This window comes from Clarias gariepinus, chromosome 2 (assembly GCF_024256425.1).
Source record: "Clarias gariepinus isolate MV-2021 ecotype Netherlands chromosome 2, CGAR_prim_01v2, whole genome shotgun sequence".
NCBI classification, from domain to species: Eukaryota; Metazoa; Chordata; class Actinopteri; order Siluriformes; family Clariidae; genus Clarias; species Clarias gariepinus.
In genome coordinates, this window is record NC_071101.1 from 49,699,581 (window position 1) to 49,771,669 (window position 72,089).

General features: G+C 39.6%; 4 protein-coding genes across 4 annotated transcripts; 2 read left to right on the top strand and 2 right to left on the bottom strand.

The window, feature by feature from the left end:
• Positions 1–1,877: 1,877 nt before the first annotated feature.
• LOC128542622 (trace amine-associated receptor 7a-like) lies at positions 1,878–2,870 on the bottom strand. Its single transcript, XM_053512559.1, has one exon. It carries the CDS (start codon positions 2,868–2,870, stop codon positions 1,878–1,880), a length of 993 nt encoding a protein of 330 aa, XP_053368534.1.
• Positions 2,871–20,604: 17,734 nt separating this feature from the next.
• Positions 20,605–21,597, top strand: LOC128513858 (trace amine-associated receptor 13c-like). Its single transcript, XM_053487410.1, has one exon. The coding sequence runs from the start codon at positions 20,605–20,607 to the stop codon at positions 21,595–21,597; it is 993 nt and encodes a 330-aa protein (XP_053343385.1).
• Positions 21,598–27,579: 5,982 nt separating this feature from the next.
• Positions 27,580–28,572, top strand: LOC128517285 (trace amine-associated receptor 13c-like). The gene has a single exon (XM_053491015.1). It carries the CDS (start codon positions 27,580–27,582, stop codon positions 28,570–28,572), a length of 993 nt encoding a protein of 330 aa, XP_053346990.1.
• A 10,235-nt stretch (positions 28,573–38,807) lies between these two features.
• LOC128541730 (trace amine-associated receptor 6-like) lies at positions 38,808–39,797 on the bottom strand. Its single transcript, XM_053512290.1, has one exon. It carries the CDS (start codon positions 39,795–39,797, stop codon positions 38,808–38,810), a length of 990 nt encoding a protein of 329 aa, XP_053368265.1.
• Between the last annotated feature and the right edge of the window lie 32,292 nt (positions 39,798–72,089).

A 72,089-nucleotide genomic window follows, 5' to 3' on the forward strand; every position in this document is an offset into this window, starting at 1 on the left:
TGCCCTTGGATCCACTATGACCTCTCTGACGTGCTCTGAATGCCCTACCATTTACAAAATTGTATTCACAAACCTGTTGTACAATCTCATATGAGGTAAAGAATTAAATATTGTTTATCTCTAATGTGAAAGCTGGAGGCAACAGTGACAAGCAAAAAATCTCTAAAACAAATATAAAGAGGGAATTTTAGGAGGAACCAGGCTCCAAATAGAACCCATGTTCATTTGGGCTTTATTATGAAGTCAATTAAAAAGACAATTGTATTAGGTCTGTCTGGAACGTATCCAGCCATTTAATAACTAGATTCCATGTAACGAACATCTACTACATCACACTAATTATGGTTTTAGTCCTCGCAATGTCAGTCATTGATTTTTGTTGAACAGAACAAAAAGTGCTTGAATAAAGAAACTAAATAAAATCTTCAAAATTTAGGTAAAACTTCCAAGAAAATTACTCACCACACTCAAGAGGCTCTTTAAAAAAACAACAAAACTGAAATATGTACTCGCCAAATAAACGCTGCCTTTTGCGCAGTAAAAGTGCGTGCGATGTGAGCAGCTTTATTTCATAATGTCATAATATTCTCAGCTCACAAAAAACAACAACAACTATTACAAAAACATTGTATAGCATAATGGGGTTATTATGATAGTGTTAACTATCTGTAATAGTTTGTAGTAGTCAGTAGTGTTGTTTTAACTTCTCTTTATGACATTAGTGTCATTACTGGTTTCATTACCATTTATTCAGGTCTCTAATGGCCAAGCTTTATAAATAATTGCTGTTGTTTCTACATTTCTATAATTATGAATACATTTTAAACTTCTGGTTTTGTTTCTGCTTTTTTTTTGCCCAAGTAAGTCTATTTGTGAAATCACCTAACCTGTTTATTTTCACTCCAATTTGGATTGTGGATTTATTTCTTTTTTGTAATAAAGAAATTAAATGAGGACATTTAACATCCTCATCTGTCTTAAATGCCAGTCGAATATATTTAGCACTACAACACTTTGCCAATTTACAAACTATATAAATATGTATATTTTTATATTTCTATGTATCTTTGCATCAAAATTAGTATTAAGAACAAAGTATTTAAATATAAAATAGTGTCTGTATGCATTAATAAATGTATTGTATCATTGTTTATTTGTTGTATTTAAGAATTGTACAGCAGAGTTTACAGGTTAAGAGAATAATTTAGCAAAACACATATCCATATAACATTCTTCTTCAAACTGTTGCCACAAAGTTGGAATCACACAAACATAAATGTCTTTGTAATAGCATTATAATGTCTCTTTACTGAAAATGACTTGTTCAAACCTGCTTCAATATGGAAACGCCTTTGTATATGGATAAGCTCCATGAGCACATGGTTTTCCAGGATTGATGAAGAAGAACTGAGGCCTGACATCAACTCCATTTAACACCTTTGAGATTATTTTTATAATGCTAACTGCAACTGATGCAACATCAGTGCCTGACCTTTATAACTTCTCAAAATCTGTGAAAAACCATCCCAGGCCAAGTTCATATTAATACCCAAAAGGACACATATGGATGCCATGGTCAGTTGTCCACATAGGTGTTGAAGAATAGTGGCTCTGGTTACCATCAATGTATAATAATAATGATGATGATAAAAAGAAAAAAAAAAACATAAATAATTGTAAAAGTCTTTAAGAGTATGAAAATGGTAAAATTCCCACAATCAATACATTGTTACATATATGGTATTATATATTATAACATACTTTATCTAACCAAATATTTTTATATATTTCATTATATTGATGACAATAATTAGATTTTGTTAGTAGATTTTAAATATTACATAATAATTAAGGGGTAAAAAAGAGTAAAAATTAATTCATGAAAAAACACTGATTAATGCAGAGTCTGTCTGAAATATCTGAAATGTGATAATTAATTTAATACATTTCCTAAACCATGGGTAAAACACAGCATAAATAAATGGATTAATTGTGGAATTGAGATATGCTAAAATGAGAACTTTATGAATAGTTTCTGCCTGTAGTTCAACTACATCACCTAATATACTGTATATATAATATGGAAGTAAAGACACCAGAAACACAGAAACTAAAATGCCGAGGACTTTAGCTGCTTTTCGCTCAGATTTCATCGAGTGTGAGGTGATTTTCTGTGTTTTAGGTCGTGTGTGATTATTAAGCTCTCTGATAGCAGTGGCATGTTTCTTAGCAATCACAAAAACCAGAGTGTAGAATATGATTATAACAGAAAGTGGAAATATAAATGTATATATAAGATCCATTACAAACCAAACCTGACTCAGAGCGAAAGAGCATTCTCCCGGGCAGATCAAATAACCTGTAAATATTCCATTGAAATAATAGAATGCTATGATATACGCCAGACACACAAGTAAGTTAGAATAAATAACCTTGCACATATTCCTCCTAGAGATTTTGCTTATGTAGAGAAAGGGATTTGAGAGAACCAAATATCGATCGATAGCTATAAGAACAATGGTATAAGTAGCTGAGATGGTCAAGAAACCATTAATTAACCAAAACATTAAGCATAAATCTCTCCCAAAAATCCAGCATGACTCAATAGTCCAGATAAACATCGGCAGCATCACAAATGCACCAATAAAGAAGTCTGACACAGCCAGAGAGAGCACAAGTGCATTTGCTGGTGTATGAAGCTGTTTGAAGTGAAAAACTGAGATAATTACCAGCAGATTTCCACACACTGTTAGCAGAACCACAGCAGCTGAACATGTGTAAAGTAAGACATAAACTGCAGGAGATTCACCTCTCTCTGGACAGGAGAAATGCACACAGAGGTCAGACTGGTTAAACTCTGTCAGGTTCATGAATTTAATTTTTTTTTCTGTCTACAGAGTTTAAAAATCGCATAATGTATATGCTACAGTTATAAAACTGCAACTGTAAAAGGTCACAATCAAATGACTCATGGCTTATGCAGCGCTAATGTTTTTATAGTTTAAAATAGGATCACACCTCCTAATTTAAATGCGAATATGATATTAATGACGCAATGCCTTGTTGGAACAACAGGGGCTTTTTTTTTTCTTCCAATAAAATGGAAGTCAAATCAGACTAATGGGGTTAAACAAGCCTAATTTTCTGTTTTTCCCCCCCCATCCATTTTATTGATCCTCTAATGTCACCAAGTTCTAAAGGAATACACATTGAGAGATATAGTTCTATAACTGACAGCAGAAGTAAATAATCTAAATTATCTTTTTTACAGTTACTCATCCGGTGGGATATTGAGATTTTTAATTAATATGGCTAAATTACTGTATCAAAGCAATGCCAACCCAGTTGTAGGGTGGTCCAGGTGTGCATTGGCTAGGAACTATTAAAAGTGGTCCGAAGAGGAAGATGACAATAATCAGTGACAATAAGTCACTCTAAATAAGCATGTCTGAGAATGCCCATGAATGCTAATGTAATAGATTGTACTGACATTAATTTCTGAGATGGTTATGATGTTGGACTACTCATCACTGTGTCACTGGCGTAAACCCCGTCATCACCAAGCTGCCATTTTTAGGCACTTGGCAAATGAGTAATCATCAGTTATCGCCTCTTTATGTTGTTTATGTTAAGTTTGTCATACTGCAGAATAAGCATATAAACTTTCATGATTTACTTGTGGGTGTGCTTATTGAGTAATGTAATGTCAGTAATGTACATACAGTATGGAAGCATTCATGTCTATTGACATGACTATTTCCAGATTGCACATATTAACTATGTGTGTAGTTTAATTAGGTAAATGTAAAAGCTAATTCTCTTTTATTAATTCACATTTACTCAAATTAATAAAACACTGTTATTGATAATTAGCTGAACATCACTTATAAAGTTGTAAGTTTCATTAATATGAGTAATATTACCTGTGGATCTACTTTGTGTGATAGTCTGTTTAGGTTGTAACTAGCACTATTAAAAGTGATCTTGTGCACGCTGTTGTTCTTAGTCCTAAACATTAAATAGCATAACAAATAATTGTAAGGAATTCATGACAGTGACTTAAAATGATTTAACATTAATGAACATAAAATAAACTTTTCTAAATGGTCCATAATCTTGTAAAATTTATATGTAAGATCACGCTATTTTAAGCACGTTTGCAAATTTTTTAACAACACATTAATAACACTTTTAAATTTTGTTAATCTCTGTCAATGTTTTGACATTAATATAGCATGAGGAGGAACTTTTGGAGTTCTCTACACAGATGAGAATGATTAAATTTTTTACTGGTGTACTCAAAGATACAACAGCCTCAAAAGACAAAATAGCAGCCACATATAACACTAAAAAAATGTCAGTAAATTTAACAGTAAAATACCATATAAATGTTAGGGTTTTAAATACCATACAAATGCTACAGGATTAGTTTTACAGAGTAAGACCTTAAATTTAACAGTTAAAAACATAAGAAAATATGGTTTATTGCAGTAAAATTTACGATATACAGTGAAACCTTGGATTGCGAGTAACACGGTTTGCAAGTGTTCCGCAAGACAAGCAAAAAATGTTCAACAAATTTTGATTTGGAAAACGAGCAATGGTGCCTCTGTAGAATGTGATAAGGATAGAAAGGGGAAGGCTCGCTCTTTTCATTCGCCGCAGAAAGTGTAGTCTCTGCTGGGCTTTTTTTGGTTAGGGAGGTGGTGTTTTCTGACCATGTAAGTTCCTCAATTATGTGCACACCAAGGAACTTGGTACTCTTTAAGATCTCCACAGCTGACCCGTTGATGCTGAGTGGGAGGTGGGCAGGGCAGGGTGTCGTCCTGAAATCCACAATTATCTCTTTTGTCTTGTCAACATTAAGAGATAAGTTGTTTTCTCTGCACCAGTCAGACAGTCATTCCACCTCTTCTCTGTAGACAGACTCGTCGTTCATGCTAATCAGTCCCAGCACAGCCGTGTCATCCGCAAACTTGATGATGTGATTTGTGTTGTATACGACTGTGCAGTCGTGAGTTAGCAGGGTGAAGAGCAGAGGACTAAGTACGCAGTCCTGCGGTGCTCCTGTACTCAGCGTGATGGTATTGGAGGTGTTGAATCCTACCCGAACTAACTGAATCCAGTTGCAGAGAGTGATGTTCAGACCTAACTTATTCAGTTTCACAACCAGCTTTTGCGGGATGATCGTATTGAAAGCGGAGCTGAAGTCTATAAATAACATCCTGACATAAGTGTCTCTTTTGTCCAGATGTGTCAGTGAAAGGTGGAGAGCAGAGGATATGGCATCCTTAGTTGACCTGTTTGACCAGTATGCAAATTAAAGGGGGTCTAGAGATATACGGAGATGTGTCTTTATGTGTGCCATGACCAGCCGTTCAAAGCACTTCATGATTATTGGTGTGAGCGCGATGGTTCGGTAGTCGTTCAGGCAAGTGACTGATGACTTTTTTGGCACTGGAACGATGATGGAGGACTTCAAGCACGTTGGCACAGACGACTGGCTCAGAGATAAGTTAAAGATGTCCGTTAGGACATCAGCCAGTTGTTCGGCACACTCTCTGAGTACTCAGTCTGGAATGAGGTCGGTGGTGAGGTCTGAGTACATGGTCGCTTAAGGGGGGTGTCGCTTTCCTCGTAGGCTCTTTGTTTTGTGCATCAAACCGTGCAAAGAAATCGTTGAGCTCATCTGGTAAGAAGGGATCACCGTCACTGCTGCATGGGTTGGGCTTATAGTCCGTGAATGCCCTGCCACATGCGACGTGTGTCCCTGGTGCTGTTGAAGTGCTCGTTGATCCTCTGCCCATAGTTCTGCCTCGCTCTCCTCACTGAGACAGATTGAGATGTAGCTAGTCACAGAGTCTGTATAGTCCTCTAGGTCCTTTGGAGCTTTTAGCAGCGACTTGTATGCAGGGACCATGAACACACTGATATGGTCCCAGTTGCCGAGGTGGGGGTGGGGGAAAGCCCTGTAGGCCTCACGAACGTTGAAATATACAAGGTTCAAGCAGTTTCCCTCTCTTGTAGCAAAATTCACATGCTGGTAGAACTTTGGCAGAACTGACTTCAGGTTGGCAAGGGTTGAAGTCTCCAGCAATTATGAAAAATGCCTCGGGGTGCGCAGTTTCTAGCTTGCTGATGATTTTGTGCAGCTCGGCTAGCGCCTGGTTAGCATTTGAGCTAGACGTGAGGTACATGCCTGTAGGTGCATGTTATTCACAAGTTCTGACGCGTGTCTTTAGTTACACAGTGTCACTGACGACATTAGACGTTTCGTTGATTTCTTTGTCTCTTGTTTATTTTCAACATCAAAAACAACGGTTGTTACAGTTTCTTGCATAAATCCACTGTAGTCACGACAAGTCGCTTGCTGTGTTCTGTAGCTTCAATAGATTACAGTTACAACAACTTATTTTACTGTATTCCTTTTAGCTTACTGTCTCACGTTATCACGGTCAAAAGCTTGTGTGCTCCACACCTTTCTGTATCCTTCCGTGTCTTAACAACAACTACAACTAACGTGCGTGATAGACATGGAACTGCATAACTGTGGGATGATGTCACAGAACAACCCATGAAGTGATGTCACAATACAAATTATATTTATGATACTTAATGCTTAATGCTTAACTACTAAACTGAAATAAGATAAACATAACAACAAATCACAAGAATGAAATATGGCCCTTACATTTCCAGCCCCTAATTGACAGGCAGGAAGACTGACAATTACACACATTTTTTGTTTGTTGTTTTTTTTTTTTTTTTTTTACAATTGGGCCACAACATTTACTATTGGATTAATATTTGAATTAACTTTCTTAACACTTTAGAATTAACTTTCTTAACACTTTAGAATTAACTTTCTTAACACTTTAAACATTTTTTTTAACGGTTTAACTTAAGGTATTCATATTGCTGCGTACCAAATGAAAGGAACATGACTACTTTATAAGGTAATTAACAGTCCATTTCACATATCAGGCACAGCTTATCGATGGGTCTTTCCAGGGTACTGGTTTTAGTTTTGACCAGTACACGCCTCACAAGTCCTATTTTATCAGGGAACACTTTCGTGATCCGTCCGACGACCCATGAATTTCTTGGAGAAGACTCATCAATTATTAGAACTACGTCTCCAATCGAGAGGTTTTTTTTCACCTGAGACCATTTTTGGCGCTCCTGAAGCAAGGGCAAGTATTCACGCACCCATCGCTTCCAGAATAGGTCGGCAAGATACTGAATTTGCTTCCACTTGCGACGTGCGTAAGTGTCCTCTTTTTTGAAAAGACCAGGGGGCAAGTTTGGCTGTTTTTTCATCAGCAGCAGGTGGTTAGGTGTCAGGGGCTCCAGGTCTGTGGGATCGTCTGTAGCGGTGGTGAGGGGACGGTCATTTATTATAGCTTCCACCTCACACAGGAATGTGTGCAAGCTCTCGTCGTTTAGTGTTTGTTCTTTTAGTACAGACCTCAAGATTTTTTTAACTGACCTTATCTGCCTTTCCCATATTCCACCGAAGTGAGACCCAGCAGGAGGATTAAATATCCATTGTATCCCCTTTTGCATGAGGACGCCTTCAATTTTTGACTGATTCCACTGTTGGATAGCTTTACGCAATTCAGTCTCAGCGCCTATGAAGTTTGTTCCATTATCACTTCTCATAACTGACACCTGGCCTCTTCTGCACATGAAGCGTCGAATAGCATTTAAGCAGGAGTCTGTATCTAATGACTGCGCGACTTCAATGTGCACGGCTCTTGTTGTCAGACAAGTAAACAATACGCCATATCTTTTAACATTACTTCTACCCCGTTTGACCTCGAAGGGTCCAAAATAGTCTACCCCTACGTTAGTGAACGGTGGGTGATCTGGTGTTATTCTATCGGGTGGCAGTTCTGACATTTTTTGTTCACTATTCTTCGCTCTGATCTTTCTGCATGTCACACAACTGGACAGAAACTTTCTCACAAGGGAATTTGCTGTCGGAATCCAGTATTTCTGCCGCAATTTTGAAAGCATATAATTCCTTCCACAATGTCCGACCTGTTCGTGAGTGTTTCTTAAGATTAGGGTTGTAATGTGTGAGTCTTTGGGTATAATGACAGGGTGTTTTGCATGCTCAGGCATTGCAGACCTACCAAGACGTCCTCCTACTCTTAGCACTCCATCCTGCAGTACTGGATCTAGTTTGGAGAGACAACTGTTTCTTTTTACGGAAGCATTACCCTTTTGTAACATGGAAATTTCGTCTTTGAATTTTTGGTTTTGAACGAACTTAATGACTTCGTTTTCTGCCCTTGTTAAGTCCTTAATTGTTAGAGACTTATGGTTTTCTATTATTGAGTTGTTTGCCTGTCCCTTAATCCTTCTCGTTCTCTGTTTAAGCATGTCTTTAACGCAAAGAATCCAGGCAACAGATCTTTTCAACTTATACCAGTCGGAGTGATAGTTAATCAGTTTACTCACGGCATCTGTGCTCTCTGTAGTTTTTACGAGGTTCGCTGAGGCTGAGTGTTTAATCTCAGTGTCATCCTCTTTCGTCGACAGATCGTGAATGTTTTCAGGCCATTTACTCTCTGGTGTTTTAAGAAAGGGCGGACCATGGATCCAATTGTTGTTTTTCATGAATTTTTCACAGGAAACTCCTCTGGAAGCAGCGTCGGCTGGGTTTTTTAAAGTGTTGACGTACCTCCACTGCTGTGGCTTGGTTGACTCTCGTATGATGGAGATTCTGTTAGCGACAAAGGTTTTAAAGCGAAGTTTTTCATTAACAATGTACCTCAAAACAGTTGTGCTGTCGGTCCAAAACACAGAGTCCAGCAGTTCTATTTCCAGTTGGCCTTTCAGCATTTTGTCGTTGTTTACGGCGACCACTGCCGCTGTCAATTCCATTCGGGGGATAGTAGTTTGTTTCAAGGGCGCTACGCGAGAATTCCCCATCATGAATGCACAGTGTGTAAGTCCATCAGCATTTACTAACCTAATATATGAGACAACTCCATATCCCATTTCACTTGCATCTGAGAAGTGGTGAAGTTGTGCTGTATTTGTGACTCCAAAGTCAACTGGTTTTACGCATCTTGCTACACTAAACTCAGACAATTGATGCAACTCGTGTAGCCAGGCCCTCCATCTTTTTATAAATTGTTCGGGAATGTCATCGTCCCAAGCGAGTCTCTCTTTACATAACTGCTGCATTAAGATCTTAGCTGGCAGTATGACTGGTGCAAGGAAGCCTAAGGGGTCATAAATTGAACTAGTGACTGACAAGATTCCTCTTCTAGTCACAGGCCGCTCTTTTAAGCTAATCTTGAACTTGAGCGTGTCTGAATTAATACACCACAGCACCCCTAGAGCCCTCTCAACAGGGAGTACGTCTTTACTCAAATCTAAGTCCCTCATGTCTTTAATTCTCTCACCCTCAGGGATGGAAGCTAGCAACGTACGACTATTACTTGCCCACTTGGTGAGGTGAAACCCTCCACTTGCGCACAGTTTTGTGAGATTACTATATAGCGCAACTGCTTGGCTATGACTAGAGACAGACTTCAAGCAGTCGTCTACATAAAAGTTTTTAAGTACTGTGTTGACTGCCTCGGCAGATGCATTGCTGCGGTTTTCTTCTGCTGTTTTCCTAAGGGCGAAGTTAGCTACACTTGGAGATGATTTTGCACCAAACAAATGAACGACCATTTTATACTCAACCAAGTCCTGACTCACGTCTCCGTTCGGCCACCACAGGAAACGCAACAAGTCTGTGTCCTTTTCCGGAACTCTGACCTGATAGTACATGGCTTCCACATCTGCCATCATGGCAACTTCTTCTTGTCTAAAGCGTGCGAGCACCCCAATGAGTGAGTTTGTCAGGTCGGGTCCCTGCAGAAGCTCGCTATTTAATGATATTCCCTGATAGCTAGCAGCACAGTCAAAGACTACCCTTAGCTTTTTCTTTTGAGGATGGTGCACACCATGGTGAGGTATGTACCACACCTGCCCGTCTTGTCGACTTAGGTGGGGTGTGGGGACCTTGACTGCATGACCCTTCTCAAACATGTCATTCATGAAGTTTAAATACTCTTTGTAAAAGGAGCGGTTATGCTTAAACTTCCGTTTGAGGTTCAGAGCGCGCTGCATGGCTGCGCTTCGGTTATTGGGCATTTGAATAGCTGCTTTCTTAAATGGGAGACCGATGTAGAAGTGATTATCGGTAAATTGCAGGGAGTTAGTTACAGAGTCTAAAAACTGATAGTCCTCTTGTGACAACTCAGCTTTGTCATCACAGTTCCGTTCAGGAAAATCATGGTTGTACTGTTGTATCAGCATTTGTTCTACACTTTCGATGGAGACTCTGTTGACTGCAACGCTCACTTGCTCATTGTCACATGTGCCTTCCTCGACCGACTCTCGAAGAGGTCCATTTATGGTCCATCCGAGAGCAGTCTTTACTGCATATGGCCCATTGTGCCTGCTGTTAATCACTCGCCATGGTTCTAGGAGCCTGTGCTCTTTGTTACCTATGAGAATTTCAACGCCAGCATTAATGTAAGGCAGTTTTACTTCGCTGAGGTATGGCCACTTATCGATGTCGTGCTGTTGTGGAATATTTTCCACTGAGACTGGGATACTCTTTTGTGTGAACACTTTGGGGAGTTCAACAAAGGTGTTTTCTTCCAGACTGCTAACCTCTAGATCAGTAAGCACGTAGCTTTTTACTTGTTACTTCGCGTTCAGGGTGCTTAACATGATGTAAATTTTTTTACCTTGTACGTTTAATCGCCTTGCTAGTGACTCTGTACAAAATGTAGCAGAGCTACCTGGGTCCATAAAGGCGTATACTTTTACTGTCTTGTTGCCTTTTTTGGACTTTATTTTAACAGGTACTATGGAGAGAATACAGTCATCTCCAGCCCCGACACACGCACTCGTTTCGTGACTCGCTGCAACAGGCAATGTTTGAACTGGTTCGGTTTCGTCAGCCTTTGCGATCGCTTGAGCTGTGTCTTTTGCTGCAATGTGTAGCATGCGAGGATGTTTCTTTGAGCACAACTGGCAGGTAATTTTCTTCGTGCAGTCTTTGCTTAAATGTCCTTTTACTAAACAGCCAAAGCAGAATCCATTCTTTTTTAGAAAGTCCAATTTGACCGTATATGTCTCATTGTTAAACTTGTGGCATTCGTCTAGGGTATGATCTTGCTCACAGGATGCACAAGGTTTAGTGAAGGCACTAATAACTAATGCACCACTACTCTTTACTGTGATTGAGTCTCTATGATTTTTACCAACCTGTTTTACGCCGGTCGCAAAGCTGCTGCCCCTCTTTTCTTCAGTTTTTTGCTTGAATCCTGGAGAGGATTTGCTGCTGTGTTTTTTACCACTAGTCGTTGTACCACTAGTTGAAACGTTCAGGTCTCCAAAGAGTGGGTTGGACATTACCTTTGCTTCTCGTTCTACGAATTTCATCAGCTGCACAAACTTAGCTCTTTCCTGATTGCGCTCCTCGTACTTGTATACGTGGCTTCTCCATTTTTCACGCAATTTGTAGGGCAGTTTTGAGGCAACACCTCTCAAGTTGGTAGCATTGTCTAGCTCATCCATGTAGTCGATGCTTGACATGGTATTGTAACATTCTACTAGGAACAGGGAGAAGGTTTTTAGCGACTTTCCGTCCTCTGACTTTATTTCCGGCCAGTTGAGTGCCTTTTGCATCAGCGTTGTAGCGATTATTTGTCTATTTCCGAAATTGTCATGTAACAGTTTCATAGCCTCTGCGTAGCCACGATGTTCTGGCATGAGCAGGCAGCTTCTCACTAGGTTCTTAGGCTGTCCTTCAGTATACTGCTCGAGAAAGAACAGCCTATCATGATTGCTATCAGTGTTGGTTTCGATGGCGTGTTTAAAGGCTCTTACGAAGGACGTGAACTCAAGAGGGTCACCATAGAATGGAGGAACGTTGCGCGAAGGTAAGGAATGTTGCCTCTGACTCTTTGCAAACATTTCTGTAAGATCTGCCTGAAGTGGCATCCTACCCTGAGGCTCCACTATGTCAGTGTTGTAAAGTGAGTGTTCGTTACCTTGGGTGGGCCGTTCCATTAAGGTGCTTGACATTATGGGTTTGGTACTCACTGGCATGCTTAAGTGGGTTGCTCGGAGGCGTGATGGCAGCTCGAGGTATTCCGTTGCCGAACTGTGGTTGCAGTGGTCGTTTTGCTCTGGTTCCGAGGGGCGTGCACCACTCGTTTCGACGACCACGCTCTGTCTGGCAGGATGTTGTTTTTTGCGGCTCTGGTAAGAATTTAGTTCAGCATCGGCCATTGCAAGCGCCGTTTCAATTTCCAGCCTTTCCTTTTGTGCCTTTAATTGTGCTTGTTTAGCCTTTAGTTGTGCTTCCTCCAGCTCCAGCGCCTGCCGATCTCTCAAAGTTGCTGCTTTAGCCAGCAAAGCTGCTCTGTTGGCTTCTGCCTTTTTTAGTCGAGCTTCGGATGCTGCTGACGTTAAGGACCTCTTGGATGCCGATGACGTTACGCTTCCTTGCCTTTGGGGGGCGGGCGTCTTACGCTCCGCCATTGACACACTGTCGTTTGGCGAAACTCCATCGTCAACTGTTTGAGACGGCTTAAAGCGGTTACTAGTGTCCGCGATCCACGACTCCACTCTTATCATGAATTCCGTGCAGCGCGTTAATCTAGGGTGATACCAGTGGTGCTGATCGGTTTCACGCTCTTCATCCTTTACGCACGATCGCACTGTTACATTACTTTCAATAAAGTCATTTAGCAGCGCTTTGTATTGGCGGCTCTTGGCCTTAACGTCATGCAAATTACAAGCATTGTCCATAAGCGCCTCTAGTTCATTGTATAATACAGTCAACTGACTCCACTTGCCTTCTCTGGCGCTCTTCAGTTCGTTGAGCACCATCACCTGCTCAGATTCGGCGATAGCGGCGTTGTCCTCGCCGTGTGACATGGTGAAGTTTAAGGCAGGCAAGTCCTCTTCTCGCTTTCGGTTTCGGTTGATGCGCGTTTTTGAAGTCGCACGCGCGCTCTTCACAATCTTAAGTCACTTATCTTCATTTCTGCGGCGGAGCAAGCTTTTGACTTTAATGTAGGTGCATGTTATTCACAAGTTCTGACGCGTGTCTTTAGTTACACAGTGTCACTGACGACATTAGACGTTTCGTTGATTTCTTTGTCTCTTGTTTATTTTCAACATCAAAAACAACGGTTGTTACAGTTTCTTGCATAAATCCACTGTAGTCACGACAAGTCGCTTGCTGTGTTCTGTAGCTTCAATAGATTACAGTTACAACAACTTATTTTACTGTATTCCTTTTAGCTTACTGTCTCACGTTATCACGGTCAAAAGCTTGTGTGCTCCACACCTTTCTGTATCCTTCCGTGTCTTAACAACAACTACAACTAACGTGCGTGATAGACATGGAACTGCATAACTGTGGGATGATGTCACAGAACAACCCATGAAGTGATGTCACAATACAAATTATATTTATGATACTTAATGCTTAATGCTTAACTACTAAACTGAAATAAGATAAACATAACAACAAATCACAAGAATGAAATATGGCCCTTACAATGCCAATTACCATTATGCAGCTGTACTCTCTCGGCAGGTAGAAAGGTCGACATTTCATGGATAAAACTTCAATCAGTGGGGAACAGTGTCACTTTCGACGGCAGCATTATTCTTTGTTTACATACACACACAGTCCCCCACCACGAGTCTTACCAGACAAGGAAGCGTCTCTGTCTGCTTGTGTGGCAACCGTTATATCCCGAAAGGCGGGAATTTACAAAATTAATTTAATTCGACTACGCCACCCTGGTGGGGCGCCAGGGAAATACTCCCAATAAAGACACACAGGTAAGCTCCACCTATCAAAGGCGAGAATAATGAGTACCTGAGACGTGGGTAGCAGTACAAAAAGAATGGTTTATTTATTAAAAACAGACAACAAATATCTATTTGCTCCCAAAAACACAGAAGCAATTAACGAATATTAATTTATAAAAACAGTCCTCAGGGACGGAGAAAAAAAAGGGAACAGAAACCTACAGGACAAAGCAGGCCGGCTGCAGCTCAGAAAATCATTCAAAAACACCACAAATCCACATCAAATTAAGTGTCATGCACTCACTACAAGAAAAAATTATGTTGATATCCTTGCAATCGGTGAAGCACACACCACAAATGCATGCAGCCAGCTTCCTCTGTCCTGCACAGTGCCTGGCTCCTAATCAAAACAATAAGGAAAGAGAAGAACCCATTAGCCCCTCTCGGTCCAGTCGACTCAGAACCACCTCCAACCTATCCAGATGTTGTGCAACGGAAGAAGAAAACACCACTATGTCATCCAAGTATAAAAGAAGGGACTGGCACTGCTGATCCCCAAACAACCTCTCCATCAGCCTCTGGAAGGTGCCTGGGGCATTGCAGAGCCCAAATGGCATACGATTCCATTCAAACAGACCGAAAGGTGTACAAAAGGCAGTCTTATGTCTATCCGCCTCGGTAACAGAAACCTGATTATAACCACTGGCGAGGTCCATGGTGGAGAACCACCGGGGTCAGTGAATCCAAGGTTTCATTAATCCGTGGCAAAGGAAAGGCGTCTTTTCGGGTTTTTGCATTCAGCTGGCGATAATCGACACAAATGCGCATGGTCCCATCCTTCTTTTTGACCAACACAATAGAAGAGGCATATGGACTACAACTCTCTCTTATAATGTTATTTTCTAGTAGCTGGTTTATGTGCGTTTTCACCACATCATACTCTGACGGTGGTATCCGCCGATACCGTTGACGAACTGGGACCGAGTCCGTCAAGGGGATGTCATGAGAAATAAGCTGTGTACATCCCAAGTCACCTTCGTGCGCAGAGAAAACTGTATGAAATTTTAACAACAGGGATCTTACCTGGTTCTGTTCAGACTCTGACAACACAGACAGATCAAGACTCTTGATTTGTTCCACTACTGAAGGAAGAACAACAGAAGTCTGTAAATTTACGGACACAGCAACTGAACTACGTTCTGAAACACCACTAGGCAAGCTCACCATAAATGCCTGGTGCAGGGTGCCCAAAACGGAGTTCCGAAAAAGCATTATGTCAGTCTTACCTACGTTGACAACAGGTACATAAACTGTACCCCGAGTCACTCATAGCAAGGCAGCAGATGCCAAAAGTCCGGCAGGCAGCCCTGTTTCTGGGGGTTCGAAAAGCACAGTTCCCCCAGCGAAGTGCTCAGAACAAGTAGCAGCCACCACTTTCATAGTGCTGCCTGGAATGCAACAGCCATGATGACCCCGCAATCGCACCTTTCCAATATGGCTTGCCTGAGGGGTGGCACCTACCTCATGACAATGTTGTAATGCTTGGACCACCAACTGGGAGGCCTCTGACACAGATAGCGCATCAAAAAGGGCAGCACCATGCAACCCAAAGAGCTCCTGATAACACCGACTTAAAACATTCATCCCCAAGATCCCAGGGACTCGAGCACCAGTGCCCTTAGGGGGATCTCTAACAACCAATACGCCACACCCTAAAATTACCTGGCCACAAAGCTCCACGTCCAACTCAACATAACCAACGTATGGAATTAACAATCCATTGGCCGCCTGAAGCTGCAACCAATGACATGCCCGGAGACGATCCTGGCCCAATGGTACAAAGAGTTCCACAAAACAACTTTCCGTAATCGTAGATACCATAGAGCCAGTATCGATCAAACAGGGTACTTGTACACCTCCCATACAAACGACAAGGTGTGGACATGATGCCATTAAATGTGGCAAAGAAGTTAACGTCATTGAGTCAGTGTCTTTCCCTACCGAACGATGACTCAGCAGCTCGGTGGGACCTAGTTTTCCGACGGCTGAACAAAAGTTGGTCCAACCCTCGTCGAAGAAGGTGACTCACGGCGAGCTAAGGAGGGAGAACGAACACGTTCTCCATCACATTCACGGGCAACGTGACCTGGTTTTTGACACCGGTGACAAAGTAACACTTCGGCACGAGAGGGCCGGCGAGCCCGTTGAGGAAACCGCATATCTGCAACACTTCGAGTAAGCCGATCCAGCTGCTGCTGCTGCAATTGCAGCATTTCCCGCAACTCCCTCAACTCTGAGTGAGAATGCCCTTGCACCCCGTACTGGATGCCATATGCCATTGGGACAGACTGACTTCTACCCCTCGCCCCTCCTGGCATCCCTTCTCGTTCCCACCTAATTGCTTCCCCCCGTACCTCCAATAATGTAACGGCGGGCTGACAACGGACTAACTGCTTCAATTCCCGGCGGAGGGCACTATCAGCAACATACTCTACAAACTGATCACGCAACACAATGTCGGAATTAGGAATAGCATTGGCCGACTGTTGTTTAACCCTCTCGAGGAGAGACATCAAGACCAGGGAAAACTCTAACAAAGATTCCCCATCTTGCTGTTTCCTGGAGAAAAAGGCTTCTTGGAGCGCTACATATGACTGAGAGCAACCATACAGCTCACGTAAAATCATAATAATCTTGTCCGGATCTCCCCGTTCCCCACTGGGACGATGTCTAATCTCCTCCCGGGCTTCACCTTCCAAGTGGTCAAAGAGGAAAAATGCCTTATCAGCCTTTTCAGACCAACAACGAACCCCGCATACATGCTTCAGCCTCCTCCACCCACTCCTCAATGCCTATACCCGATTTACCACAAAATTTTGGACGCCGCCGATCCCTAGGCACAAAAACAAATCATTCCGGTGCCACTAAATGGACTTCCGCTGACTGGGATGGGCCAGGTGTGGTTACAGCAGCAACAGGGACAGCATTGGAACCGGAAAGCTCACGCTCACGAAGCAAACGGTCATTATCCGTCCTCAACTGGGCCACCAGTTCTCGCAACTCCTGCATCTCATCCTCCATACTTGCCCACGAAATCTAAAGCACACTGCTGTTTTGCTTATGAAAAAAAAAAACACAAAAAAAAAAATCACCAAATATAAATATACCCACGACTCAAGAAAATTCCTTGCCTTACCAGGTGGATCCTGCCGATTACGCCAAAATGTGGCAACCGTTATATCCCGAAAGGCGGGAATTTACAAAATTAATTTAATCCGACTACGCCATTCTGGTGGGGCGCCAGGGAAATACTTCCAATAAAGACACACAGGTAAGCTCCACCTATCAAAGGCGAGAATAATGAGTACCTGAGACGTGGGTAGCAGTACAAAATGAATGGTTTATTTATTAAAAACAGACAACAAATATCTATTTGCTCCCAAGAAACACAGAAGCAATTAACGAATATTAATTTATAAAAACAGTCCTCAGCGATGGAGAAAAAAAAGGGAACAGAAACCTACAGGACAAAGCAGGCCGGCTGCAGCTCAGAAAATCATTCAAAAACACCACAAATCCACATCAAATTAAGTGTCATGCACTCACTACAAGAAAGAATTATGTTGATACCCTTGCAATCGATGAAGCAAACACCACAAATGCATGCAGCCAGCTTCCTCTGTCCTGCACATTGCCTGGCTCCTAATCAAAACAATAAGGAAAGAGAAGAACACACACACACACACACACACAAAGTGAACACAATTGTGTAAAGTCCACACAATTCCCACTAAACAATAATCACATCATACATAAACAAAACAAAATAAACAATTTCACAGACTCAATAGCATATGGAGGAGGGCACCAAATCGTCTCCTGCCTAAACGCACCAAATTAACATAACAGAAAAAAAAGGACAACAACAACACAAGCATTCGCGCCGTCACAACAGAATACACAAAGCAAACATGCAAAACAATCAGCCAAGAAAGACAATTCCATTCACACAAAACAAGAACAAAAACCAATCAAAAGTAAAAATAAGAAAACAAAAAGAAACTTAAACAGCATGCACACCGTAGCTACCAGCCCCACGGCCTACAAAGCAGCCGAGTCACAAGCAAGCAATCTTCTTACACATAAGCAAAACAGCAATGGCGTCGCCGCTAGCATTATCAACTAGTAATAAGGCGAGGAGATTATAATAGTCCACCACACTCCTAGCATGAGGAAAATAAACACATTAACCTCCATCTATTGACCACATGGAAAGACAAGCATAAAATGTATACTTACTCGGTTTAGACAATCGCCCGCGCGAAGCTGCATGAGTACTCACCGCCGATGCCGCAGCTCAATCTTCTCATCCCGCTAGCGCCGCTGATACTATAAAAATACACTAAATATGCTTACCGCCAAAGTAAGAACAATTTATTATAAATACCGGCATACCTAAAAGCGCGCTCCGCCGAGAATAGCCCACACGTCCATGCCGTCACCTCCACTAGAATTAAACTGTAAATAGCATTGATTAGCATTAAGCTATTCACCTAGCTACACAGTCAATAAGACCCAAGCCTACCTTAACAGGGATCAGGAACGAAAAGGGACACGCCAGGTTGCAGGTAGTGATCGGACGTTTGCGAGTAGAACGGATGGCAACGCTGGTCTGGTGAGGTTAGCCTTTAGCCTTGTGCTAATGCCGCTGCGCTTGCCTCGCTTCTGCTCCTGATTGCAGCGCTTGCGTTTCGGCCAGGTTCGCTTCTCTGTCTCGATCAGTTTGCTGGGGAGTTCTAAGCAGTGTTTCTGAAACCTGATCAAGGTTCGTCGCTCCAAAACATACGCCTGCATTTCACTATTTACATAAAGCACTGCAGTCTCCCGGAGCTCTGTAAGCCACAGCCTGCGCGGGCGCCGCCATCTTGGATTGATGTTATTCCACTCCACTCCACTCTCTCGCACGCATTCACACACTCTGTTCTTCACAAAAATACTGTCGCGATTCTTTTTAAAGGTAAAGTGCAGGTTTATTTGTCTGTTTGTTTTACTTCACAGCAGTGATTCCATTAGTATGCTCTCACTCAAGTGTCATTAGCAATGTTCCTTGCAAATTTTCTGACAAAACAGTCTTTTCATTAATGTGTGTTCATGTGAAACTCAAATAAGAAAGAAGAAAGGTTTGCTGTGTAAGAAAGTCTAATTAGAAGGTTAAAAATCCATTTTCTCCCTTAGCCTCTCTTATGTGCGTGCACGTAATTTGACACCGTGCCGGTCATACACTCTCTCGAGAGACCGGAGACACACACACACACACACACACACAAGATGTTTTGGAATACAAGCCCGGATGAATTATGCTCGTAATCCAAGGTTCCACTGTATCGTATTTATAAAAAGAAAAACATTATTTTGTCCACCCTGACATTTGTATATTTGATTTTGCGAATTTAAATATTGTTTTGCTGCCTTTATTAAAAAATACAAGGGACCATGCTGCTGTCCAATTCTTGAATACATTTTGATGGGTTTTGATGATTTGATTTAGTTTTGTATTCATCAATTAGTATAAAAGTAATAGTTTCTTAACATTGCTAAGCATTCAGACTTTATTGTTACACCTATCTCTTTTAGCTCCCATTTAGTGTGATAAAATGATGCTTTTACAGAATTGCTAAATGAATTCACTGTGATTATTTATAATAAAAAATAGTCCAACAATGACATGAATTGTGTAGCAAGCACGGTAGTGTAGTGGTTAGCACTGTCACCTTGCACCTCCAGGGTCTGGGTTTGATTCCCGGCCAGGCTCGATTCACGTCTCTGTGTGCATGAAGCTTTTATGTTTTCCCTGTGCCGGGTGGGTTTCCTCCGGGTACTCCGGTTTCTTCCCACAGTCCAAAGACCTGCAGATTAGGCTAACTGGTGTTTCCAAATTGCCCATAGTGTGTGTGCCCTGCGATAGATTGGCACCTGTCCAGGGTGTACACCGCCTTGTGCCCTAAGTCACCTGGGATAGGCTCCAGGCTGCCCACAACCCTAAATACAGGATAAAGCTGTCTAGACGATGAGTGAGTAAGTGTGTGTGAGTTCTGAGCTGTAAAAAAGATGGAAATAAAGCATTATTATTAAAACATAAATCTTTAAATTAGACACTTCTGAGCTGTAAAATAATGGTTATGATCCGTATTTGTTACAATGTAAAGTCTTTTTTGACAGGTATAAACTGTTTTTATAACAAGATAAACATGTTAATTTGACAGTTATAAGACATAAAAACAACAATTAAAATCCATAAAATATACAGTATAAGTGCAATCCTGTACAACCAAAAACACGTTTTTACACGTTCTACGCTTTCTTTTAGTGCTATAACGGTGCTACCATAGTTTTTATGGTAAAATTCTGGCAACCACAGCTGCTGTTTTTTTACCGTAAAATTTACGATTAATTTTTTACAGTGCAGGGTTAACAACTTTGTAAAAGGATAGTATTAAGATGTAAAAATATTGCACTAAGATTAAATAAAAAACAAACAACTCAAAGCGTTTTTATTCCAATGAGCCATTACATCATTTGTATCATGTCACTCAAACTAAGGGGTGTGATCTATTTTTTCACTATAAAAGCACCACAGCTGTTTGAGCCATAAGATCTTAGATATTGACCAGTTACAGTTACAGATTTCCTAAAGTACCATATAATATCAGGTATTGTTTTAAACTTTGAAGACATTAGAGAGATGCTGTATTCATGAACCTGACAGAGTTTAATCAGACTGATCGCTGTGAACATTCCTTTTGTTCGGAAAGATCTGTCTCTCTTGTACTTTATATCTTACTGTATGTGTGTTCAGCTGCTGTGGTTCTGCTAACAGTGTGTGGAAATCTGCTGGTCATTGTGTCCATTTTTCACTTCAAGCAGCTTCACACACCAACAAACACACTTGTGCTCTCTCTGGCTGTGTCAGATTTCTTTATTGGTGCTTTTGTAATGACTCCGATGTTCACTTGGTCAATTGAGACATGCTGGATATTTGGGAGAATTTTTTGCATTGCTTTTTGGTTAATTGATGGTCTTCTCATAACAATATCCATCTATAATATTGCTCTGATTGCAATAGATCGGTATTTGGCTCTCTCAAACCCATTTCTCTACACAAACACAATCTCTAGGAGGACTATGTGCATTGTGATTTATTCTAACTTGCTTGTGTGTCTGACATATAATATAGCATTTTATTATTTCAATGGAACATTTACAAATTCTGTGATTTGTCCTGGAGAGTGTTTAATCTTTTGGAATGATTTTTTGTCTGTAATTGATCTTGTATATTCATTTATTTTTCCTCTTTCTGTCATAATCATATTGTATACTCTAGTTTTTATGATTGCTAAGAAACATGCCACTGCTATCAGAGAGCTTAATAATCACACACGGCCTAAAACACAGAAAATCGCTTCACACACAATGAAATCTGAGAGAAAAGCAGCTAAAGTCCTCGGCATTTTAGTTTCTGTGTTTCTGGTGTGTTTACTCCCATATTTTATCTACAGTTTATTAGGAGATGTTATTGAGCAACAGGCAGACACTATTCATAAATTGTTAATTATGCTGTACCTTAATTCCACCATTAATCCATTTATTTATGCTCTGTTTTACCCATGGTTTAGGAGGTGCATTAAATTAATAATAACCCTCCAAATATTCCAAACAGACTCTGCATTAATCAATGTTCTTTCATGAATCGTTTTTGATGTTGTAATGTTTGACTATGGCTGTTATGCTCTAAAATATAAGAATAAACAATAAGAATGATTTCAAGGTTAACTATAAAAGTAGATCAGTCTGGACATGTTTTAATGGGGGTATATGGGCCAAATAAAAAAACAGCATTATTGTACTTTATTATTAATAGAGAGAGATTTAATGTTGAAGTTGTAAACTGAACAAAAGTATGTGGACTCCTGACAATCACATCCATGTGTGTCCTTCACAAAGCATTATTATTGGTTTGTTGGCAAGTTTTGGAATTTGATGTCTCTCGCAAACTCATTGTGGCAGTGCAGGTCAAAGCTGTTTGATAGAGTTGAGATCAAAGCTTGGGGCAACTTCTTTCATATCAATCCTGACAACCACTTATTTAAGAAGCTCAGTTGTGCACTGAGGTAAGTCATGCTGGAATAGGCCTGGATCGCTTAGGTTCAGTGATGGAAACATGAATGCGACATAATGTAAAACATTCTTTACAATTGGTACTGCTTACCACATAATGTATTTTAACTTATAAAGGTATAACATCTGGTATAACAAGGTTTACTTTCTTGACCCCCAAGCCACAGCCCTGCCAGGATTCCCTGTGCATTACTGTTCCATAATCTACCCCACTCCTTTCTTTTCACTACCTCATTCACTACTCTGCAAACCTGTGCTCAAGCAGTAATTACCTCTTCTCTCTATTTAAACCACACTCTGATAACACCTCATCACCAGATTATTGTGTGCACTCCACGCTCAACATTCCAGCTCTATTTCATTCTTTGGCTTTCTGATTTCAACCATGGTTTGTTTCACTGACCTCGCCCTCGTCTCATGCCATGGCTTTTTGCTTTCATTCTGTCAGCGACCTTAAAACTGCTTATTGACTACGGATCATGGACTTCCTTTCATCTATACGGCTTCAAACCCTGCTTGTCCTTTGACCAATAATGATCCTCACAGATCAGCTACTGACTTGGCCGAGTTCCTTCTGCCCACACCAGCTTTTATCACAGAGTACACTCACTCACCGACTCTGCACTTGCGATTTCTTACATTGCTCGATCTGCATGAAGAGTTCTCGTGCTGGCTCTCTCGCGGTTATTTTTTAAAAACACCAAAGTTTCTACGCTACTGTAAGTTGGCTGTGCCAAATAACATGAAATTATATTTAAGTACCGTGAAAATTAATAAGAAAGTGACCTAAACATAGAACAAGCAGTTTGAAGTGAGTGCTGTTTGAAGTGTACTTACAGATATGCTTAATCTTCTAGACTTACTAACGTGTAAGTAATGAATTATTGTGAAAACTTTATTCCCCTCATATGAAACAGGGCATTAGCACATGTTCCTGACATACTGGTGGCACTTTATGTCATCAGTGTGTCTTTATACACTTTTACACTGGCAGCAATTTGACACGTTGATTTAACGTTACTACAAGTAAAAGTCCACAAGTCGACCGATTAAATTAACCATGTAAATTAAATAAAATTGTCACGAATAGGGTGTATTGGCGGTTGTTGATCGAGGTGTAGTTGAACAAAGAGGCTTTTAATAAAGGGTTGACAGAAATAATAAAGACACAAAACAAACAAAGAAACAAAAACTCAAACAATACTTAATAGAATGGGGTTAAACATGGGCTCTCTGGCAGGACACAGACAAAGAGACACCAACAGGCACTAATGCCTGTTACACTACGTTTAAGATTGGTAGCGAAACACAGGCAGACGACAGGAGACACGTAGAGACAAGGAGAGGCGAAAGACAAGGAGATAGATGGGACTAGGGCTAAAGACCTGGCAATCAGCTAGGCATGGCTTTTAGCTAAACATGGTTAAGGGCACTTAACCATGGCAGTCAGCTACACATTCACCTAGCTAAGCATGTCTTTAGCCCAACATGCACTAAGCTACACTTACCTAATAGCTCAACACACACTAGGGAATTGGGGCACAGGAACACAGACGAGGGACGCCCAGTGTCCTAGGCTGGGCGACGCCCAGTGTCCTAGGCTGGGCGACGCCCAGTGTCCTAGGCTGGGCGACGCCCAGTGTCCTAGGCTGGGCGACGCCCAGTGTCCTAGGCTGGGCGACGCCCAGTGTCCTAGGCTGGGCGACGCCCAGTGTCCTAGGCTGGGCGACGCCCAGTGTCCTAGGCTGGGCGACGCCCAGTGTCCTAGGCTGGGCGACGCCCAGTGTCCTAGGCTGGGCGACGCCCAGTGTCCTAGGCTGGGCGACGCCCAGTGTCCTAGGCTGGGCGACACAGATTTTAGCTAAACACACTCCTATCTACTTACCTCCTCTAGCTAAACACACAAGAAAACAGGGGGACAACAACCACAATACTCACCACCACACATGACATGACTGAATCAGCTCCCCAAACACATACACACAGAACATATACAGAAACATTGCCAATATGAGAGCCCAAGTCAACAGAACTTAAATCAAAATATAAACTAAACAAAGAACTAAACACAAAACAAAATGCCCACACAAATGACAGTAGTTAAACTAATAAAGCTTGACCCAGTTTCCCAGCCTAAACAGCTATTTATAGTTGGATTAATGGCTACCTCGGCTCAGGTGTGCACTCGCATCACCTGACCGAGGTGCCTTCTGGGAAACTGAGTCAGCCAACAAAAACTATAAATGAAAAACAGCGACCTCTGGTGGTGGTCCCTTACAAAAATGTGAAATAAAACAAAAAACTGTGAATTATTTATATAAATAATTATAAAACAAACTTCCAATTTTCTTGGTAGTACCTTGGATTAATGGGCGGAGCACTGTCCCACTGTCCACTAGTGTTTACACAGACCAACAAGCCGAGGTTAGCCATTACTGTGCCATAAAGTTTAAAAGTAAACATGAAATCTTTATTCACTTTTGTGTTTACAGGTCTGTTAGCTTTTCTGAAAGGGCATTATATTACCCATACTGCAGAAATTAAGTCCCAGAATGCACACATAAATTAAGATCAGTAATGAGTTTTTTGAGAATTACAACTGCTCCACTTCAAGCTAGATTGCTGGTTTCCTTGGACAAGCACAAATCACAAATTAATTGAGATCATCAGAAACAAGGGAGGAATGGTCAGAGAGAAGACCAGAGATATAATCTTCATCTTTAAGTTCTTGATCTGGTATGTACTTGCTCAAAAATAAAGCAGAAATTAGCTTGGTGTCAAATGTAATATTGTGAATGGAAGCCACAGGAGCTGAGCAAGACGATCAAATCAAGTTGGCTGTGACTCACTAAATTACTAGCAGAATAAAACATTTTAGTTTAACTTGTTCACAGGTTAGTGAATGCTGTCTGAATACAGGTTTCAATATCTGCCATGTTCATTTTATCGCACTTTACAAGCCTAACATAACCAACAATACTATGTTTGTTTTTACATGCCCAGATCCTGATGGTGAATGTATAAAGAGAGTATCTCCAGAAATGTCTTATGGTGTATTTGAGTGGAAGATGTGGACCAACTGATTAAGCATTGAGAAACGTTTGTTCATAAGGCATTTCAACCTTAGGACTGAAAAATGTTACTGAATTCATGAATTAACCTTGCTTAAAGGTCCAGGTGGCAGCTTGGTGGTTTGAACATGTGAGCTTCCAATCAGTATACCAACATCCAAAAACCACACAACTACCTCTGCCCCTTCATATTCACAAATATGAGGTCATTGGCATTATCAGCTGCAGCACAACCTTTACACAGGGCCATTATTATTTTTTTAATCATAGTATGTATTAACATTAGTTAAGTACATGCTCCTAAACCTTGTGGAAAGACTTCACAGAAGAGCTGAAGCTGTTATAGCTGCAAAAGGCCAACATCATATTAAACCCTATGGATTAAGAAGTGGATGTTACTCAGGTTTATACTGTATACATGTGAAGGCAGGCGAGCCAATACTTTTGGCAATATCATGTAATATATTGTGTGTGTGTGTGTGTGTGTGTATGTCAGTTGTTTTGGCCTATTCATTGACATAATTACATTTAACTTGATGCACCATAACCCTGTTTTTTTTTTTTTTTTTTGCACTCATAGGGAGCATTAAGTGTTTTTTACATGCCTACATCAGATACTATTGTGCAAAATAGAGCAACTTGTCTAACAAATGTCCTTTCTTTTATTAGGTTATTCAGGAAGATGAAGCTCAGGCTGAACTTGAGAGGTGCACGATGGCCCTGTTTGTCCTCAGGGAGAAAGAGGACTGTCTTCAGCCACCACATGTTGAAATCGGGATTGTGACTTATTGAGTTTCACACATGAATGTTCCATGTTATTTGGCCTCATCTATGCGCTAAACCTGAGCTATCTTGGTAAACTCAAACACACTTTTGTGGCCCTGTAGAAAATATTTAGGGAAACGTATTCTTTATTGACATTAAAATATAGCATTTTGGTCACTTCATTTGTCAAACAATTGTCAGATTTTCACATGGTTAGCAAATAGGTTTATACAGTTCCTAAGCTTAAGTTATACAAAAATTCATTGTTTTATTTATTTTATTTTTGTTTTCTGTCTTTTAATTGGAGAAATAATAGTACAACAAAAAAAAAAAGGTAATGTATGGTTTCAAGTAAGGTAATTAATATTTTTGGAGGAGATCTTGTTTGTTTATTGTCTTCATTTATAAATGTAAAGTTTTTTTAAAGGTTACTTACTTCATTCATAAATGTAACTTCTCTACATAAATGAACCTTTTTGGCTTAGAGATAAGTGTTTTTTTTTTCTTTCAGAAAAAGACTATATACTGATTTTTTTTGTATAATTCATAAAATTAAGTTTGTACGTAATCATACTTTTACCTTGAGAATAATAAAAAAGATTATTTTACTACTATAATTTACTTCTATTACTTTTTGCTATAGTACATGAATGTAAGTTGGTTGTTTCAAGGTAAACACTAAACTTAAATATAATGTTACATTTTAGGTTTTTCTAAAGTGATATAATCAAGTTGTTACAAAGTTGAAAAATAAGTTTTACTTTAAAGGCATTGTAATAACTTTTGCTTTTGATTTGGATGAATTAATCTCTTTTGCTTTAGGGAAACTTAAAAATACATTTATATTTAATTAAAGTTAAACCTTAAATAATATTATAACATTTAATTTGAGAGAAAGTAAAAAAAAAATGCTTGAAGCAATTATTTTAGGTTGATCCAAAGTATCATTTTTCCTCAGAGTGTGATTAAGTCTGTATAGATTGTACAAGGACTATTAAAAGTGATCTTGTGCACCATGTTGGTCTTAGTCCCAAATGTCAAACAGCAAAAAAAAAAGTGGTTAGACTTCATGACTTAGAAATGGTTTGACATTAATGGTTATCAGCATAAGGGAACTTGTATAACCATCCACTGTGGTTTATAATCCTGTGAAATTGATATTTGAAATTAAATGTTGTTAGTATTTTTACAACATATTTAGCAACACATTAATAACATGTTTACATTTTGTTTATTTTTTATCAATGTTTTGATATTAAAATCGCATGCGGAGGGACCTTTGGAGTTTGCTACACATGATTTTTGGATGACTTTTGAAGTTTGCCCTACTGATTTCTTTTTCACCAGTGTAATCAAAAGATAAAACATCCTCAAAAGACAAAATAGATCGGACATGAAAAGGGTCAACCAGTTTATAAAAGGATAGTATAAAAATGTAAAAAAAAAAAAAAAAAATACTGCATATTTTTGCAAAAACAAGACTCAATACAAGCATATAAATAATTTAAAGCCTGTTTATTTCAACAAGCCATTACATCATTTGTATCATGTCACTCAAACTAAGAGGTGTAATCAATTTTTACACCATAAAAGGACCACAGCTGTTTGAACCATAACATATTAGATTGTGACCAGTTACAGTGACAAATTTATTAAAGTACCATATAATATCAGGTATTGTTTTAAACTTTGAAGACATTAGAGAGATGCTGTATTGATGAACCTGACAGAGTTTAATCAGACTGATCGCTGTAAACATTCCTTTTGTTCGGAAAGATCTGTCTCTCTTGTACTTTATATCTTACTGTACGTGTGTTCAGCTGCTGTGGTTCTGCTAACAGTGTGTGGAAATCTGCTTGTCATTGTGTCCATTTTTCACTTCAAGCAGCTTCACACACCAACAAACACACTTGTGCTCTCTCTGGCTGTGTCAGATTTCTTTATTGGTGCTTTTGTAATGACTCCGATGTTCACTTGGTCAATTGAGACATGCTGGATATTTGGGAGAATTTTCTGCATTGCTTTTTGGCTAACTGACGGTGTCCTCATAACAATATCCATCTATAATATTGCTCTGATTGCAATAGATCGGTATTTGGCTCTCTCAAACCCATTTCTCTATACTAACACAATCTCTAGGAGGACTATGTGCATTGTTATTTATTCTAACTTGCATGTGTGTTTGATGTATAACACAATATTTTATTATTTCAGTGGAATCTTTACAAGTTCTGTGATGTGTCCTGGAGAGTGTTTCATCTTTTTTAATGATGTTTATTCTGTAATTGATCTTATATATACATTTGTTTTTCCACTTTCAATTATAATCATATTTTATACTCTAGTTTTTATGATTGCTAAGAAACATGCCACTGCTATCAGAGAGCTTAATAATCACACACGGCCTAAAACACAGAAAATCGCTTCACACACAATGAAATCTGAGAGAAAAGCAGCGAAAGTCCTCGGCATTTTAGTGGCTGTGTTTCTGATGTGTTTATTTCCATATTTTATCTACAGTTTATTAGGAGATGTTGTTGAACTACAAGCAGACACTATTCATAAATTGTTAATTATTCTGCACCTTAATTCCACCATTAATCCATTTATTTATGCTCTGTTTTACCCATGGTTTAGGAGGTGCATTAAAATAATTATAACTCTGCAAATATTCCAAACAGACTCTGCATTAATCAGTGTTCTTTCATGAATCGTTTTTGATGTTGTAATGTTTAACTATGGCTGTTATGCTCTAAAATATTAAAAACATTTTTTTAAACTATTTAATGTGATAGTGTCAATTTTGACATGTTTTAATGTGCAGTGCTGCACTGTTAACCCCAATGCTCAAAGTAATTAAACATATTGATTACTGTTAACCTAAACAATTACAATTAGTTTAAATTAATAAACCTTAATGAGTATTTAGAACTTTTTGGTATTTATAAGTTTGTAGAAATAACACTTTTAAAGTTAGCTGAACAATTTTGATATTTTAAGACATTAATGCACATGTAAACTGCCCACATTGAATTGTTTTGATCAAGATGGTGGATTGGTCTGTCTCCGTGTGATACTCTAAAAATATTTTTTACAAATCTGTCCACCCTAACAGAGCACCTGTGGCTCAGTGGTAGGTGTTTCACCTGTCATGCAAAAGAGCTGGGTTCAATTCCCTCCACTGTATAAAGTTCCTGTCCAAGCCCAGATATAAATGGGAGGGTTGTGTTCAGAATGGCATCTGGAGTAAAACCTTGTGACAAACCACTGTGGTGACCTATTGCCAATTTATTTGATTTGCAATAACTAAAAAAATATATAATATGAATTAGGCTACTCAGTAATGCAAGTAAAGAATGATTAATATGAATGAGTACAACAAACTCAAAAACTGATAGTTCTGTTTACTTAAAATTGGAAACATCATTACCTAAAAAAATTTGATGTAACTGATTACCTAATAACTGGTGACAAACTTATTTGGGTTTACAGTGTTTATATGGGCCAAAAAAAAAGAAAGATAACTGTACTTTATTTATATAGAGAGATTTGGTGTTAAAATTTTAAACTGAACCAGTACATTGTATGACCAAGTATGTTGACACCTAACAATCACATCCGTGTGTGTCCTTTCTAAAATCTATGGGCATTATTTTTGCTTTTTTGGCAGCTTGTCCTTTTTAGGAATGCTTTTTTACTACATTTTGGAATGCAATGTCTCTTGTCCAGAACTCATTGTTCCAGAACAAAATGCCAAAGTGACATTTCTCTGTCTAAATGGTTTATAATACTGCGAAATTGACATTTGAAATTAAACTTTGTTAGTATCTTTACAACATATTTAGCAACACATTAATAACACATTCACATTTTGTTAATTTTTATTAATGTTTTGATATTAAAATCGCATGCGGAGGGACCTTTGGAGTTTGCTACACATGATTTTTGGATGACTTTTGAAGTTTGCCCTAATGATTTCTTGATTTCTCAGTGTAATCAAAAGATAAAACATCCTTAAAAGACAAAATAGCAGCCACATGAAAAAGGTCAAAAAGTTTATAGAAGGATAGTATTAAAATGTAAACAAAAAATGCTGCATATTATCGCAAAAAAAAAAAAAAGAATCAATACAAGCAAACAAACAATTTAAAGCATGTTTATTCCAACAGGCAATTACATCATTTTTATTATGTCACTCAAACTAAGAGGTGTAATAAATTTTCACATTATAAAAGCACCACACCTGTTTGAGCCATAACATATTAGATTGTGACCAGTTACAAATTTCATGAAAGGAACATATAATAGCAGGTATTGTTTTAATCCTTGATGATATTAGAGTGATGCTGTATTTACTGTATGAACCTGACAGAGTTTAATCAGTCTGATCGCTGTGAACATTCTGTTTATACATTCTGTCTCTTGTCGACTCATTGTTTCAGTTCAGCCCAAAGATATTTAGAGTTAAGTTCAGGGCTTGGGTCCAGTTTTTGCATATTAATTGTAGCAACATTTTTTTTATGTAACTCAGTTGTGCACTGATGTATAGCCGTGCTAGAACAGGCCTGGATCTCAGGTCCAATGATGGGAACATGAATCGGAGCATGATGGAAGCATGCATAGACATTCTATACAATTGGTGGCTTCTAACCTTAGCACATACTTTTAATCATGTAATGTTATTTGAATTATACAACTATAGTCATAAGTCACTAAAGTCATAAGTCTCTTATAAAGAGTTTTGCAACATTTTATTTATAAATGTATTTCTCTCTTAACCTGTTGTACAATACCATATGAGATAATAAAACAGCAATTGTTAATTTTTTTTAATACTAATAATATTTTTTCTGTGAAATGAAATCTTCCATGTACTTTGACTGTAAAAACCTTTCTAATCTTTTCAACACATTCACAGTGTTGTACAGATGTACATATATACATATATACATATGTATATATTGAAATTAAATTATATTATATTGAATTTAAAAAGATGAGAATTATGGTTGAATGAGTGAATGAATAAATTCCAATTAATAATTACTTTTGAATGTTAAATCTTTATTTTTTTTTTAATTCAATTCCTACAGATTTATAGGAATAGAAATTCTGTACATATATTTCCCGGTATATCCAACAACTGCTTCTATAAACACATTAATGATGTCCTTTCACCCCTTGTGGGGCAGGTGAATGATTGATCATAATGAGCATAGCGTCTTGGTGCAAATTCCCGATGACAATAAAAATGTCACAGAACACCTTTGCAGGCTTGAATGTAGTCCTTAGTCTGACACAGTATCACTGGGGATGTCACTAAGTAGGCCATGAAGCTGAACAAAATGAAAGATTAGCTGCTCTGCTGTTTCTTTGGCAAGAGGAAGCTTAGGGAGTAAAAAAAGTGTGTAAATTTGTTTAATCGATCCACAATGGTCATTATGCAGGTGTTTCCCTCAGACAGGAATTGATTGTTATGTTTTCACATTTGCTGCCACAAACGTGGATATGCCCTCCTCCAGCGTGACCCACCTAAAGTGTTGCTGAATGACATTATGAGTTAGCAACACTTCTGGTAACCCACACTTTGGGGTGGGGGACATATCCAAGTTACAACAAACATATCCAAGTTTGTTCTGGGAGGCTGGCTGGTAGGCATGGAGGTGGCCAGGGGTAGCTTAGTGGTTAAGGCATTGGACTACAGTTCGGAAGATCCCAGGTTCAAACCCCACAACCACCAAGTTGCCACTGTTGGGCCCTTGAGCAAGTCCCTCAACTGCTCAGTTGTATAATGAGATAAAAATATAAGTTGCTCTGGATAAGAGCGTCTGCCAAATGCCCAAATGTAAAGTAAAATCTTGAGATCAATAGGATCCATTGTCCTTGAGGAGCACTGAGTTTTTGCTAGTATGCATATACTCAAGAAGCCATACCAGCCATACTCTGCTCCATTCAACGAGTGCCTCCACTCTTCCAGAGCTAGCTTAATTGCCAGAAGCTCTCGATGACCTACATCCTAGTTTCTTTCAGGAGATAGACGACAAAAGAGAAATGCAGCTTGTTATCCCAGGATACAGCTTGTTATGCCACTGTGATCTCTGAGAAATTATGACTCCAATGCCACTGGTGGAGGCGTCGACCTTTACTATAAACTGATGAGAATGTTTTGGAATGTTGAGGATGGGGGCTAATGTGAAACTTTTCTTAAGGTCAATAAATGCTATTTCTGCTTCTGTTTTCCAATGATATAGGTAGAGGATATTGATTTCCTAAAGTTATTTAATTTATCTCTTGAGAGTCAATACATTGCCTCCCTCTCTTGTCATGTCAGAGAGTAGAGGAATCCTGTCAGAGGAGGATTTCTAAGGAGTAGGTCTATTTTACTATTATGTGCACAAGGAAGGGGGAAGAGACATGTCTTGAGACTTGTTCAAGACTTGCTTAATTCAATTTAATAATTTTTTTTGTATAGTGCTTTTAACAAATGTCATTGTCGCAAAGCAGCTTTACAAAATCAAAATAATTATTTATGTTTGTATGGAATAGAATAAATTAAAATGGTCAGATAGTCCCTGATGAGCAAGCTGAGGGCAACAGTGGCAAGGAAAAACTCTCTGAGGTCCAATGTCTTCTTGTGCTAGGCCCGTCTGGATAAATGCAGAGGGTTGTGTCAGGAAGGGCATCCGACGTAAAACATTTGCCAAATCAATGATGCGAATCACGAATATAAATCCCATGCCGGATCGGTCGTGGCCCGGGTTAACAACGACCGCCATTGGTGTTGTCGACGTACAGGGTGCTGGTGGAAATTGGGCTACTGTTAGTCGAAGAAGGAGAGGAGGAAGGCATGTTCGAAAGCAGAGAGAGAAGAGGAAAGGCAAGAGTTCAGGAGTGATAGTAGGGACTTTGAATGTTGGGACCATGACAGGGAAGGGAAGAGAGTTAGTTGATATGATGCAGAGAAGGAAGGTGGATATACTGTGTGTCCAGGAGACCAGGTGGAAAGGTAGCAAGGCTAGAAGCTTAGGATCAGGGTTCAAATTGTTTTACCATGGTGTGGATAGGAAAAGAAATGGAGTAGGAGTTATTCTGAAAGAGGAGTTTGTAAGGAATGTTTTAGAGTTAAAGAGAGTATCAGATAGGGTGATGAGTCTGAAGCTGGAAATTGAAGGGGTGATGTTCAATGTTGTTAGTGGTTATGCCCCACAGGTAGGATGTGAGTTAAAAGAGAAGGAGAAATTCTGGAGTGAGTTAGATGAAGTGATGCAGAGCATCCCCAGAGGTGAGAGAGTGGTGATTGGTGCAGACTTCAATGGACATGTTGGGGAAGGGAACAGAGGTGATGAAAATGTGATGGGCAGGTTTGGTCTTCAGGACAGAAATGTAGAAGGACAGATGGTGGTGGACTTTGCAAAGAGGATGGAAATGGCAGTAGTAAATACTTTCTTCCAGAAGAGGCAGGAACATAGGGTGACATACTGTATAAGAGTGGAGACAGAAGCACTCAGGTCGACTACATCTTGTGTCGATGTTGTAATCTGAAAGAGATCAGTGACTGCAAAGTGTTGGTAGGGGAGAGTGTAGCGAGACAACACAGAATGGTGGTGTGTAAAATAACCCTGGTGGTGAGGAAGGCGAAGAGGACAAAGGCAGAGCAGAGGACAAAGTGGTGGAAGCTGAGAAAGGAAGAATGTTGTGTAGTCTTCAGGGAGGAGTAGTTGAGACAGGCTATGGGTGGTCAGGAGGGGCTTTCAGTTGACTGGACAACTACAGCCAATGTGATCAGGTAAACAGGTAGGAGGGTACTTGGTGTATCATCAGGTAAGGGGAAAGTGGACAAGGAGACTTGGTGGTGGAATGAGGAAGTCCAGGAGTGTATACAGGGAAAGAGGCTAGCTAAGAAGAAGTGCGACACTGAGAGGACTGAAGAGAGTAGACAGGAGTACAGGGAGATGCAGAGTAAGGTAAAGGTAGAGGTGGCAAAGGCCAAACAAAGAGCATATGAGGACTTGTATGCTAGGCTAGACAGTAAGAGAGAGGTGGATCTGTACAGGTTGGCAAGGCAGAGAGATAGAGGTGGGAAGGATGTGCAGCAGGTTAGAGTGATTAAAGATAGAGATGGAAATGTATTGACAGATGCCAGGAGGGTGATGGGAAGATGGAAGGAGTACTTTAAGGAGTTGACAAATGAGGAAAACGAAGGAGAACAAAGAGTAGAATAGGTGACTGTTGTGGAACAGGAAGTAGCAAATATTAGTAAAAGTGAGGTGAGAAGGGCGTTAAAAAGGATGAAGAGTGGAAAGGCTGTTGGTCCAGATGACATACCTGTGGAGGTATGGAAGTGCTTAGGAGAGGTGGCAGTAGAGTTTCTGACAAGTTTGTTTAACAAGATCTTGGAGAGTGAGAGGATTCCAGAGGAATGGAGGAGAAGTGTATTGGTGCCAATTTTTAAGAACAAGGGAGATGTGCAAAGCTGTGGCAATTATAGAGGTATAAAGCTAATGAGCCAGACAATGAAGCTGTGGGAAAGAGTAGTGGAAGCTAGGTTAAGGGCAGAGGTGAGCATTTGTGAGCAGCAATATGGTTTATGCCTAGAAAGAGTACATCAGATGCAGTATTTGCTTTGAGGATGCTGGCGGAGAAGTACAGAGAAGGTAACAGGGAGTTGCATTGTGTCTTTTTAGATTTAGAGAAAGCGTATGACAGGGTGCCAAGAGAGGAGCTGTGGTATTGTATGAGGAAGTCTGGAGTGGCAGAGAAGTATGTTAGAGTGGTGCAGGACATGTATGAGAGCTGTAAGACAGTGGTAAGATGTGCTGTAGGTGTGACAGAAGAGTTTAAGGTGGAGGTGGGTCTGCATCAAGGATCAGCTCTAAGCCCCTTTTTGTTTGCTCTGGTGATGGACAGGATGACAGATGAGGTAAGACAGGAGTCCCCATGGACTATGATGTTTGCAGATGACATTGTGCTCTGTAGCGAGAGCAGGGAACAGGTGGAGGAAAATTTGGAGAGGTGGAGGTATGCTCTGGAAAGCAGAGGAATGAAGGTTAGCCGCAGCAAGACAGAATACATGTGTATAAATGAGAGGGACCCAGGAGGATCGGTGAGGCTACAGGGAGCAGAGGTAAAGAAGGTGCAGGATTTTAAGTACTTAGGGTCAACGGTCCAGAGCAACGGAGAGTGTGAAAAGGAGGTGAAGAGGCGGGTACAGGCAGGTTGGAATGGGTGGAAAAAAGTGTCAGGTGTGTTGTGCGATAAAAGAGTATTAGCGAGAATGAAAGGAAAGGTGTACAGGACAGTGGTGAGACCAGCAATGCTCTACGGCCTAGAGACAGTGGCGCTGAAGAAAAGACAGGAGGCAGAGTTGGAGGTAGCAGAGCTGAAGATGTTGAGGTTCTCTTTGGGAGTGACAAGGATGGATAGGATCAAAAATGAGTTTATCAGAGGGACAACCCATGTTAGATGTTTTGGAGATAAAGTCAGAGAGGCCAGATTGAGGTGGTTTGGACATGTCCAGAGCAGAAATAGTGAGTATATCGGTAGAAGGATGCTGAGGTTGGAACTGCCAGGCAGGAGGTCTAGAGGAAGACCAAAGAGGAGATTTATTGATGCAGTGAGAGAGGACATGAAGTTAGTTGGTGTGAGAGAAGAGGATGCAGAGGATAGGGTTAGATGGAGGCAAATGATTCGCTGTGGCGACCCCTGAAAGGGAACAGCTGAAAGACAAAGAAGAAGAGTGATTTGGGATACTGTATTGGCAATTGAAAAAGAATGCATTTTAGTACAATGCAAATACAATAAAGAAACATATATACTCAGCAAAAAAAGAAACGTCCCTTTTTCAGGACTGTGTATTTCAACAATAATGTTGTAAAAATCCAAATAACTTTACAGATCTTAATTGTGAAGGGTTTAAACAATGTTTTCTATGCATGTTCAATTAACCATAATCAATTAATTAACATGCACCTGTGGAATGGTCATTAAGACCTTAACAGCTTACAGAAAGTAGGCATTTAAGGTCACAGTTCTAAAAACGCAGGACACTAAAGAGACTTGTCTACCGACTGTGAAAAACACCCAAAGAAAGATGCCCAGGGTCCCTGCTCATCTGCGTTAACGTGTATTAGGCATGCTGCAGGGAGGCATGAGGACCGCTGATGTGGCTAGGGTGATAAATCGCCATGTCCGCACCGTGAGACGCCTAAGACGCGCTACAGGGAGACAGGAAGGACAGCTGATCATTCTCACAGTGGAAGACCACGTGTAACAACACCTGCACAGGATCGGTACCTCCGAATATCACACCCGCGTGACAGGTACAGGATGGCCACAACAACTGCCCGAGTCACACCAGGAACACACAATCCCTCCATCAGTGCTCAGACTGTCCGCAATCGGCAGTCCATGAGGAGGAGATGCACTGCAGTACTTCAAGCAGCTGGTGGCCACACCAGATACTGACTGGTACTTTTGATTTTGAGCCTCCCTTCATTTAGGGACACATTGGGAAACATTTTTAGTTTATGTCTTATGGTGTTGACTCTTCTGGTGTTCATACAAATATTTACACATTAAGTTTACTGAAAGTAAAAACAGTTGAAAGTAAGAGGACATTTCTTTTTTTGCGTAGTATATGTGTACTACTGAGCATTAACATGTTTTATGGAGAAGAAGATATGATAACTAGTTGCCTATAAGTATTTAAATGTTGCAAAAAGTAAATGTACATCCAAGCTTAGCTGCAGGAATCTGTGAGGGCAACATACAGGAAAATTAGTGCACCCAGGGCAGGCTTAGTAACAATTACCCTTGTATGGTTGTCTACAATAAACATTAGTGCTGTCAGAATGAAGGATTATTCCAAGTGATTAATCAAAAAAAAAAAAAAAATAAATATATATATATATATATATATATATATATATATATATATATATATATATATATATATATCATATCATTATATTATATATATATCATTCCTGTTACCTTCCTGGTGCTGTTACCTTCCTCACTGGTCCTTGGTTGTGACATTTCGCTCGAATCTTGAGTCTCTATAAAATGCTATTTCATTTAAACGTCCTTGCTGGAGTGTGTGACGTGGCGTCATGTGCAGGTGCGATGGATCGCGTACCAACCAATAGGGTGTCGGAATGGTATGTTTATACTTTTCATCCAACCACAATCAAATTCGCTCCATCCGAATGGCGCGATTAATCCAGATGTTTTTTTTTTTTGTTTTTTTTTTGAATGATGAGCTGAAATAAAATAAGGAGTAACGAGGCTACTTTTAAAATGTAAGGAGTAGAAAGTACAGATATTTGCGTGAAAATGTAAGGAGTAGAAGTACTGTAAAACGTCGGCTAAAAAATAATTACTTCAGTAAAGTATAGATACCCAAAATTTCTACTTAAGTAAGGTAACAAAGTATTTGTACTTTGTTACTTGACACCTCTGCTATCATCTATGTATCTATCTAATTTATGCGCTCCTCATGCCATGCAGAAATTGAAGCTAAAGCACATAGCACAAATGACAGCCTCCTTGTCCACAGAGTGCCATAATTCATGCTAACTGTCAGTGCATCAGCAGACACCACTCTGCAGGCATGGGCCACCAATAAAAGGACTGCTGAAAGTCAGTTCAGTGAGTACCATGCTCTGTGTGATTAACGCAAAAGCTGTTCTCCCTTTGGCTCTTAAAGCCAGTCCATTCTTTACAGAATTCTGTGTGTAAAATGGTTGCATTAGGTTGGAAGTTTAGATTGGTGAGCCAGCTTCACACCTCATACTTGGTAAAGCAGTAGGTTGTATAAATAATGCAAGTAGTTTAGGCAAAGTTGAAACTTTGATTACTGCTTTGTACTCTAAGATCATTGACTGTGGAAGTAAAAGTTCTATTTGGGTTCTATCATGTTTAGTGCTAAAGAACTATATTCTTTATACTGTTGTGCCTTTTAAATTTATGATGTAAATGTCCCTGAAATCTAAGGCTTTTCTAGAAGGTCACATGTTTGGTCATTTTCAAGTATTTCTATAATTTGTGGTGTAGTGGTTAGCACTGTTTCCTTGCACCTCCACAGTCCGGGTTCGATTCCTGGCCAGCCTCGATTCCCGTCTCTGTGCGCATGAAGCTTGTATGTTCTCCCCATGCTTGGTAGGTTTGCTCCAGGTACTCCAGTTTCCTCCCACAGTCCAAAGATAGGTTAGGCTTAGGCCTATATAAAGTCCAGGCTTATTGGCATTCCCAAATTGGCCGCAGTGTGTAAATGGGTTTGTGGATGTGTCTATATGTGTGTGCCCTGAGATGGATTGGCACCCTGTCCAGGGTGTACCCTGCCTCGTGCCCTAAACCTTCAGGGTTGTTCCCACAACCCTGAATACAGAATAAAGCGGTATAGAAGATGAGATTAGTAACCCATCAAATTACACTATTAAGGCAGAAAAACAAAGTGAGTCATTTACTTTACATCCATTTTTACACTTTAAAAGTATGTCTCTGTATCTACTCAATACTGTAGACTAATTTGCCTCCCAACACTATTAAGACTTATAGAAAACAAGGATTACAATTGGAAAATAAAATAATAAAAAATAAAATCATAATTTCTTAGTGTCAACAGTATGATGTTGATTGTTAAAGAAGGAATAGTTTCATGATGTCAAAACTCAATTTATTATAGTTTAAAAACACCAAATACTGTAGCAAACTATTTTTGATATTTCTTTTTATAATATCAATAACTTATTATTTAAATCTCATTTTAAGCATCTGTAAAAAATCAGCCACTGCTATACATATATTATATATGTAAAACCATTATATCATATAATATATAATAATGCATATATAAATGGTGCAAAAAAATTGTGACATATTTGAATTAAATAAATCATAATGTAGTGTTTGGGCACACCATCAGAAGAAGTGTAAAGGACCTTTTCATGACAGAACATTGATTAATGCTGAATCTGTTTGTAATATTTGAAAAGATATAATTATTTTAATGCATTTCCTAAACCACGGGTAAAACAGAGCATAAATAAATGGATTAATTGTGGAATTAAGATAAACCATGATCATGAGTTTCAGATTTGTTTCTGCCTGTACTTCAATAACATATCCTAACAAACTACAAACGCAATATGGAAGTAAACACACCAGAAACACAGACACTAAAATGCCGAGGACTTTAGCTGCTTTTCTCTCAGATTTCATTGAGTGTGAGGTGATTTTCTGTGTTTTAGTCCGTGTGTGATTATTAAGCTCTCTGATAGCAGTGGCATGTTTCTTAGCAATCACAAAAACTTGAGTATAAAATATGATTATTACAGAAAGTGGAAATATAAATGCAAATATAAGATCAATTACAGGCCATTCCTGACTCAGAAAGAGAACACACTCTCCAGAACACATTAGACTAGTCATGGAGCTTTCATTTAAATAATAAAATGTTATGCTATATGCTACACACACACACCAGTTAGAATTAACCACAATGCACATCAACCTTACAGAGATTTTGTTTGTGTAAAGAAATGGATTTGAGACAGCCAAATAACGATCTACTGAAATCAGAGCAATACTATAAATTGAGAAGATCATATTAAATACACTAATTAAGCAAAAGCTAATGCAGAAAATTCTCCCAAACATCCAGCATGACTCAATCATCCAGATTAACTCTGGAATTAATAAAGCACCCATGAGGAAATCTGACACAGCCAGAGAGAGCACAAGCATGTTAGTCGGTGTGTGAAGCTGCTTGAAATGAAAAACAGAGATGATGACCAGCAGATTTCCACACAATGTTAGCAGAACCACAGCAATTGAACACACATACAGTAAGATATAAACTGCAGGAGATAAAGATCTCTCTGGACAGGAGAAGTGCACACAGCGATCAGACTGATTAAACTCCAACAGGTTCATGAATACAGCATTTTAAAAGTCTTTGAAATATTTAAAAATAACACTGTAATTTGGGCTGTTCTTTGTTAAAACAGTAACTGTGCAAGCTAATTATCCAGTACCTGATAACTCATGCCAGCGCTAATGTTTTTATAATGCATAATTTGACCACACCTCCACATCTGATTGACAGTTTTAGAGATCTATCGTCACAAATGGTAATTTTACCATCTGCTATTATTTGTTTGTTTTTTGTTTGTTTTATTATGATTATATGATACATAATTAATTGATATATTTTTATTATATTAAAATAAAGCATATCTAAACCAGAATTTATACAGAGTTGTATATCAACTAGCATTCTATTTCACAATCATCTACAACTCTTAATCATGAAATGATGTTCAGGGATGCCCACCAGAATAAAGCCACTGGAAGGAAAGTGTTAACATTAAAGACCCTGACTAAGGTGCATGGTGTCATACAGGTAGGAGCTTCATGGAAAAAAAGGGTGTGCATGCATTTTGCCAAATGCCATGACAGTGCAGTTCCCAGTGATCTAAAATATAACTTAACTGATAAATAAATTTCTGCTGTCCAATCCAAATAATACATTATATAGTCAAACCTATGAGGACACCTGATATGGGTCTTTCCAAAATTGGTGGGAAGCACACAGTACTCTGTGATGTCTTTGTACAGTATCTTATAGCATATATTAGGATGTATATATTGTTTTATTGGAGTTAGTGCTTAGCTCAAATTTGTTGCAGCATAATTATGCAATCATGCAAAAAAGTGTGTTTCATTTGAATTTAAGTAAATTTGAATACAATTATACATTTTTTTTTAAATATTACACAAAATTCTGTAAAGTAACTCAGAAATATATGCATACAGATCTGGCCATTAAGAATGCACGTTGTGAAAAAAGGGACCCTGTGATTTGCCGCGGCTGCGTGCGACAAGCTGTGAAAATGCCCTTCGTTACCTGTAGGGGCCAGTCGTGTTTCAGTCTGAAGTATTGTGTGTCTATTAAAGCCGAAAATGTGTGCTCTCTCTTAGGCGCCCATTGACAGCAAGCGACGGAGCTTATAAACGTGTTGAGCTCAAACTATAAATACTGATATGTATTTATTCTTCATTTTCTTCTCTCCCTCAGTGATGGTACTTCTTTAACTGTGCTTTCTCCATTCAGTATTAATAATAATATTAGTAGTAGTAGTAGTAGTGCTCCGAATTTATTATTATTATGATTGCACCCGCGCGTGTCCAAAAAAACGAAGTACAACTCATAATACAAAAATGTATATGTTAGCCTAAAACAATATCGTTTTATTGTGTTTATGCGCTTTAAATATACACTAAACAATAAACACTGCCTTGTGCAAAGTAAAAGTGAGTTGCGCGTGCTTTTTTTTTTTTTTATCAAAAGGCTGATAAACGCGTGCGCAGATATGAGCAGATTTATCGATAAAACTACAGACATGAAATGAAACAAACACAAAAATATATGTCACTCGCTGAATACAACGCGACAGCACATAGAATCCCTGGGCTTTGACTGCGCTTCCTCCATTCATTAGTAAAAATGCTGGGTTTCTGTAAATGTTGTTGGGTTGTTTATGCTGGTCAAAATTCTGTGTTATTTCGGGTAATTTTGTTGGGTTCATTTTGATATGAATACTAAAAGTGCCTCATGATTAAACTTAATTTTGTTCTGGTGTTTATGCAGTAAACCCATGTGTGAACACAATGGTTTAAGAATTTAATTAACACGCATACAGTGGTGTGAAAAACTATTTGCCCCTTCCTGATTTCTTATTCTTTTGCATGTTTGTCACACAAAATGTTTCTGATCATCAAACACATTTAACTATTAGTCAAAGATAACACAAGTAAACACAAAATGCATTTTTTAAATGATGTTTTTTTATTATTTAGGGAGAAAAAAAATCCAAACCTACATTGCCCTGTGTAAAAAAGTAATTGCCCCCTGAACCTAATAACTGGTTGGGCCACCCTTAGCAGCAATAACTGCAATCAAGCGTTTGTAGCGAGTCTTTTACAGCTCTCTGGAGGAATTTTGGCCCACTCATCTTTGCAGAATTGTTGTAATTCAGCTTTATTTGAGGGTTTTCTAGCATGAACTGCCTTTTTAAGGTCATGCCACAACATCTCAATAGGATTCAGGTCAGGACTTTGACTAGGCCACTAAAAAGTCTTCATTTTGTGTTTCTTCAGCCATTCAGAGGTGGATTTGCTGGTGTGTTTTGGGTCATTGTCCTGCTGCAGCACCCAAGATTGCTTCAGCTTGAGTTGACGAACAGATGGCCTGACATTCTCCTTCAGGATTTTTTGGTAGACAGTAGAATTCATGGTTCCATCTATCACAGCAAGCCTTCCAGGTGCTGAAGCAGCAAAACAACCCCAGACCATCACACTACCACCACCATATTTTACTGTTGGTATGATGTTCTTTTTCTGAAATGCTGTGTTACTTTTACACCAGATGTAACGGGACACGCACCTTCCAAACAGTTCAACTTTTGTCTCGTCGGTCCACAAGGTATTTTCCCAAAAGTCTTGGCAATCATTGAGATATTTTTTAGCAAAATTGAGACGAGCCTTAATGTTCTTTTTGCTTAAAAGTGGTTTGCGCCTTGGAAATCTGCCATGCAGGCCGTTTTTGCCCAGAGTCGTGAACACTGACTTTAATAGAGGCAAGTGAGGCCTGCAGTTCTTTAAATGTTGTCCTGGGGTCTTTTGTGGCCTCTCAGGTGAGTTGTCTCTGCGCTCTTGGGGTAATTTTGGTCGGCCGGCCACTCCTGGGAAGGTTCACCACTGTTCCATGTTTTTGCCATTTGTGGATAATGGCTCTCACTGTGGTTCGCTGGAGTCCCAAAGCTTTAGAAATGGCTTTATAACCTTTAACAGACTGATAGATCTCAATTACTTTTGTTCTCATTCGTTCCTGAATTTCTTTGGATCTTGACATGATGTCTAGCTCATGACGAAGAAAAAATACTTTGTTACCTTACTTAGTAGAATTTTTGGGTATCTATACTTTACTAGAGTAATTATTTTTCAGCCGACTTTTTACTTCTACTCCTTACATTTTCACGCAATTATCTGTACTTTCTACTTCTCACATTTTAAAAATAGCCTTGTTACTCATATTTTATTTCAGCTTGTTATTAAAAAAACAAACAAACAAAAAACATCCAGATAAATCGCGCCATCTGGATAGGGCAAATTTGATTGTGTTTTGATGAAACGTATAAACATACCATTCCAACACCATTTCATCTGATTGGTTGGTATGCGATCCATCACATGACGTCACGTTACACACTCCAGCAAGGACATTTAAATAAAATAGCATTTTCAGTTGATAAGGTTGTGATAAGTAGACGAAGATGGCCGTGATAGAGACTCAAGATTCGAGCAAAATGTCACAACCAAGCACCAGTGAGGAAGGTAACAGCACCAGGAAGGTTACAGAAATGATTTTATATATTCATATATATATATATGAATTACTTGGATTAATCTTTTATTCTGACAGCACTAATGTTTATTGTAGACAATCATACAAGGGTAATTGCACTAATTTTCTTGTATGTTGCCCTCACAGATTCCTACAGCTAAGCTTGGATGTACATTTACATTACAATAAAGGTTACCGATGACATGCCTCTAAAGTTTGACTTTTTGTACTATTAAAATACTTATAGGCAACTAGTTTTCATATCTTCTTTTCCATGAAAATGTTAATGCTCAGTAGTACACATATATGGTTCTTAAATGTATTTGCATTGTACTAAAATGCATTATTTTTCAATTGCCATATACAGTATCCCTAATCACTATGTCTGTTAAAAAATACAACAAAAAAACAACACTTTTTTTTATGAGGTGTTAGTGCAGTATATAGGCCTGTGGCACAGCCTAAGCTTTTATCCCTAATGCTTTTTCCCCCCTCATGTTACTTCTACTTTTATACTTTAAGTAGTTTTGAAACCAGTACTTTTACACTTTTACTTGAGTAAAAAGCTTGAGTTGATACTTTAACTTCTAAAGAAGTCTTTTTAAACCCTAGTATCTATACTTCTACTCAAGTAATAAATGTAAATACTTTTGACACTACTGATAATACCAGACCTACAGTGAAGCATGGGGCTGGAAGCATTATGCTCTGGGGGTGTTTTTCTGCACAGGGGACAGGACGACTGCACTGTATTAAGGAGAGTATGAACGGGGCCATGTATTGTGACATATTGGGCAAAAACCTTCTTCCCTCAGTCAAAGCATTTACACTAAAAGCGCCGCGCCAGTGTGACCTACTTATAACGCGGTTCAGCTGTCATTTTGACCGCCTATTGTTTTGAATGGGAATCTGCTGCTGACACAAAATGATTGCTAAATGGCGCCTTCAGCCAAAGCAAATAGTTTAGCTCCAAGATCAACTTGGTAATCAGCGATATGTTTTTTTTTTCATATTTAACTCAGAAAACCTACTACAGAGACTCTAAGGGGACAAAGGAAGAGGAAAAAAATGGCAGAGAAAAAAAAAAAGTCAAGTTTTGCATTATAACCCAAAGTTTTTGGCATGACTTTTTTCTGCCGTCATTTCTCCCACTTTGTCCATCTAGGGGCTTCGTACTATAACAAAAAAAAAAAAAGGTCTACTTAATTTTATATCGTATGGAGAAAATTTATTAGTTTGTTCATTCTATTTGAAGCTTCTGAACATCTCGGGTGGAGCAGGAGCAGCGATTTAGTTCTGAACTCGCTTCCGTGAAATTATCGCTAAAGCAATATTGAATTTGAATAAATCAGATCTACCACAGCAGATAATAAACTATGCTATGTCATAACCGAAGCAACCACTACGATTATGCCTTGTTTTGTTCAGTGTTGCTTGGCAACAGACCACGCGCCTAATCGGCGGGAACGTGGTTCACTTGGCCGCGGTGTATTATAAACCTGCGGAATGTTTCACTGTTTATTCTCACATAAGAATCCTTAAAAGCGAGAGAAATTTATTTTTATAACAGTACAAGAAGTACGCGACACACACACACACACACACACACACACACACATCCCCTGAGCCCTCGGTAAACATCCCATCACCGTCAGTATGCAAATAAGTCAAGACGTAGCCTAACGTGGTGTCGTGACGGATTTTAGAGGTCACAGTGGAAAGACTTTGAAGAAGCTGCAGCGGTTTCCCCTAAATCAGCTAAATCCCCTAAATCTCCTTATAAAATATCGCTGATTATCAACGCCAGAAAGAATGGCAAATTGTCAATATTTTACGGGAGCATATATATATATATATATATATATATATATATAAACTGCATATATGGAATGAAACCTGAGATAAATACATATACGCACTGAATGACGCATAGATAGTTCGCCCGATCCCTTGCGCCATCTGCTGAGAGAAATGAGCAGAAAAGATCATGACCGGCGCGCAGCTCTCACCAATTTCACGTTAATAAAAGCAAAATAGCTTTATACTGGCTTTTACTGGTGCGATTTTGAAAATCCAAGCATGCGAGGTGATTAAGCTCATTTGACACACATGCTTCAACAAACAGTCGAACAAAGAGCATTCTCAATAGTGTTTTCCTGCAGCATCGAGTGTAGCTTTTGAAAGGAAAGTAATAGTGAGGTTAAAAGTTGTTCTTTTGTTTTTTATTTGTTTGTTTTCCTTAATGGTAAAAATCATTCAGTTGGTTAAAGTATTATTATTAGGGTGGTCCTAAGTTAACCAGTGTGGTTTGACATGTTATGGTACATTTTTTTTGAGGCCTGTAATTTTCATCATAGGTATACCTCAACTATGAGAGACAAAATAAGAAAAACAAATCAGAAAATTAAAGAATTTATTTTTTTTTATATACTTTGTTATATATAATATAAATATATAATTATATATAATTGTTATTTTTTTATACAACTTTGTTATATACTCTTTGTTGACAATGAGGTCAAACGTTTTCTGTAAGTCTTCACAAGGTTTTCACATACTGTTGCTAGTATTTTGGCCCATTCCTCCATGCAGATCTCCTCTAGAACAGTGATGTTTTGGGGCTGTTGCTGGGCAACACAGACTTTCAACTCCCTTCGAAGATTTTCTGTGGGGTTCAGATATAGAGTCTGGCTAGGCCACTCCAGGACCTTAAAATGCTTCTTATGAAGCCACTCCTTCGTTGCCCAGGTGGTTTTGTCATTTCTTCCTCCTCCAAACACGAAGTTAAATTTTGGTTTAATCTGACCACATGACATTCTCCCAATCCTCTTCTGGAGCATCAAAATGCTCTCTAGAAAATTCAGACAGGGCTGGACATGTACTGTCTTAAGCAGGGGACACTGTCTGGCACTGCAGCATTTAAGTTCCTGGCGGCGCAGTTTGTTACTGATGGTAGCCTTTATTACTTTGGTCCCAGATCTCTACAGGTCATTCACTAGGTCCCCCCATGTGGTTCTGGAATTTTTACTCACAGTTCTTGTGATTATTTTAACCCCACGGGGTGAGATTTTGCATGGAGCCCCAGATTGAGGGAGATTATCAGTTGTCTTGTATGTGTTCCATTTCCTAATAATTGCTCCCACAGTTGATTTCTTCACTTTAAGGGTCAGGTTTAGGTTTAGTTTATTTATATAGCACATTTAAAACAGCCGCGAGACTGACCAAAGTGCTGTACATCCACATCATAAAAAGGCTAAAAGTACACGATACACACAAAACTAATGGGCACAGTAGCACCTAGTAGGCCAGGTAAAACAAATGTTTTTTTTTTTTTTAAAGGGGTTTAAAAATAGTCAAACTAAGAACCATTCAAATATCAATTGGCAAGTCATTCCAAAGACAAGGCCCAATAACCGAAAAAGCATGGTCTTGTCTATGCTTAAGTCTGGAATGTGGGATTAAGAGGAGGTTTTGGTCACAGGATCCTAAACCTCTCAGGGGGGTATGACGGTGCAGCAATTCAGATAAGTAAATGGGTGCTTGCTGGTGTAACGATTTAAAAACAAATAGTAAAATTTTTAAATGAATTCTGAATTGAACAGGCAACTAATGAAGGGCTTTCAAAAGCAGAGTTACATGATCGTTTTTTTTCTTTTTCAAGAGAAATTTAGCAGCGGCGTTCTGGACCAGTTGAAGACGGGCGATTTAAGATTTAGAAATACCATAATAAAGAGCTGATTAGGGTGCTTACCTATTGCAGATTAAGTCTTCCCAGCCTGGTGCAGGTCTACAATTTTGTTTCTGGTGTCCTTTGACAGCTCTTTGGTCTTGGCCATAGTGGAGTTTGGGGTGTGACTGTTTGAAGTTGTGGACAGGTGTCTTTTATACTAAAAATGGATGCCATTAATACAAGTAATGAGTGGAGAACAGAGAAGAAGTTACAGGTCTGTGAGAGCCAGAAATGTTGCTTGTTTGTAGGTGACCAAATACTTATTTTCCACAATAATTTGCAAATTCTTTAAAAATCCTGCAATGTGATTTTCTTGTTGAGAAGTTGACACATGCTACCTGTGAAAACCTTTAGATCTTTTTCAAAAATAATTGTTCACCCGTATCCAGTTTTTAATAATTTGAAACAAAGTAACATCATTGCCATGAGCACAGGATATGTCTTCTGACATGCCTGTTTAAGAAATAAGAAGCTACTCACTACATTTAAGTATGGTTAAATAACTTGTTGCCAGCTGAAACATACAGATTTGCATAGTAAAAGCTGACAGAGGAATTAGAATTAACCTGCCAGTAACTGTTTTTTTTTTGCTCCAAAGAGGCAGGATATTAATAGCATGCTGTCACTCAGACTTGGCAGGTGTGGCCAACTTTTAATGATACAATTACCTGAGCTGCTAAAGCAGGACCTCAGTTGTTGTATGACTTTGTCAACATTTCAAATTTATATCATTCAATATACAAGGTCTTTCTTTAAGCTTTGTATACACTAACACAACGGTGTATGCAGCATTGTGATGGATTTAAACCAGTCTGATCGCTGTCTACATTTCTCCTGTCCAGAGAGATCTGTGTCTCCTGCCATTTATATCTTATTGTACATATGTTCAGCATCTGTGGTTTTGGTGACATTGTGTGGAAATCTACTCATCATCATCTCTATATTTCATTTCAAGCAGCTCCACACACCAAGCAACATGCTCCTGCTTTCTCTGGCAGTGTTGGATTTCCTCATCTGTGCTTTTGTAATGCTCCCAATGTTAATCTCTTCGATTGAGTCATGCTGGATTTTGAAAAGAGGTTTCTGCATTGTTTTTTTGTTGATTGGCCGTTTCCTTGCAATCACAGCCACTTATAATGTTACTTTAATCTCTGTAGATCGGTATTTGGCACTCTCAAGCCCATTTTTCTACACAAACATAATTTCTGTGAAGAAAATGTGCATTGCGGTTTATTCTAACTGTTGTTTGTGTACTGTGTATATGGTAGCATTTTATTATTTAAGTGGAACCTTTACAGGTTTTGTTATGTGTCCTGGAGAGTGTGTTTACTTTATTAATACGGTTTGGTCTGTAATTGACTTTGTAATATTGTGTATATTTCCATATTCTGTCATAATCATATTGTACACACTAGTTTTTGTGATTGCTAAAAAACATGCCACTGCTATCAGAAAGGTCCATAATCACGCACAGACTAAAACACAAAAAATCACCTCACACTCAATGAAATCTGAGAGAAAAGCAGCTAAAGTCCTCGGCATTTTAGTGTCTGTGTTTCTGGCCTGTTTGCTTCCATATTATATTTACAATTTGCTAGGTTATCTTATTGAGCTCCAAGCTGAAACTTTGCGTGGACTTATATTCCTGGGTTGTCTTAATTCAACCATTAATCCAGTTATTTATGCCCTGTTTTACCCATGGTTCAGGAGGTGCATTATATTAATTATAAATCTACAAATATTTAATACAGATTCTGCATTTATCAATGTACTTTAATGAATATATGAATTTAATAATGAATAAATTCAGTAATGTATTCAAGATAAAATATATTTTAAATATATTTAAAATATATATTCTTTCCTTCTGATGTGCTCAAATCATTTTTTTTGTATAAATATAATATATAATGTATTATATATTATGTAATGTATTTATTATATATCATAGCAATGTGTATGTTTTTGAAAAATGTGAAAGCTGACTCAGCTTTTTTTGACCCAAGATAATCTGTGGTACACTTGGATTAAAATATTATAACAGAGGTTTAAGGGAAGTTTGTGATAACAGTGAAAATTGTTTTATCCTTATTCAACAAAACATATTAGATATCCTGTGTTAAGGACTCTTTGTTTAAACAATTTAATAAATTGTGTACTGTTTACCAAAACAACATTGACACTCAGATTTAACCTGTAACAGGTCAAGAATTCCTCCAAAGTATAATAAATATGAACATTGTGGTATGTAAGCCGATTAGATGTGGCATAGGCCAGGTATTCAATCAACACATGTGTTGCCTCGTATGTCATCACATTTAAAAAATAATGGATGGTGCAGTATGGCGGGTGTGAGTCAGGCTTTAGGGGAATGTAACAGGAATTCAGGAAATGTATGGTCTTTACTGATCTTTCTATGTACAATGTAAAACACTGCCAAAGGCATCCAAAATATGCAATAATTTCCTCTGAACAGTTGAAATTATAAAAGTCTATGCTACTTATACTCTATGAAGCCATTACCGCTCTAATCTGAGATGTTGTTTGCTATTGTTTTGTTAAAATTGTTATTTTTGAGGCTAGTAACTCTAAATAAACTTCTCCTCTGCAGCAGGGGTGAGTTTTGGTCTTGCTTTCCTGGGAAGGTCTTCATGAGAGCCACTTTCATCATGGTGCTTGATGTGTTTTCCAAATGCACTTAACAATACTGCTGTTCTAAGAACTATAAAAGTTTGATCTAGACGATACAACACATACATCATTACCCAAAAAAAAAAAAAAACATTTATAAAAATGACAAGTGATACCATTATTGTCTTAGCCTTGCACATCTATCTATAAAAATCATACCAAAAAAAATGCAACCTGTCCTGCTATGCTAATAAGGCCCATTGTCTCTTCTGTGGCACTGAGATCATGTGACCTATGACCCTATTATAATTTTCTTTAAAACAGTCATCATGGCAGACACAAAGCCATTTCGCAAAAAAATCAACAAAAGCTTTTTACTGGCCAAAAATAATCTTCACTTGTTTGGGTTTCCTGACATCATGTTTGCCAAAAAATGGGTATGTACACAGGATTATCCCTGTCTGCGTTCAGGTGTCTTAATGTTTACACTATACAACACGATGTATTTGCTATAGTGAGGAGAGTCGGCTGTTCCATTTCAGGGGTTGCCACAGCGAATCATCTGCCTCCATCTAACCCTATCCTCTGCATCCTCTTCTCTCACACCAACTAACTTCATGTCCTCTTTCACTGTATCCCTAAATCTCCTCTTTGGTTTTCCTCTAGATCCCTTGCCTGGCAGTTCCAACCTCAGCATCCTTCTACCTTTATATTCACCATCTCTCCTCTAAACACATTCAAACCACCTCAGTCTGGCCTCTTTGACTTTATCTCCAAAAACGGAAGTACTGCAATACCGGGTCGATGCGTGGAGTGAACAGAGCAAGCCCCTATTCCATCTCCCTGTTCCAAAAATCACACATATAATATAAATCTCAGAACCATGTATTGTCTGTGTCAATCTTTAAAACAGCTGGACTTTGTGTCTTAAAATAACAACAGCTTTTTTGTTGTTGTTACTTAATGAACTAATTGGACACCGTAAATTGTTCCAAAGGTTTTGTGTTTTATGTAAAAATGTGTTTGTTTAGGTAAAATGGTCATGCTGCCAACTTCTGCCAAACTTTCTTTTGCAGAAAAAGGTATTTTTACTAATCATTCTCTCAAGGAAGCTGGACTTGGTCAGTCTTTTTCTGATTGAACTGTCATAAATTTAGGAGACTTAAACAGCCCTGCCACATGTATCTCTTTCACTGGATGATGAATATGAAATCCTCTCTCTCTCTCTCTTTCTCTCTCTCTCTTCTCTCTCTCTCTCTCTCTCTCTATATATATATATATATATATATATATATATATATATATATATATATATATATATATATATGGAGAGAGAGAGAGAGAGAGAGAAAGCGAGAGAGAGAGAGAGAGAGAGAGAGAGAGGATTACATATTCATCATCCAGTGAAAGAGATACATGTGGCAGGGCTGTTTAAGTCTCCTAAATTTTATATATATATAATCATGGATGCATTGGTGACAGATGCTTTAAAATTGAAATAGGGAAGGAATTAACAGTAATCAGTAGGTAATAAACAGAAGGGAGTAGATCTGGATAATGTTATAATGTTATTCTGGAAAAGAAAAAGGAAATTAGAAACAGGATAAATAAACAAATCTAAATACACTGAACCACGTAATGAGGTGAGGATTTTGTGTTCAGCTCTCACTATCCATTGTAGAGAAACATGATCCATGAGGTGACCAAAGCATTGGCCGATTAAGTAATACTTCAGCTTTTTTAATCATCTCGTTCCCGCCTTTTCAGGGAACAGGGTTACAGCAAAGTAACCCAAACCGTTCCCTTTCAATAGCTACACTCGATGCTGCGTGAAAATGCTATGGAAACGAGAGTACCAGCATCGCCGCACTGCAAGTGTCTGGACCCCAAGGTTGTGTAGAGTGTGCGCACAAGGCCGAGGAGGTCTCAGAACTATGCCTGGGCAGCTAACTCGAGGACCGGTGGGCCTGGAGTTGCATGAACATCCAGACTATAAATGTGACAAATTTTTGCGGAGATGAACAACCCTCCGCGTCACACACTTGCTGCAGGGGAATACCTCTTGTGGTACCTAGTGCAATAGATGAGGCGATCCCCCTGGTTGAATGAGCCCTGATTCCTAGAGGCGAAGTGAGCCCATGCGCCTCATAGGAGAGGGCAAGAGCATCTCTCACCCAGTGAAGTGGCGGCCCCAAAACATGTAAAAACTGCTCTGAGAGTAGACAGAGTCAGAGAGTAGACAAGGGGGCATTTGCTGATCTTGTGAGGCAAAGAGGTCCTCTGCTACATGAAATCTCTCCCAGATTGACTGACTACACTATGGAAGTCTTATATATTATTTGCCAGGGCAGACTGTGCTCGCACCACTAAATAGCTAGCGCACCAGGTTCCTGTCCCTCAGGGGTTTCCATTCTCCGTGTGTCAGAAATTGACTGGACAGTACAACTGCTCCCACATTCATACGCCCTGTAATGTAAATCATCCTGAGGGACAGGAACCTGGTGCGCTAGCTATTTAGTGGTGCGAGCACATTCTGCCCTGGCAAATAATATATAAGACTTACATAGTGTTGTCCACCTGCACTAAGACATGGTAACTTCTCACCTGCTGGAGGAAGTGCTTTAGGGCCAGAAATAGAGCTCATCATAAGAGCCGAGGCAATTAATGTGCCACGCGAAAAGTAAGCCACTCAAGCTCCCTTGAGCTGGACGGTCATATAAGACCGCACCCCAGCCTGTGAGGGAAGTGTCTGTCGTTAGCATCTGCGATGACAAGACGAACTTAGAGTGGGACTCAGAGTCAGAAACCACATTTCTGAACAGAGTCTCAGAGTCTGAACCACATAGGAAGGGTACGAAGCACCTGGCGCGTATCCCTTATTGGGGATTGGCCCTAGAGTGAAATCCCCTGTCACCGTGGATACAGCTGCCATGAGAGCTAAGATCTCTGAATGTGATGGTCACTTTCTGGGCTAGCTTGATTTCCTTGAGGGTGTTGAGAATGGATTCAACTTTTGGGTCTTAATCCTAAAGACAAAGATGAGCTAGGATGACACGATGATGTCGAAGCGCTAGCTACTGAGACTGGGCCAGCCAGTCGTCTATGTAATTCAAATACGGATGCCCTAGAGTCGTAAGAGCCAGAACTACATCCATGAATTTTATATATGTGCGGGTGAGAAAGCTAGACCAAATGGAAGGACCCGATACTGGTAAACCTCAGAAACCTCCTGTGTTGTGGCAATATTTCTATATGAAAATAAGCGTCCTTTAACTGATTGTTAGAAATCAATCGCTTGGTAGGATTTGAAAGCAATCACTTCAACAGTCAACATTATGAAGCTGTATTTATTAATTTTAGTTAGCGGTACAGCCCGCAAAATTTAAAAATAGGATGCAGCCCCCCCTTCCTCTTGGAAATCAAGAAATACCGACTGTAGTAGCCTGACTCACTGTCTGGTAGGGGAACATGTTCCATAGCCCCATTCCCCAGCAACTTCTGTCAGCAGATGCGCACTTTCCTGTTTCATGGAAGTGGAGACCACGCCATTGAAATGCGGAGGGTGATGCGAGAACTGAAACCTGTAGTTTCTCTCTACAGTGCTTAGTACCCAAGGAGATATACTCGGCAGTAGCTTCCACGCTGCCAGTTTCTCAGAAAAGGGCAAAAGTCTGGCGGCTTGGTTAAACGGAGGCGGGGATGTTAGATGTTCGGCATCCTGAAACTTGGCAGGAAAAAAACTAAGAACTAACACTTTATTCGAGACTGGTGTTGCCCGAAACACCAGTGATGGTGGAGCAAAAACACCAACCTCCTGGTGGTGTCAGGGAGAACACTTCATTCTTGAAGGGAATTCTGCATGCCTCTCCCCATTGGGGGACCACCCCCATGGTCCTGGGCACATGAGCCTTAGGGCTTCTTTGTGAAGACAATATGCCAGTCTGACCTCTTTTGAGGGGGATTGCGTGACGCACCCCAATCTTGCGAGGGGGTGCCCAGCTCAAAAACACTCTCCTTGTGTGTTTCACGCTTCGCAACAGTCAGACCCGGTCGAGACTGGGTGGCCGACAGTCCCGACTCTTGAGCACGGCGGCAAAGGAATTTCCCGAAGGCTTGTTCATATAACTTCGCCTCATAAACCTAGTGGCGACCGAGTTAACGATATCGCCAAACAGGCCAGAAGGCGAGATATGGGCATTCAGGAGGAATGCACAATCCTTATCCTTGATGCGCCTGAGATTCAGCCACAAGTGCTTTCTGCGAAAACCATCGCAGCCTTAAAACGGCCGATGAGCCATCTGCTTTGTTGCACGCAGAGACAGGTCTGTGGCCGGAGGTAATTCCAATACACCTTATTTTTATTTATTAATTTTTTGAAGAGCCCCGCCAGTGCTCAAGTCTCTCAGTCGGTCAGCATGGTAGGCCTGGGAGACCGCCATGGTGTGCAATGGAGCACCAACCTGACCTGCTGCCTGAAAAGCTTTTCCCTTCAGGGAAGATGAAAGTCTACACAGCTTGATAGGAAGTATTAGCTTTTCAGGAAGGGTGATGTCCCAGGAGAGAGATAGCCTGGACACGGGATAAGACAGCTTACTCCATGAAAGGGTTAACTCATATGGAGATAGCTAAGAGGGGGCGAGAGCATCGTTGAGGCTCCGCCCCCGGCCACCCGACAGAAACTGCCGTCTAATTTTTAAATTTTTTTTTCCAAGTGCTTGAAGGCTATTTCCATCTCCGCGGAAGCTAGAGAGGATGTTTATCCTCTCCCATTGACAAGAAGCGCAAGGCACGCTTGAGAGCAGACAGAGGGATTTTTCGATCCAACGAGGAAGTGAGAGATAGGAGTTTTAATTCCGTCTCTCACAGCTCCCCCAGATACAGTTTTAAGCCCCAGAAATGCGCGCGGCCCGAAGCTGAGCGTGAGCACTTTAATCGAAACAGTATCGCCCTCTGATATGGATTATCACACACAGAGGGACATCTCGTTTAAAACTCTGCCATATCGGTGAGTAAAACATTTCCTATTTTGCTGGTTAAACACAGACACGCATTCACAACTAGGTCAATGAAGACAAGAATAGGAGGAATGTTTCCTGTTCACTCCTCTTTATAACCCGCAGGTGCGTCTCATCAGATGACATCACCCCGCCGAGGTTATAAAAGCCAAAATTTGGCCTGTTTGAAACACATATGCTTCACAACTGGCAACATGACAAGATGTTTTCCATAGCGTTTTCACGCAGCATCGAGTGTAGCCTTTGAAAGGGAACCTTTTGCTCAATTGTGGCATATCTCTGCTTAGCAGGTTTGTGGTTCCCCATATAGAAGGGGATCTTCTTTTCTCTTAAATTGGTCCTAACTGGTGAAATCACAGTGGGGTACTGTCACAGAGAAGAAGGTAGAACATAATTAGTGATAATGCCTCACTAGCCCTAAAAATGCACACACCTGTTTTGTGCTGGAAAACCAATTTAGTACCCCCAGGTACTGCTCTTAGCCCCAGATGACACATTAGGGTTCACTGTCAGGTCTGTTTATCTGAGTTCTTTCAGCGTCTTCTTCAAATGATGTAGATGGTAAACCTAGGAGAACAACTGAAAAGTGAAAAATGTGCTAAATGCATCAAGTACAAGGCATTTAGAAAGCAAAAAGATTACCAGAATATAATGGTGAGCTCAACATCTAAAAAGAGCAAATGTATGGGTAGGCTTATCACCTTGGCCAACCTGTGTGCAGTCTTCATCTTGGTTAAAATTCACTGCAATCAATTTCTATGGTGTCATGGTGTATTATACAAACAACAAATTTTCTATCGCTGACGCTGCACATCATTACCCTATCCAGTTTAGTAAATTTAATGTTACCTTTTTTTAATAAGGCAGCATTACTTTTTTAAAGGTTCAAAAGGACACAACTTTTTTCATTGAGCAGTTGATTTAGTGCATCAGCAATTACGTAAATATGGATTTTTTTTTTTTATTTGTCTTCTTAATCTTGAGTTAAGGGGCATTTTGAAATCCAAGAGTGTATTTAGTGTCAGAAGTTTCTTATCATTACAGGAAATGTTTCTATTCATGACAATTATACCGTGTCATAGTGTGTCTAAACACCACATCATTTTATGTTTATTGTAAGTGAAAACTTGATAGTATCTCTTGGTGGGCTCAGTCGGTTAAGGCTGTGGGTTACTGGGTTCGAGCCCCAGCATCGCCAAGTTGCCACTGTTGAACCCTTAAGCAAGGTCCTTCATCCTATCTGCTCTAGGGGCACTGTTAGCTGGCTGAGCCTGCGCTCTGACCCCAGTTTCCTAATTAGGATATGTGAAGAAGACATTTCACTTTGCTGTAAAGTACATGTGAAAAATAATTGAACATTCTTTTTCTTTTTCTTCTTCTATTGTACAATGGACGTTTGGAAGTTAGGACACCTAAAAGACTAGATAAAACCTATTTCCTGGCAAACTAAGTAACCTGTTTTAACTACAATCGGCTTTTGTTCCAACAAGGCTTTGCATCACATGCATAATGCTGCCACTCAGATTTGAGAGGTGTGGTCAGTTTGCAAGCTATAAAAGAATCTGAGCTGCTTTAGATGGAACTAAGTTGATTATGACATATTACTGTACATATTTTGATAGTTTGACAGTAGTCAATATATTTTTGATATTTATTCAAACTATATGTGCATTAGAGGAACGCTGTATTCATGAACCAGACAGAGTTTAATCAGTCTGATCGCTGTCTGCATTTCTACTGTCCAGAGAGATCTGTATCTCCTGCAGTTTATATCATACTGTATTTGTGTTTAGCTGCTGTGGTTCTGGTGACATTGTGTGGAAATATGTTCATCATCATCTCTGTTTTTCACTTCAAGCAGCTTCACACACCAAGCAACATGCTTGTGCTCTCTCTGGCAGTGCTGGATTTCCTTATCTCTGCTTTTGTAATGCTGCCAATGTTAATCTCTTCAATTGAGTCATGCTGGATTTTTGGAAGAGGATTCTGTATTGTTTTTTTGTTGATTGCCCGTTTCCTTGCATTCCTAGGCACTTATAATGTCACTCTGATTGCTGTAGATCGGTATTTTGCACTCTCAAAACCATTTCTCTATACAGACTCAGTCTCTGTGAGAAAAATGTGCATTGTGGTTTATTCTAACTGTTGTCTTTGTATTGTGTATATGGTTGCATTCTTTTATTTAAGTGGAGCCTTTACAAGTTCTGTAATGTGTCCTGGAGAGTGTTTTTACTTTTTTAATAAGTTTTGGACTCTAATTGACCTTGTAATATTATTTGTATTTCCATGTTCTCTCATAATCGTATTGTATACTCGAGTTTTTATAATTGCTAAGAAACATGCCACTGTAATTAGACAGCTTCATAATCACACATGGACAAAATCACATAAAATTACCACAGACTCAATGAAATCTGAGAGAAAAGCAGCCAAAGTCCTGGGCATTATAGTCTCCATGTTTTTGGCATGCTTACTTCCATATTATATTTATAATTTACTAGGGGATTTGATTAAACCGCAGCCAGAAACCTTTAATGGACTTGTATTTCTGGGTTATCTTAATGGTACAATCAATCCGATTATTTATGCTCTGTTTTACCCGTGGTTTAGGAGATGCATTAAATTAATTATAACTCTCCAAATATTCCAAAAAGAATCAGCATTAATTAATGTTTTTTCATGAGCAGCTATTTTTGAGGATCATGTCTCCATACAGTATGTTTCTATTTTACAGTACATAATTAACCTTTATTACCAGAATCAATATGACATACAATATATTTCAATAATAGCAGTGTGTTCACTGTTGTTGTCCAAAAGTCTTAGTAGAGCAAGTTGTATTTAATGTTAAATAATTTTGTAAGTAGATCTTTGGACAAACTATTTCCCATTAAAATTAATTATGGACTTTAAACAAAATACTATTTTGAGGGCTCTTAATTTTATTCTGCCATATACATTAGTGTTTTTGAAATTTATTTAAGGAGCGGATTTATCCCCCCAGAAATACATGTGATATATTTAGCACCGTCATTAAGGACATCAATGTTTAAAATTTAAAAACTACCAAACAATTAAAGGTAATATTTTTAAGAAATTGCAAGAAAAACATGTGTAGTTGTAGAGTAAACTTTAAAAGATATTAAAAGCACCATTTTAGTTATTTTACATAATATTAAATGTTGCATGGTATAGTTGATAATAAGGGCATGGTGAACAAACAATGATCTCCACACCTGTCCAGAAACAAGTTTTACTCTAATAGTCCCCTTTTGCCCACTCTCTCTCTCTCTCTCTCTCTCTCTCTCTCTCTCTCTCTCTCTCACAAACAATTTCTGCCACTGTGTTGCCCTTTCTGTGTGATATAAAATGTTTTAGTTACATTGTCGATAATTTCTATTTTGACCCATAATTGTAAGGGAACCTCTTGCCTGGCTGTACACTTCTCATTTTCATGAACAGTTTTACATCAAAATTTAACATATAATTAAATAAAAATCATAATCTATTAGAATCAAATTCTCAAACATAATAAACACATTCAATTCAATTCAATTTTATTTATATAGCGCTTTTAACAATGGTCATTGTCTCAAAGCAGCTTCACAAAAACGAAAATATTTGGAAGTGTGTATGTGTGAGAAAAATGTGTCTAGATAAAAATGAGATGAATGAATGATGAATGAAATGTCTCTGATGAGCAAGCCAAGGGTGACGGCGACGGTGGCAAGGAAAAACTCCCTGAGATGGCAATAGGAAGAAACCTTGAGAGGAACCAGACTCAATCAGGGAACCCATCCTCATCTGGGTGATAACAGATAGAAATAACATCATGTGTGTTGTGCAGGTGAAAGTCCAATATAACAGAAGTTATTTAAATTAACATAAAGTCCAGTTCAGCACAGGGAGTCAGTAGGTGCAGAGGGCAGATGGGGTCTGGGTCACTGGAAGCACAGAAGCAGCATGCGTAGCTCCAACCTTTGTCCATGGCAGAGTTGACAATCAGGTAATATACTCATTGAAAAGGATCAACTATAAATAAATAAATTCCACAGAGAAAAAAAACACTCATGCAGGATTGTTGGAAAGTAACTAGGGATTAAACATTTGTAATGAAGTCCCTATTTTTAATACAAGTGTATTAAAACAAGATGTACATGTATGTCATTACATAGAAACAAACAAAAAAATCTTTAAATTTAAACGTATGAACTTGTGGGGTCAACCAGTTTCCTTAAGCTCACCGGAATGGAATGCAGAATGTCTCCTGAAGGAAGTCATTTGGGATATTGCTGAGAACCTCCTGAATCTATGCCTAAAAGTCCTCCACTGTGTCCTCCATCATTTTCCAGGACGTTGCTTGGGATGACAACGACCACATGAATGGCCAACAAAAAGTCCAGGGCCCATATTTACTAAGCCCATATTTATTGTCTCAGAGTAGGAAATTGCTAAGTGATACTGCAATGATGCAGAGTTCATAAAGGACGTGTTTGGATAAAAATAGAATACTTTTTTTTTTAAACATTGTGTGTGGTATCAAACTGGTTCATTACCGAGCATGCTCTATGCCGTCAACACAAGTGACTGCTAATAAATTAACAAAAACTAACTAGCTAACTAAAATCCTAATTAGCTGACTAGCTGAGACATTTTATGGTGACAGAAAAAAAGCTAGTGTCTTCTTGTGCCAGTCCCAAGTCTGGATAAATGAAGAGGGTTGTGACAGGAAGGGCATCCGACGTAAAACATTTAGTTAACAACAACCGCCACCGGTGCTGTTGACCTATAGGGTGCCGGGGGAAATTGGGCTACTGTTGGTCGAAAAAGAAGGGGAGGAAGGCATGATCGAAAGCAGAGAGGGAAAAAGGATGCAGTGAGAGAGGACATGAAGTTAGTTGGTGTAAGAGAAGAGGATGCAGAGGATAGGGTTAGATGGAGGCAGATGATTCGCTGTGGCGAAGGGAACAGCCGAAAGACAAAGAAGAAGAAAAAAGAAATATCTTTAGTGCATTTGTAGAAGTTTTATACAAAGGAGACAACATAAAGTGCATGTGCAAATACCTTGAGAGTAATGCTACAGAATAACAGGTGGCATTGATGCTTTCACAACTTGCTTCTATTCAGTTTTTATCTTTAGAGGTAAGAGTAGGACAACATTTTACTTTAATTATTTCTTTACTGCTTTCTTCCTCTCTCCAGTTTCACTTTCTTTTCAAAATATTTTAATCAATTAAGCAATTATTCTGCCTCGATCCGTGGGATTGTCATCGCCTGCAAACAACGTGTGCACTTTCTATACGCGCCAGCTTGGCACTTCTGCATTCCTGCCACGGATCCCATTCAGTAAAACAGTGAGCGTGCGCTCGGCACTTTCGCATTCTCCCCACTGAGCTCATTGACTTAAAGCGCTGCAATTGCTCTCTACATACACCAGCTTTACTCTTCTGCATTCGCGCTGCAGGGCTCGTTCAGAGAAGCAGTACAGTATATGTTCGCTCTGCGCTTGGATCCTTCACCCAATGCACCACCATGACAGTATAATCTGGCCAGTAATGGATCCAGCAGAGGCTGAATGATTACGAGTGGTGCTAGAGAAACAGGGGGCGCTCTTGGGCACTCACCAGCAGAATTTACAGCAAATAACTAACTCCCTCCATAACGTTACAGAGGCTTTAGCTGCTCTCACCCTACACCTAAAGCAGATACCACAGCCTCCAGATCCCATTCTCCAGCCTCCTTTTCCTGTGCACTCATTCTTGTGAACCTCGCCTCCCTGCGCTGGAACGACGGAAATCTATCCACCTGCCGCTCATTTTTATCTCAGTGCTCACTTCTGCTTGAGCTGCAGGCCTCGTCTTTCTCCACTGAACGTGCCTACATTATTATTTTCCTTTCTGGTAAAGCGAAAGAAAGGGGGACAGCCTTATGGGATGCCCAGGTTTCCTCCTGCTACACTTACATGACCTTCACGGATGAAATGAGAGGTTTTCGATCGTTCATTCACAGGGCATTAGGCAGCAGGTCAGTTACTTGAACTACGCCAGGGATTTCGATCTGTCACTGATTATGCTATTGATTTTCAGACTCTGGCTCCCTCTAGTGGTTGGAAAGATTGGGCACTCTTCGACACATTCCTTCACAGACTCTCTGACCCAGTCAAGGATGAGGTTGCAGCCCTAAAACTCCCTTCCAACCTTTAGGGGCTCATGGTCCTGGCAACAAGAATAGATGCCCGCAAACAAACACAACAAAAGGAGACTCGTCAATCCCTCAATGTACCCGCTTCTAACCCGGCCACACCTAAGCTCCCTACAGAACCTATGCAGGTCAACTGTGCGCACAATTCGCCCAAAGAATGCTAACATTGAAAGGGTGCCAGTGCTTTTTACCATGGTCAGCCTGGCCATGTCGTATGGACCTGTCCACTGGGGCAGCCTGGTAGTTTTGGAGCAGAACTACTGGAGCCCTACACAATACCTATCTCCCAACCTTCACTCTCGCTTTCCAGTGACCCTGATCTATGACAAATGGCCTCACGCTACACATGCCCTAGTGGACTCTGGAGCAGACCAAAATTCAATTTCCTTAGTTGTGGTTTCTCAACTCAATATTCCACACACCCCACTTAACCAACCATGTAGCGTACAGGCCCTGGATAACAGCAAGCTCTCCTCATTTATCCACCACATTGCTTCAGTCACACAGCAGTTTTCTGGTAACCATGTTGAAACCACCACATTCCTTATCATTCAAAGCGCTCATGCACCGATAGTTCTGGATCTCCCATGGGTAAGACTACATAACCTTCACATCAACTGGGCAAGGAGAAGCATCCTGGATTGGAGCCCTACTTGCCACTCCTCATGTCTCCATTCTGCCGCTACCAGAAGGGTCTTACCCACCTCTCTGGAGGAAATCCCCGCTGAGTATCACGACCTTCACCAGGTGTTCAGCAAGTCACGTGCCATCTCATTACCTCCTCACCATTCATAGGACTCTGCCATCGACCTTCTTTCAGGCACCACTCCACCTAAAGGGCATCTCTCACGTCCTGAGAGAGAAGCCATGGAACAATACATTTCTAAGTCACTTTTAGCTGGAATCATCCGCCCTTCATCCTCCCCCACACGGGCGGGGTTCTTCTTTGTGAAAAAAAGACCCTCAGACCCTCCATTGATTATAGAGGTCTTAATGAGATTGCAGTCAAAAACCGATACCTGCCTTCCCTCATGTCCACTGCGTTTAAGTTACTCCAGGATGCCCCAATATTTTCCAAGTTAAACCTAAAAAAACGCTTACCCCCTGGTCAGGATAAGAGAAGGTGATAAGTGTAAGACTGCATTTAACACCCCTATGGGTCATTATGAATACTTGGTTGTTGCTGACCAATGAACGGGCGGTTTTTCAGGCACTCATTAATGATGTTTTCAGAGACTTCTTAATGTTTTTGTGTTTGCTTACCTTGACAATAGATAAATTTTCTCCCATTTCGAAGAGGAAAATAAGCTCCACGTGCGTCAGGTCCTTCAACGTCTCCTAGAAAATAAACTTTATGTCAAGGCTGAGAAATGTGAGTTTCACCATGAGTCCACCTCCTTCTGGAGTATGCCATTTTACCATCAGGCATCCAGATGGACCCAGTCAAGGTAAAAGCCGCCATGGATTGGCCAACACTATCGTCAAGGCGGGAGATTTAACGCTTTTTGGGCTTCGCCAATTTCTATCAGTGTTTTATCCAAGATTACAGCACGGTGGCAGCCTCACTCACATCTCTTACATCAACCAAGATCCCTTTTCGATGGAACCCCTTACCAGAGAAGGCGTTCAATAAGCTTAAGCAGCGCTTTACCACAGCACCCATTCTTACCTTTCCCGATCCATCTTTCCAGTTCATCATCGAAGTTAATGCTTCCGAGACAGGAGTGGGAGCCGTGCTTTCTCAAAGAACACCGAAAGACAACAAACTTTATCCATGCTCCTTCTTTTCTCGTCGGCTCACGCCCCCAAAACTATGACATTGGGGATTGTGAGTTGCTAGCAGTCAAGGTAGCCCTTGAAGAATGGAGACACTGGTTGGAAGGAGCTAAACACCCATTTCTTGTTTGGACTGATCACAAGAATCTAGAATAACCAAGTCAGCCAAAAGACTCAACTCACGCACGCTGGTCACTATTCTTTTCACGGTTTAACTTCTTACTGTCTTATCGCCCAGGTACCAAAAATACTAAGCCTGACGCCCTCTCCCGACAGTTACCCGCTCTCCAGGACACATCGACTAGGGAAACCATCCTTGCACCCCAGTGCCTTGTGGCTGTAACCTGGCTAGATGTGGAAAACCTGGTCCTGCAATCTAGTGATCAGGAACCAGGCCCCAGTAATGTCCCACCTGGGCTACTTTTCGTCCCACTCTCTGTGCACCCCTAGGTCCTAGAATGGGGCCACAGCTCCAGGTTAGCCTGTCACCTGGGGGCAACTTGCACCTTCTCATTGCTCAATCAATGCTTCTGGTGGCCAACCAAGAAGGACGTCAAAAGCTTTGTGGCATCTTGTGATGTCTGTGCCAAGAATAAGACAACACATCGTCCACCCGAGGGACTCCTAAGACCCCTTCCCATTCCCCATCGCCCTTGGTCTTACATCTCACTGGACTTCATAACCGAGTTGCCACCTTCCGACAATAATACCTGCATTTTAACAGTGGTTGACCGGTTTTCTAAGTCAGCCCATTTCATTCCTCTACTCAAGCTTACTTCTGCGAAGGAAACGGCTGAACTTCTCATCGCCCACGTTTTCAGAATCCATGGCATCCCATCGGATATATCTCGGACAGGGGCCCACAGTTCTCTGCACAATTTTGGAAACCCTTTTGTGCTCTCATTGGCGCCACCCCTAGGGTCTCATCTGGGTTTCACCCTCAGAGTAATGGCCAAACTAAGCACATAAATCAAGAATTGGAGAAATTTCTGAGATGCACGAACTTACAGGATGTAGCTGCTTTGAGTTGTTTCCTCCCTTGGATTAAGTATAGGCATAACCCGCTCCCCATCTCCTCCACAGGCATGTTATGTTTTTAGTGCTGCTTCGGCTATCAACCACCACTGTTTCCCAGCCAGGGGGAAAAAACTGCTGTCCCTTCAGCTCAAGCTTTCATCCGTCGTTGTAAAAGGACATGGCAACGAGCTTGCACCCAATTACAACGTTCTGTGACCATCTTTCAGTGCAAGGCCAATCTTCACCGCTCAGCCGCTCCAGCTTACTGTGTTGGACAAAGACTTATGCTCTCCCCATATAACCTACTGCTCAAGACGACATCACAGAAACTCTCACCTAAATTCATCAGGCCTTTCACAATCTCTCCTGTCATTAATCCATGCTCCTTCCGACTGGCCCTGCCATTATTTATGCACGAATTAACCCCACATCTCCCATGTCCGCCAGTTGGTTTTGTGTCCCTTGTCACCAACCCGCCCGCCCCCTCCTCTATCTCGACTTATAGACGGGGGTGAAGCCTTCACTCTCCACAGACTCCTTAAGTCCCGCCATTGTGGGTGCGCCTCCAGTACCTGGTGGATTGGGAGGACTACAGACCCAAGGAATGGAGTTGGGTACCAGCCAAGTTTATCTTGGGCCACTTTTTGATCACGGAGTTTCACAATCTCTACCCCGAGGCACCCTCAAAAACGCCAGGTGGCATTTGTAGAGGGGGGGTACTGCCACGGTATGCCCATATCTCAGTTAAGGTCATGATTACCTCCACACTCCTGCTTTACGATCTATCCCGCTCCTTGCTTTTTACCACCTCATTCACCGCTCCAAAACACCTGTTCTCAATTCCTGATTATCACAGCTCTTTATTTAACACGCCTTCAGACAATAGCTCTCTGCCATATTATTGTGTGCTATCCATGCCCAGTAGTCCACCGTTTCTCCCTGTTTTAAAACTCGAACACGCTCTGTTTTCAAGACCTTATCTTTGTCTTATGTTACAGATCCTTTGGCTTCACGGATTTACTGCTGCTGACGCTCGGATCTGTCTTTTGACCACAAACTTTGATCATGGACTTTCTCGGTTCCCCGTTTCTGACCTCTGCCTGTTAATCGACCACAAGCTACCATTTCGGATCTAGCATCCTGTGCGATTATTCTGCCTCGCTCCACGGGATTTTCATTGCCTGAAAACAGCGTGTGCCACTTTCTATACGCACCGGCTCAGCACTTCCCAATTCCCGCCACTAAGCTTATTAGCTCAAAGCGCTGCACTCACACTATACATACACCAGCTTTACTTTATTGCATTCGCGCTGCAGGGCTTGTTCAGAGAAGCATTATACGCACACTCTGCGCTTGGATCCTTCACCCCCACAACAATAGGGGCTTTAAAGTACAACACCCTCCATAACATGTAGCTTACAGTGTAAAAAGTGACATCACACACTTTTCTTGTTGCACTCCTACTCATTACCGAAAGTAAAAATAGGAAGCTTTACATAACTTATGTCCTACTCCAAGATAGAAAGATTTTTAGTCCTAAATGAACTTTGAGCCTGATTCCTACAAGTGATTTGAGATGCTTAGTAAATACAGGCCCAGGACACATATTTACCAAGCATTTTACAGTAGACAATCACCGCTAAGTGGGCAAAAATAAAATTTTAAGCCTACTTTCAGTAGTAGGAGTCAGAGCTATTCATCGAGATTCTTAAAAGAGACATTAATTTTACCTCTCCCAAAATATAAGAGAGCTCCGGAGGCATCCTAACTGGTTAGGAGTAGAGAAAATAGCATTGAATCAGAGACGCGAACATTCCATGAGAAGACATTTTGGCAACATGAATGCCCTCGAATTCATAATAAGATATCATTGGGACAAAAATTTATTTATTTTCTTTCTCTCAGTGGTCTCTTGGACAAAAATGGAATCATCTACAAACAAATTGCATGCTTTCTCTGCAAAAACTAAGGTTCTTGCCACTTTTACGTTTTTTAGCCAAAGGTAAGATTCAGCTTTGCAACAGCGATCATTGGTTGCCAAACCACATAGGGCGTGCCAACGCCCCTGACGAGGCACTAGGACCTGACCTTGGCTGCAAGTGGATTACCATTCTTACCACTCAGTGTCTGCCGATCCTTTTCCTTCCAGTGAGTACAGTAATCTTTTTCTGAGCTCAAACTTACACACATCTTATCTTCTCAGACTTGAGTGTGTTACAAACCCGCTACTATCAATGTAAAATAATAGCTAGCCGTTAACAGAATCAGGGTAGGATAAGGACCACCAGAGACCACAACATATAATCAAAGTGAATTCACATTTAATATTGTGCTGTACATCACACTATTCACACATGCCGGCCACATATACCAATCACTCACTTAGTCCGTCCTCATGATTTTATATATATATATATATATATATATATATATATATATATATATATATATATATGAGTCCTTTCTCTTATTCAAAAAAAAAAGTCTAAGAATGTAAACAATGTAACCAGAAAACGTCCCTGATGGACGGGACACAGCTTTGCACACTGGATAACTGGAAGGCAGTACATGTGCATGTACAATATGTTTCAATAAATTTGAATAAAAAATATAGACTTTATCACCAAATATTAATGCCTATTTATATTACACCCACTCTTTATGATGCTGATCACTTGCCAGGTCATTTGCCACTGGGACAAATAATTTACATTTGTAAGACATGAATAAATGAAGATATTTCATTATTTATTTAATATTTAGACTTTATAAATTAACCAAAATAAGTAGCTTTTAATGTTTACCCTGACCCCCACTCAAAAAAACAAAACAAATTAAACTCTAATGACATCTATGCCACCAATATACTGACATAACATGCCCATGACCTCAATGTAGATCCCTAGTCAGTTTAAATCTCTTTTATAATTCCCAACACAAGAGATAACATGAAATAGTTCGTTTGCAACACCGTGTGGTGAGACTGTGAACAAAGACACTGCTTCCAGATTTTGTGTTGGATAATTAATAAGAATTCTCACAATCCTATTAAATAATTAAAAAGATTAAACTAATTTAACTAAAGCATCCTGGGCTGCACGGGGGCATAGGTTTTAGCACTGTTGCCTCACACTTCAAGGGTTGAAGGTTTGATTCTGGCCTTTGGTATGTGTGTGTGTGAACTTTACATGTTCTCTGTGTGTTTGGTGGGATTCCTATGAGTACTCTGGTTTCCTTCTACAAGCCAAAGTCATGCTGATTAGGTTAATTGACATTTCCAAATTGCCAGGAGTGTGTGTGCCCTACCAATGCCTTGTGCCCTAAGTCTCATATAGTCTCCACGCCCCCCCCCCCCCCCATGAAACACAGTGTACACATGTTACATGGTATAGAAGATGAATCTGCTAGACTTTTGCTCCAACAAGCCTTTGCTTCACATGCACAATGCTGTCACTCAGACTTAGGAGGTGTGGTATGTTTGATAAAATGATTAAAGTACTTGAGCTACTTAAGCTGCATCTCAGTTGATTGTTATTCTTTAGTTTATGGTTTTACTTTAATAATAGCCAATGTATTAGGTATTTCTTCAAACTGTATGTACATTAGAGGAACGCTGTATTCATGAACGTGACAGAGTTTCAACAGTCTGATCGCTGTCTGCATTTCTCCTGTCCAGACCGATCTGTATCTTCTGCATTTTACATCATACTCTACTTGTGTTCAACTGCTGTGGTTCTGATGACAGTGTGTGGAAACATGTTTGTCATAATTTCTGTTTTTCACTTCAAGCAGCTTCACACACCAAGCAACATGCTTGTGCTCTCTCTGGCAGTGGTAGATTTCTTAATTTGTGCTTTTGTAATGCTGCCAATGTTAATCTCTTCAATTGAGTCATGCTGGATTTTTGGAAGAGGATTCTGCATTGTTTTTTTGTTGATTGCTCGTTTCCTTGCATTCCTCGGCATTTATAATGTCACTTTGATTGCTGTAGATCGGTATTTTGCACTTTCAAAACCATTTCTCTATACAGACTCGGTCTCTGTGAGAAAAATGTGCATTGTGGTTTATTCTAACTGTTGTCTTTGTATGGTGTATATGGTTGCATTTTTTTATTTCAGTGGATCCATTACAAATTCAATCATTTGTCCTGGACAGTGTTTTTACTTTTATAATAAGTTTTGGACTCTAATTGACCTTGTAATATTGTTTGTATTTCCATGTTTTCTTATTATCATATTGTATACTCAAGTTTTTATAATTGCTAAAAAACATGCCACTGCTATCAGACAGCTTCATAATCACACACGGACAAAAACACAAACAATTATCTCCGACTCAATGAAATCTGAGAGAAAAGCAGCTAAAGTCCTGGGCATTATAGTCTCCATGTTTTTGGCATGCTTACTTCCATATTATATTTATAATTTACTAGGGGATTTTATTGAAAAGCAGCCAGAAACATTTAATGGACTTGTGTTCTTATGTTATCTTAATGGTACAATAAATCCGATTATTTATGCTCTGTTTTACCCATGGTTTAGGAGATGCATTAAATTGATTATAACTCTGCAAATATTCCAAAAAGAATCAGAATTATTGAATGTTCTTTCATGAGTAACTTTTGTTTGAAGATCATGCCTTTATGTGCTTCTATTGTATATAACTTAACCTTTTTATCAAACAAATCACCAAAATCATTACAGTATGACATACAATGTATTGCAATAATAGGAGTGTGCTTGCTGTTGTTGTACAAAAATGACATTTTATAATTTGGTTACATTTCAAATAAATAAAATGTACTCAAATTTTAGTTAGTAGAATAATGTGCACTTAATGTTAAAGATAAAAAAAAAATTGTAATTAGATCTGTCAACTACTGTGGTTTGGACAAACTAGTTGTCATTAGAAGTAATGCCACACTTTAACTAAAATATTTATTTTAATTCTACCATATACAGTTGTGTTTTTGAAAATGGTTTAAGGACCTATTTTATTTATTTATTTTTTTAATATACATGTGCTATATTCAGCACTGCCATTAAGGACATTAACATTTAAAATTTTAAAACTACCAAACATTGACATTTCATATTCTTAAGAAATGCCAGCCAAAACATTAACCTGTGTAGATGTAGAATAATATTTAAAATATATCAGAAGCACCATTTTTAGTTATTTTATATTTTATTTTAAATCTATAGATCCATAATTGAGAATAAGGTCATTTGGACCAAAAAAATTATCTCCACACCTGTTCAGAAACATGCTTTCCTCCAAAAGGTCTTTTAGCTTGTTCTCTATCTTTTTCTCTTTTTCACTTATCTATGTCATTGTTTTCCCCTTTCCTTGTGATCAGAGCTTCTCTCTGCTTCCCTAAATAGGTTCTATAATGATTTCTCCTCTTCACCTATAATATGACAATGATAATAAAGTACTTCAGTTGGTGAAGAATATTTAAATTTATTTGACATATGTGAAATCTGAGTAAGGATCATATACAGAGCCTTAAATACTTGAAAAGGTATGAAGTCGGCATCTTTTTTTTTTTTTTTTTATATTTCATCCTGGAGTTTTTCAAGAATAAACATTCTATTCCCACTGAAGATGATTATATTCATTCTAAATATTTTTCTTAAAAAATATTTTTACCTATTAATGTTAAGCAATTTATAATTTCACACAAATATTATGCACACCATATGCTTCATTTATTTAAAAATTTGTCATGATGTTCCCAAAGTTTATAGTTTTTGCTATATCGATTTTGGTCCATTTAGAAGACCTGGTTGCAGGTTAATTAAAAACTTTAAAAGTCTAAAAAATGTTATTATTATTATTATTATTATTATTATTATTATTATTATTATTTCTCATTTAAATAATGCCCAAAATAGTCACGTCAACTATGTTACTATCAGAATTAATTAACTGGCATTGTATAATGTTATTTTTCTCTGTCACATATATTTTGAATACAGCTATATTTTTTTTTTTTCAATTTTATAAATACACTGGTCTTTTTAAAGGATCAGCATTTCAACAAGCTGTATCTCTGCTGCTAAGATTTGTTTAAAACATTTGAATAAAAAAATCGGTTGATGGGGCAGAAGTTGTCCAAGACAAATGTGCCTTTTTTTTTTTTTTGGTTGCCTCTTTTGCCAGCTTATCTGCTCTTTCTCTTTGCCAGATACCTGAATGGGTAGACACATAATGCTAAGGTCAGTATCGAATTATCAAACTCACAGGGTAAAGGTAAAGTGTGGAGAAAGGCAAAACAACATATGCAAAAGAAGTCGGATAACAAGCCAATAGCAAGATATTAAATTTCCATTTAATACAGGACAAATAAGATATAATTAGGAGGGAGGGATGAAAAGAGAAAGTATTAATTGGCAGACCAAGAATTGAACTCAGCAACCTTAATAGCAATCTGCTTATGGTGAGACTTTTAAACATGTATTGCTCTCATGCAAGAAACATATGCAGAAGAGGCTAGATATATTAGTACAGCTCCAAGAACTAGTGAGAGTAAAAGGCAAAGTTAAAAGTTAAAAGACTGGATTTAAAAGTCAGCTTTAAAAAACACAAGATTTTTGGGAAAGTGACATCTATAGGTGGTGGTGATTGAACTTCCAGGACTCCCAACACAGGCACAGGCACAGATAGAGTGTGAGGAAGTGCTGGATAAAAGCAGACATTTTTTGAGACACAGAAAAAGATAAAACAAGGGAAGGAAGGGGAAGGGAGGGGAATGAAGCATTACAGATTTTTAAGGGAGACTGGACTTAAAAATTGGCTCTAAGAGGCCAGGAAGAGGAGGAAGAATGATACTTACAATTGGCTATAATGTACTCTACTGGATTTCAACCACCATTAAACAAAAAAGGACAGACATCTTTCAGGTTCCCAACTTAAGAAATAACATGGAAGATGTCTCGGGTTACTTTGCTGTAACCATGTTCCCTGAAAAGGCTTGACTTAGTTGGTCCCGTTCAGGGGCCAAATGTGAAGGTTTTAAAGCTCGGGCAAGGGATGAACTATTGTCCAGATTGACTGACTACTTCAGGGTGGGGTTTCATTTCCCGTGTGTCAGAGCTTGACTGGACAGTACATCTGCTCCCACATACACATGTCCATGGTAGCCTCTAAACTGCTGGAGAAAGTGCTTTAGGGACAGAAATAAAGACATCATTTCAAGGCAATTGATGTGCCGTGCGAGAAGATGACCTCTCCAGCCCCCTTGGGCTGGACGGTCATCTAAGACCCCACCCCAGCCAGTGAGGGAAGCATCTGTCATTAGCATCCTGCGACGACAAGACGGACTTAGAGTGTGACCCAGAGTCAGAAACTGGGGTCTGAATCACATAGAAAGGGTACGAAGCCCCCAGCGCGTGAAAATCCCCTGGTTCTTAGCCACAACTGAGATGCTCTCATGTGCAGAAGGTATCACCGTGGATGCAGCTGCCATGAGAGCTAAAGATCTCTGAAAGTGATGAAAAGTCCCTTTCTGGTCAAGCTTGATTTCCTTGAAAGTGTTGAAAATGGATTCAACATGAACGGGAGACAGCTGTGCCTGCCTTGCGATCGAATTCCATGTGACACCCAAATAAGTTGTACTCTGAACAGGAAAGAGCACGCTTTTCGTGGCGTTGGGTCTCAATCCTAAAAAAAAAAGATGAGCTAGCACGACATCCTGATGTCAAAGCGCTAGCTACTGAGACTGGGCCAGCCAGTCGTGTGGGTGAGAGAGCTAGGAAGGACCCAATACTGGTAAGCTTCGCCCCCGAAAGCGAACCTCAGGAACCTCCTGTGTTGTGGCAATATTTCTATATGAAAGTATGCGTCCTTCACATTAATTGTCACAAATCAATCACTGGGTAGGATTTGAGAACAATCACTTTGACAGTAAACATTTTGAAGCTGTATTTATTTATTTTTAGATAGCGGTTCGGCCTGCGAAAATCTAAAAGTTGGACGCAGCCCCCCGTTCCTCTTGGGAACCAAGAAATATTGACTGTAGTAGCCTGACTCTTTGTCTGGTAGGGGAACATGTTCTATGGCCCCATTTCCCAGCAACTTCTGTCAGCAGATGTGCCCTTTCTGGTTTCACGGAAGTGGAGACCACGCCGTTGAAACGCGGAGGGTGATGCGAGACTAAATCCTGTAGCTTTCCTCTACAGAGCTTACTATCCAAGGAGATGCAGCTACTTGGCAGTAGCTTCCACGCTGCCAGTTTCTCCGAAAGGGGCAAAAGTCTCGCCGGCTTGGTTAAACGGAGGGAGCAATGTTAGATGTTCGGCATCCTGAAACATAGCAGGGAAAAACTGAAGAGCTAACACTTAATTGGAGACTAGTGTTGCCCGAAACATCTGTGGTGGCAGAGCATGAACACTGACCTCCTGGGGGTGCCAGGGAGAACACCTTATTCTCGAAAGGAATTCTACGTC

Excerpts from the sequence above, each read along its gene's own strand:
- LOC128542622 (XM_053512559.1), bottom strand. The coding sequence starts at position 2,870 with ATGAACCTGACAGAGTTTAACCAGTCTGACCTCTGTGTGCATTTCTCC.
- LOC128513858 (XM_053487410.1), top strand. The coding sequence starts at position 20,605 with ATGAACCTGACAGAGTTTAATCAGACTGATCGCTGTGAACATTCCTTT.
- LOC128517285 (XM_053491015.1), top strand. The coding sequence starts at position 27,580 with ATGAACCTGACAGAGTTTAATCAGACTGATCGCTGTAAACATTCCTTT.
- LOC128541730 (XM_053512290.1), bottom strand. The coding sequence starts at position 39,797 with ATGAACCTGTTGGAGTTTAATCAGTCTGATCGCTGTGTGCACTTCTCC.